We start from the raw sequence: 72,089 nt of genomic DNA on the forward strand, positions 1-72,089 counted from the left end.
AATGAACGACCTTCCAGCCTAGACCGCATACTCGACCGTCCGTGCCAAATACATGGCACCCCGGATAAGCAAGCCAATCATACCAACAGGGATTGTTGGGTTTTCAAGCAGGCTGGCAAGTTAAATGCCGAAAACAAAGAAAAGGGATCACAAAGTGAGGACGAGGACGAAGAGCCCCGGCAGCCGAACACTGGAGGGCAGAAGAAATTTCCCCCTCAAGTCAAAATGGTGAACATGATATATGCCACACACATCCCCAAAAGGGAGCGTAAGCGTGCACTCAGGGACGTCTATGCGGTAGAGCCAGTCGCCCCAAAATTCAATCCATGGTCGTTATTCCCGATCACCTTCGATCGACGAGACCCAACTAGCATCCGCCATGGCGGTTCAGCCGCACTAGTCCTGGACCCAATTATTGACGGGTTTCACCTAACACGAGTCCTGATGGACGGTGGTAGCAGCCTTAACCTGCTCTATCAAGACACGATGCGGAAGATGGGCATTGACCCCTCACGAATCAAACCAACAAAGACTACCTTCAAAGGAGTCATACCACGCGTTGAGGCCCGCTGTACGGGCTCAATCACGCTGGAAGTGGTCTTCGGCTCTACGGACAATTTCTGAAGTGAGGAGTTAATCTTCGACATCGCCCCATTCCGCAGCGGCTACCACGCACTGCTCGGACGAACAGCGTTTGCTAGATTCAACGCAGTGCCACACTACGCTTATCTCAAGCTCAAGATGCCCGGCCCATGCGGCGTCATACCAGTCAATGGCAACATGGAACGCTCCCTCCGAACAGAGGAGCACACCGTCGCCCTAGCAGCAGAGGTACAGAGCGGCCTTCTCAAGCAGCACCATAATGCGGCTGCCAAGCCCCTGGACACCATCATGAAGTTCCGAACTACACTGCAGCAGGACAGCAAGGCTCATCAAGAGCTCGACTAGCAATTTGGCCTCCATCCCAGTCCCGATGAGGTAGTGGCATTCGTACCACGCGTACATAATTACGCACTCGAAATTCCATGGACGTCGACGGAGGCACAAGCTAACCCGGGATCTACAGTTCGGCTAGACTGACCCCGGACACACTTTTTCCTTTCCGTTTTAGGTTCCTTTTCTCGCGAGCCTGATCATCAGCCCCTTCGAAGGATCGGCATACAAAGGGGGCATGCAGCATAGGTGCGTAGGGCAACCTCCATACGTTCTTCTTGACGGTATTTTTTACTTATTTCTCAGGACCCGCACGCTGCCTCTTCTTGATCCCGGCATATTAAATAGCCCAGGTGCTTATCGCACTATTTTATAAGATACGCCTTGACGTATCCATTCAGTTATAATAAAAATGATTTGCGGCCCAGTTTCTGTGGTTTTCGCTTCTTACTTCATTTTATTTCGATCTGCTTAGCAGCTACATCGGTACTCTTTTGTATGTTTCATATTCGCCAGGGGCTGCTTATCGCCCCATAACACGGCAACAAAGTCCGAACACTTCTTGTATAAAAGTTCGGCACCCCGAAATTTAGCATTATATGCATTGGCTCCGAATCATGTCTTTGGTCAATAGTTGGGTTGTACGGCTCCTGTGCTTGCTACCCTACGTTCCGCTCTATCAGCTAGGGTAGTAAAGGGAGAACTACTGCGATTGTGCCCTGGCCTTGACCGGATGAGCACCTTAGTAGAGAAAGCCGAAAACTGACTGTCATGATACGGCGAGAGCCGGTCAGCTGTTCGAGGGTTACAAAATCGTTGGAGATTTTTTTCTGCGTCACGCGAAGGATCGGCACTTCCCGATCAGATGCTGGCAGCACCCTGGCTTGGACCAGGGGCTGCGCACTTGCTTAATCATAAAACTCCTATGGCTAAGTGAGGGTGTTTAAGCCGTATAGTCTGATTGCCTTGTTCGTTGCGCTAAACAACTCCTTCAAGGACCATATAATTGGATCAAGATTGTTTAGATCCCATCCCGAACACCTCCGTACTAATTACGTGAGGGCAGAAGCCGACGACTGGCCAACCCTCAGATTGCATATAACACGGCCGCACAGGAGGAAACAATTTAAAGCATAACGAAATTACATTACAAAACAAGCTTTGTCTTTATAATACAAGGCAAAGGACAACATGAATGTATTCATTCGAGAATATTGTCCTTCGAACATTGAGCTGCCACAAGTCGAGACCCTTCTAGGACATCCGCAAAATACTTTTCGGGTGTGCGGTGCTCCTTGCCCTCTGGCGGCCCGCTGGCCACTTCAACAGCGGTCATCTTCGCCCACCACATCTTGCAGCGAGCGAAGGCCATACGGGCACCTTCAATACATACAGAGCGCTTGATAACGTCCAGCCGCGGACAGGCTTCCACTAGCCGCCTCACAAGTCCGAATTAGCTGTCGGGCATAGCTTCGGCTGGCCATAGCCGGATTGTTAAATCCTTCATGGCTAGTTCGGCCACCCTATGCAGCTCCACCAGCTGCTTCAGCTGGTCGGTGAAGGACACGGGATGCTCTGGCGTTGCATACTGCGTCCAGAATAACTTCTCCGTCGAACCTCCTCCTTCGGCTTGGTAGAACTCTGCAGTGTCTGATACGCTACGTGGTAAATCCGCAAAAGCCCCTGGGGAACTCCGAACCCGGGTTAGTAAAAGGTATTGCTTCTCCGCATACTTGCTTTGCATCTTAAAAGCCTTACCCGCCATGATCTTCCTAGCCTCCTGGATCTCCTGGAGGGCGGTCCGGGCCTCATTCCGTGCGGTCTCCGCGCTCTGACGAGCCTTGGAGAGTTCGGCCTTTTGAGCCGACACGTCATTCTCCAAGATCTCACATTTTTTCACCGCGTCTTGGAGCTCCTGTTGGACCTCCTTGACTCGGGCCTCGAGCTTTTTTCGAGCGGCTTGCTGCTCGACGTCCTTCCCCTCGGCTTCGGCCAGAGCCTTTTTTAGGGCCTCCACCTCGGTTGCGACTCCTACACACATTTCGACATTACGTTCAATATGCAACGTTTGTTCTTTCCGAACACACAGCAAGACGATACCTACCTTGCTTCTCTTGAAGCCGCATTGTAACCTCGATGAGCTCGTTCTCGGTCCGCTCCAGCCTCTGCTTCAGTTCAGAGACTTCGGCAGCATGTGAGGTCGCGGCCAACAGCGACGCCTGCTCATGCACACATATCACGTTAGTCTCCTACACTAGATGATTGATCCTCTGTCCGGTTCCTCTTGCCGAGCACCGGACAGTGTCTCAGGGGCTACTGACTACATGGGATTTCTTTCTCTTACCTCAAAACCTGTTAACAGGCTGCCGCAGGCCTCATTCAGTCCGCTCTTGGTAGACTGAACTTTCTCAATCACCGCACCCATAAGGACGCGGTGCTCGTCCACGACGGAGGCGCTTCGCAGCGCCCCCATCAGATCATCTGACGCTCCTGGATGGACAGGAGCCACCGGTGGAGGCGGCACACCCCCCTTCAAAGGGAGCTGCTCGCCCGACTTCGGAGCCATAGGGGGCTCCGGAACCATATTCGGCTGAGGGCGATCTGGATACGGCCCTCTTCGCCAGTCTCCATGGGGACTGGATCCCCCACGTGTCCGGCAGTGGAGGTCTCGCCTTGTGGCGCCTCCCGAACAAAGTCTTGGGCTCCTCCCTTCGGAACGGTCCTTCGGGACAGCACTTCGGTGTCGTCCCCGGCCCCGGGGGAGTAAGCAGGCAGTGGCGACCTGCTCGCCATCTCCGACGAAGCCAATGAACCTCCTGAGGAGGATTGCTGGATAAGATCACGGGCCGGACTGCAATGGTGTAGTTAACTAAGTTAAAATAATAAAGAGGAAAGAGCTGATGTGTGCATCGATAAAGCCGTGTCACTCACGAGGCGGCCTGAGGCTTAGTGCAGGGACGTCGTTCCGGACTACTGTCCACGTCCCATGCGGTGTTGGCCGCCAGAGCGCCCTTCCCCTTTTCGGGCGCCTCCGCCTCCAGATGCGCCGGAGCTGCCCTCTTCTTCCTCTCCTCAGGGGGGGGGGGTTGTTTTCTACCTCTTCCTCTTCCCCGTCATTGTCCTCAGGGACAGAGAAATGAGTTTCGTCGTCTTCGGACGCTGCATCCGAAGTGCCCTACGACGGAGGCCACTCTTGGCCCCCTTTGCCTTCTTCTTGGCCTTCTTCTCCGGCGCCTTATATGGCGCCGGCACCAGCATCTTCGCCAGACGCGGGATGACTGGTTCTTCAGGCAGCGGAGCCGGACACTGGATCCGCTTCGCTCTCTCCATCCAGTCCTGAAAGAGCAGTAATAAAAGCTCAAACATCACCCTCAAAACAATTACGTTGAGGACTCATTCGAAATAACATACCTTGCTGGCGGGGTGTGTACAGTCATGACCACGGTCTGAATCCATGGCCGATGGTTTCTCATTGCCCTTGAAGAGCAATTTCTATGCACCTTCGTGCGTAGTCTCGAAGAGCCTCACCAGGGTCTGGTGCTTCCTCAGATTGAACTCCCACAACGGGCGGCTTCGGTGCTGGCACGGAAGGATCCGGCGAAATAACATCACCTGGATCACATCAACGAGCTTGACGCTCTTGGTTACCATGCACTGAACGCGCGTCTGCAGTGCTATCAGCTCGTCAGGGGAACACCAGTCCGGACTCTTCTCGACCCAAGAGGTGAGTCGCATAGGAGCACCGGATCGGAATTCGGCAGCTGCGGCCCAGGTGGTGCCGCGTGGTTCTGTGATGTAGAACCACTGCTTTTGCCACTCCTTTACCGTATCCACAAAGGTGCCCTTCGGCCAGGAGACGTTGGACAATTTACTCACCATTGCCCCTCCGCACTCCGCGTGCTGGCCATCCACCACCTTCGGCTTCACGTTGAAGACTTTGAGTCACAGCCCGAAGTGGGGTTGGATACGGAGGAAGGCCTCGCACACGACGATAAACGCCGAGATGTTGAGGAAGGAATTCGGGGACAGATCATGGAAATCTACCCCGTAGTAATACATTAGCCCGCGGAAGAAATGAGGGAGGAATACAACCCTCTCGTTGGGCTCCGGCGTGGGGACGATTTGTCCCTCGACCGGTAAGCGGTGGGCAATTCCCTTCGCCAAATATCCGGCCGCCCGGAGCTCAGTAATGTCCTCCTCCTTGACGGAGGAGACCATCCACTTGCCCTGACAACCGGATCCGGACATGGTTGCTTGAGTGGAAAGGAGATGAAAACTTGGGCGCTGGAGCTCGAGATCGGGAAGGCGGAGATGGAGAGAAAGCGTGAGAAGAGGAAGAGGGGATCCTTATCCTCTTATAAAGGCAGCAAACATTAGACGCCTCCTCGCTCTCCTTAAGATTCGCCTATTCCCAAAGGCTGTGCAAACGGCACGGTTGGGTTACCCATGCCCGCATCGATGAAAATTCCGCAATAAGGGGACACGATCTGTGCTTCGACAAGACGTGCCAATAGCGACCGCATCTTGAAACGTGGGACAAACGGTTCGAAATTATGACCGAACGGACGTAATGCGGAAAGCTGTTGGCAGATGGAACTCGTGTGGAATAAATATATTCTCTCTGCGGTTGTGCATGGTGTGTAACAGGTCCAGATACAATCATCGCGTCCGAAGACTATCTTGGAAGTTCGGAAGAAGGGGAACCCGCCTTGCAATGCCGAAGACAATCTGCGCGCCGGACTCCTCGTCATTGAAGCCAGGTTCAGGGGCTACTGAGGGAGTCCTGGACTAAGGGGTCCTCGGGCGTCCGGCCTGTTACTCATTGGGCCGGACTGATGGGTTGTGAAGACACGAAGACCGAAGACTATACCCGTGTCCGGATTGGACTCTCCTTGGCGTGGAAGGCAAGCTTGGCGACCAATTATGAAGATTCCTTCTTATGTAACCGACCTCATGTAACCCTATATCTCTCCGGTGTCTATAAATCGGGGAGCATAGTCCGGATAGGACAGATTCATTACCATATACTCATAGGCTAGACTTCTAGGGTTTAGCCATTACGATCTCGTGGTAGATCAACTCTTGTAATACTCATATTCATCAAGATCAATCAAGCAGGAAGTAGGGTATTACCTCCATAGAGAGGGCCCGAACCTGGGTAAACATCGTGTCCCCCGTCTCCTGTTACCATCGATCCTAGACGCACAGTTCGGAACCTCCTACCCGAGATCCGCCGGTTTTGACACCGACAGCTGCCGCCATGGATGACACCAACGCCTTAGAGCCGGCGCGGATTGATGCCGCCGCGGCCACCACGTAAAGCTTTTATCTTTTCCTGTCTTTTTGTTTTTATGCTCGAACTTTTGATTATTTGGCAAGTCCACCCACTGGGTGTAAGTTTATGTAATGAACTTTTGGCCGTGAGCCTTTGTTGTATATAAATGCATGTGCTTTCGATCTGTGATTGTTTCCTGTCGGCAGGCGGCTTGCTTTTCCCTTTGACCTTAGGCCACTTTTCTTGCTCATTTCCTCCTTCGACTTCCTCCCCGACAGTCGGACAGCCTGGAGACGGTCCGCGGCTGGGACGGGGAGTTGGACTTGGAAGAAGACGTACAATACTTGGGCTTTTTAGGACTTGAGCGCAAGCGAAACACCCACAAGGTTGGTTGGCTGTGATGACCCACAAGTATAGGAGCTCAATCGTAGTATTTTCGATAAGTAAGAGTGTCGAACCCAATAAGGAGCAGAAGAAAATGAAAAGCGATTTTCAGCAAGATATTTTTTGTAAGCACTAAAATTATCGGTGATAGATAGTTTGATAGCAAGGTAATTTGTAATGAGCGACAAGTAGCAATAGTAACAAAGCTGCAGCAAAGTAGCCCCATCCTTTTTGTAGCAAAGGACAGGCTGGAACTTTCTCTTATAGCAAGTAAAGCGCTTTTGAGGACACGGGAATTTTATCTAGTAACTTTCACTATGTTTGTTCGATTCGCGTTCGCTACCTTGATAATTTGATATGTGGGTGGACCGGTGCTTGGGTTCTGTTCTTATTTGAACAAGCCTGCCATTTATGATTACCCCTCTCGTAAGCATCCGCAACTATGAAAAAAGAATTAAGATAAATCTAACCATAGCATTAAACATATGGGTCCAAATCAACCCCTTACGGAATAGCGTATAAACTAGGGTTTAAGCTTCTATCACTCTAGCAATCCATCATCTAATTACTACTCCACAATACATTTCCTTAGGCCCAAAGATAGTGAGGTGTAATGCAGTCGACGTTCACATAACACCACTAAGAAGTAACAACATACATATCATCAAAATATCGAACGAATACTGAATTCATATGATTACTTATGACGAGACTTCTCCCATATCCTCAAGAACTAAAGTACTACTCACAAATCATATTCATGCTCAAGATCAGAGGGGTATTGAATATCATTAAGTATCTGAACATATAATCTTCCACAAAATAAACCAACTAGCATCAACTACAAGAACCAACTAGCATCAACTACAAGATGTAATCAACATTATTAGCAACCCGTAGGTACCAATCTGAGGTTTTGAGACAAAGATTGAATACAAGAAATAAACCAGGCTTTAAGATGAGATGATGTTGGTGAAGACGTTGATGAAGATTAACCCTCCCACGATGAGAAGGTTGTTGGTGATGATGATGGCTTCAATTTCCCTCTTCGGGAGAGAAGTTTTTCCGGCAGAATCGCTCCACCAAAGATCAAAAGTGCTCCTGCCCAGGTTCCGCATGTGCCTAGAGAAGGCGCCGCTTCGTTCTGAAAGTCATCTACTTATTTTTTTAGGACCAATGACCTTATATACCAGAAGATGGGCACCGGCATGAGCCACCAGAGCACACCCACCTGGGTGGCCCCCTTTGGTATTTCTTTCTTCCCACCGCACATCACACCCACCTGGGTGGCCCCCTTTGGTATTTCTTTCTTCCCACCGCACATCACACCCACCTGGGTGGCCCCCTTTGGTATTTCTTTCTTCCCACCGCACATCACACCCACCTGGGTGGCCCCCTTTGGTATTTCTTTCTTCCCACCGCACATGATACATGCCCGAAGGCCAACAAACATCTTAACCCGGGCTCATCTGCTCCCAGAGAACAGAAAAATCATAAAAACTTTTACACGCAGCATAATTACAGCAGAACAATTATTAGCCTCGATTTCTCTTGTATTAATTGCCTTTCGTGTTCTTGTTACAAACTTTTACACGCAGCAGAATTACAGCAGAACAAGTGCCCCATGCATTGTATATCCGCTGTGCACTCTACTAAACATACATAACAATGCTCTTATCATCTTTTGATCTCCCTTGAGATGTAAATGCCACTACTTTTAGATAATGGCGTTGGTAGGCTGAAGGTTGTTTGTTTGGGAGCAAATGCTTTAGTATCCCCGCTTCTGCTAATTTCAAGCCCACATATTCTACAGAGATCTTCCAGCTCCAACTCCTAAAGGAAGGCAATAAGTTTCAATGTGAGTTCATGGTAGGAGTACATCTTTAATGTTTTGCTAAATGTTCAGCTGCACGGCATAAAAAAAATTCAGCTACAGTAAGAAATTGGATATTCCAGCTTAATACCTCGATCATCAGGATATCTGACAGATGTGTCAAAGGATGGTGCTGAAGTTTGTAGCCGCTATGGTTGAGGTACATTAATGCTCTAGCACGGACCTTCAGCAGCAAACCAGGATAAATAGAAGTTGATATGTCACAACCAGGCATGTACCAATATGTCGGCTTGTGAACAAGGCAATATGCAGCACCCATTTCCGTTTTATACACAAGGAATATCATATATAAACAAATCGATAAACAAGGCAATATGGAGGTGGTGCACCCATGTACATTTGCTTTTCCTTAATTAGAAACATCTAATTGCAGAAACACACATCATGCTATAACATCAGCACATACAAACAATCATGCAAAAGTATGACCAAGTAAACCCGCACCATTTTTCTACAGATCCAGAATTTTAACATGGTGCACACTAATAAATCATCACTTATCAATCATGAGCTTTCAGGAAAGTTTGGGGGAGACTTGTGTGAGATTTCACATTAGGTGAGATCTATGAGATCGATTTTTCTTTTGAAAAAAAAAATACATGTCCAAACATTCTCAAATTTTTTGTAGACACACATCAATGTTTGATGTACAACCTTAAGAAGTTTGTAGCTCCTGATTCAACTTACATTAATAGAAATAAAAAAGACAAAATCGGATGTGAATAGTGTCAAAGTACTATTCACCCAAAGCTGCTACTATTCACATTCGAATTTGTCTTTTTTGAATCTCTAAAATGTACATTGAGTTTGCAGGTTATCTTCCGAACCACTGCGTTGATCCCTATGTGGTCGTTACTCACTCCGACGGAGGCCAGGGAGCGTTTGGTTACTGGATCTATCCAATGGGAGATGGTAGCACGGGATATTTTCAGCCGGTTTGGATGGCGGTCATGTAATAGGATAGGCAATTAGTTTTCCTATCTCTCTTTTGCCAGCCGGTTGTGGCTTTTATTTTTGTTCCTTAGCTCTTTGTGAGCAGCTTTTGTTTGAGACTTTAAGACTATTGTTGAACCTATTTGCTTGCTAATAAAGGTGGCCCTATGCATCACTCTGATGCAGAGGCCGGGGATGTCCCCCTTTTCTAAAAAAAATGTACATTGAGTTTTGAGCTGATTTTTTCCGAAGCTTTAAACATACCCCACATGGACGTTGTCAAATAATTTCAGATTTCTTTTGAAATGTCTAAATATGATTATTTTTCTAGGTTGATTTCACGATCTCATCTCATACAAGTCTCCCCCATGAAAGTTTGGGGAGAACCCCTGCATTATCTCCCAAGGCGGCTCCGGTGGGAACCTACTCATGCGGAGCACCCTACGGTCAGCCCCATGGACACTACACCAACTCTCCAAGCACCAAGTGGACCAATGACAAGAGCACGTGCAAGAGCTATCAAGAATGAGGTGAGTTCTCTCCTTAGTGATTTCCACTTCGATGCACTTGGGATGTGGCTACTACCTCAAGCAGAAACACTTTGCATGCTCAGGTACCAAGGAAACAGCCATGGAGAAGCTATGGACCAAGGCCAAGCATTGACGGAAGCGGAACGCGAAGAAGAAGAACAAGTTAGGGTAAATCCTGCACATGCCTGGATGTCCGGACTCCTGTCTGGATGATCCGGCTACACTAGCCGGAGGCACCTGAAGGCCGAGCCCGAAGCCGGATCATCTGGGAACCTGCCCGGACATCCAGACAACGTCCCGAACGTCCGGCCTCCCGTCTGAGGCAACAACCCTGCCGGATAATCCGGGTAACTACCCGGATCATCCAGGTACCTACCCGGATCGTCCGGCCTTGCCTGCGTGCAATTCGGCCCAAGTGGCCATGTATCCCTTTCTTACCCCTCTATCTCGTCCTAGACTATAAATAGACGGCCCCTACTCTCTAGTAGGGTTAGCAAAGCATATTATTAGATCTTGAGAGAGCTTTGCTCATCTATTACTCCTCTTGGAGATCAAGACCTCCTAGGAGAAGATACCCAAGTGGACATCAAGGCCTCGTCCCCTAGGGATTGGAGAAGACTACCTCTCAAGGCCTCAATCGCTCTAGGGATTGGGAAGAACTAGCCTTTGCTATTTCCTCTAGTTGACTTTGGATCCACCTACCCACCGCCATTGTCGCCCCCCTCCTTCCCTCGCCACCGCTGGGCGAAACCCGCTAGCGGCTGGCGGCAGCGGGACTAGCTTCTTCATGCGTGGGGTGCTCTGTAGCGCACATATCTCGCGGTGGAGGGCGGCGATTGTCCAACTTGGCAGGCTCTCGCAGCACGGCACGCGACCTTGGCAGCTTCCGGCACTTGCAACGGTGTGTTGTGCGCAACAGTTGGACGATGTGGTGACGCTGCGCCCCTGCGGCATGGTCGTCCCTCTACGGCGACGAGGTGCTTGCCGCTGCTGGCTGCTACATGGAGCAGGCAGTGGTGCCGGGCTCGGCCAGTGATGGTGCGGGGCGCAAGCGTCTGGCCTAGATCTGGCTAGGCAGTGGCGGGGGACAGTTGGATCCGGCTGCGGTGTCTGAATTTTTACAAGCAAGCTGTGGCACCAACTATTCAAACCCCTCAAGATCAAGCTGCACTTAAGTACCAACTACCACCCCCAGTCTGATGGCCAAACTGAAAGAGTCAATCAATGTTTGGAGAGTTATTTAAGGTGCATGTGCTTCCAACAACCAAAGAAATGGCACAGCTGTCTTGCTCTAGCTGAGTGGTGGTACAATAATAGTTTTCACGCATCACTGCAAATGACACCATTCCAAGCCCTATATGGATTCCCTCCACCAACGATTGCAGAGTCGGCCCTCCCTGACTCCATATGTGCAGACAGTGACAATTTGCTCCAAAACAATGAACTAGCACTAGGAGTGATCGAGAACATGTTGAAAGCTCAAGCTACATTCTAAATTCTACGGTCCTGAGAAAGTTGGCAACACCTCTTACAAGCTCTTGCTCCCTGAAGGGTGTCAGCTTCATCACACCTTTCATGTCAGTCAGCTCAAGAAGCATATAGGACCTCATGTCATTCTAACTAAACATCTACCATTGGTTGATGAGAATGGACTTATCAAAATGGAGCCTGAAGCAGTTCTAGAGAGGAAATTAATTCAGTATTCCTGTGGTGCGTTGGCTGATCAAGTGGGTGAATATGCCAGTGGAGGCAGCTACCTAGGAGGATTCAGCTTTTATCCAGAAAGTATTCCCTCTTTTCAAGCTTGAGGACAAGCTCAGTCTCATTTGGGGGGTATTGTCAGGCTCTAGCTACTGAAGAAATGTGACACTTCCCCTGTTTCTGCATTTCGGATGTCTCTTCTGTCATTGATCTACCAACCAGTGGCTCTCTTCAGAAGATACCGGTTCGCCAACTGGTGTCACTCTCGACCGTCGATCCTGCATCGGGCATCTCCTGAAGCTTCCACGTTGCTGTTCAACGTCCGGCACGCTTTATCACCTGCTCTTGGTTGTAATGGCTATATAAATCCTCATCTTCCCCTCCATTCAGACTATGCTTACGTAAATTGGGTCATAAACTCTAGCCGCCAGAGGCGTGCTACAGTGACTTCCCCTTTCTCAATATAAATCCTAGCAATTGAGCCGATTTGCTCTGAATTCCACGTAAGATCCTGTTAAATTCAGTGAGTAGCAGGTCCAGTCCTGACACGCGCGTTTCTTGGTCACTTGAACCTATCTTGTAAATAGGTTGCAAAGCCTTATAGGCAAACGAATACAATTCAGGTGAGGAAATCTCCCACACCCCACCCCTGCGTGATTTTATTTTTTTTGAAACATGGTGCACATTCACGAAAAATTTACAAAATGCACAAGTACCTAAAACTTAAACTCAAACACTGCCTTGCATGTTGATATGCCTTTCCCAATGACACAACGACAAACTTAATGTATTGTTTTTTTCCTTGCTGAAAGGATGAAAACAGAAATGTAAATAGGCACCAAAAGCCACAGCAATGCAAATCTTAGTAAGTAAACATGCTTCTAAAAGTTAGAAATGAATGCTGCATAAATAAAACGGGCCCAGAAGTCAATACAGATGGGAAAGAATAAGGATTCCTCTGGACTTACCTCATTGAGGAAAGGTTCTACCAAACACAACTGAAGCTCGGTTGCTTCATCTGCTATCATGCAAAAGAAACGCTTGAAATTCCCAAGGTGGTAGCATCTACAGAAAGGAACAAAAGAGATATGCATCATTTCAGTTATTTACAAAAGGGACATGAAAGAAGTTAGTTGTGAATGTGAAATTGGCACTTGTTAGATGTCCACAATCATATAATGGAGATTGAAAAGGAAAAGAAAGCCATGAAGATACTGAACTGAGTTACACGAACAGATATGGGAGCATGCACAAAAAAGGTCATACACAATGAGACATAACATGTGTAAGTTACCTCAATATAGTTCTAGCAAATATCATTTCCTTTGATCGTACTATTGAAGCTGGTAATTGGCTGTACCAAAAAGAGAGTGAGTTTGCCTGGAGATAAATAGAAAATTAGGCTAGGGTAACAGAAAGCGTAACGATCATGCATAGGCGAATAACACAAATCAGATATCTAGCGGGCATAAGAACGAAAAATATACCATTTTAGGTATCTTGCAACCCATATGTAGAAGCACAAAGAAGGAATAATACTCAGCCTCTTTATTGCTTTGGGAATTGATTTTATGAATTGTATGATACATATCAAACAGAGAAAGAAGGCATTTCATCATTTGTTCCGTGTTCAGGTAACACAAGGAAGATGCATCAGAATCCTGGCAAGACCTCGCAAGTCTTTGATGGGACAGAATATGAAACTTTATCTGCAGAAGTGGGCAAGCATTAGATAAATGCTGTGAGCAGAATACTATCGTCTACAATTCAGGCAACTATATTCCTCCGGCTGGAAACAGAACTGATGCCAGGAAATATAGCTATGAAAGATAGTACCATCTAAAGTACAAAAAAAAAACACTTCATTGCTAAGGCAAATGAAGAAAATGCATGAGAACTAATCTAAGCATAGTTGGAGAATCCCTAAAAAAAAGCATAGTTGGAGAAGGAACATATATTTTTCAAAACAACTCTGGAAAATAAAGAGAATCTAAACAATCATTTGGCTGGATAATGTACTCTATCTGATTCCTTTGCATATGAAAGTCTTGGTAAACAAGGCTAACATTTTAGACGGAAGAAAAGATGGTTGCTCTGTAAGCACTGAACATCTAATTTAAGAAAGATCACACAAAGCAAAAACTAGTTCCACCTTACCACACCAAAATCAGCTTCTAGGAATAATAACCTAAACTAATCAAAATCTTGTGCCGAAGTACCATGAAAACTGGTAAAAGTAACAAGATAAAGATGTGAGGAAGGAATCGAGATTGGACTGTACCACATCCTCATATATGCCAATAGCTTGATCATTCACCAAATTCTGTATACTAAGATCTTGTCTCACAGACCTTGTTCTATCAAATATGAAATCATGAACGATCTCAAATGGGTACTCTGAAGAATTTAGTAAATGCCAAAGATAATCCATCGTTTCTCGTAAGACTGGAAGAGGGCGTATATCTGATGCCTGTATGCCGGTAGACGAGATAGTTCTGCAAAACTAGCAGGAAACCAAGGGTTAGAAGGGGATTAAAAATCACAGACTCCTGCTAGTTTTTTTTATTAATAACCTCTTTACATATAATCAACAAAGTCATCCAGAAAACAGAAAAAAGCAAGATAACCAGCCTTGAAATTTGGGGTTGTAACTTAAACTCAGCATTGAGTTCAGGGTTGTAATATGCACTTCCTCAACAATACTCCCTCCGTAAAGAACTAAACGCTCTTATATTTCTTCACAGAGGGAGTACAAGTCAACTGTGTTACAGGCACAATCTCAGGAAGATCGCAAATTCAGCCTGTGTGTATTCCAGCAGTGGTTGGACAAAAGGAATGCGGGTCAGGCGTGCGCAGAAATTTACACAACTAACATAGAGTCCACTGTTCACCTGCAGCCTATCATTGCCAACGCTGATTTTCAGTTAAGCAAAACTTCATGCCAGGCTAAGAGCATCTCTAGCAGACCCCTTAAAACCGCACGGCCCGTAAAATTCCGGCGACTATACGGGTTTGGCCCCTTTTTTGGGCCAGACCATAGCCTGCATAGTCGCCCCGGCCCGTAAATCTTTTACGGTGGCCCGGAAACCGCCCCCCTCACGCAGTATAACTAAGGGTTCGCGGCCGATATACAGGGCCGAAGCCTATCCCTGCGCCGCCGCAATCCCTCCTCTCCCCTCTCGATTTCTCGCCGCCTGCGACTCCAATCCGCCGCCCAACTCCACCATGTGGCGCGGGATGCGGTCCTCGGGCTGCGGCGCCGGCGGTGGTGACGACCCCGAGCGGAAGCAGTGCATCGCCGCCGACGCCGCAAGGAAACGGAGCGCCCAGAGGTACCTCAACCGAGGCCTTCAGCCGCCGCCGACGACCGCAGGCAGGCGCTGCTGTCCTCTAGCGCGCGCAGCTCCTCCGCCGGTGCGTCGAGCTCCCGTACGGCGCTCACGCCGGTGAAAAAAGAGCCGGAGGAGCTCACGCCGCTCCGCACGGTGAAGAGGGAGCCGGAGCTGGAGCCGGAGCGGAGGGGCGGTGGCGTCGTCGGGCCGGAGGATTTCCTCTCCCCGGCGGAGGCGGACGCCTTCAAGGCCGCCATCCTCGCGCGCAGTGCGCGGGAGGAGGAGGAGACAGAGCTGCGCCGTCGACGGGACGCCGACCTCAACAAAGTCCTCGTCGAGCAGGGGCTCGCGAAGGCGCAGGAGTTCGAGGACAACTTGGCGGTATGGCGCCGCGAAGCCAAGGCGCACGACGACATCTACATCGATCTTGGCTCCAGCGAGGATTGAGCTCCTCCGCCGCCGCAGCGTTGCCGCCGCACCCAGATGGCTCCGGTAAGCCAAATTTCGGCATTAGGGTTAGGGTGGCCGTTGCTCCTCCGATCTAGTTTGTAAAAAATCGACTATGTATGACTTCTGTATGATGATCAAGTAACTATGAACGCTAGTAGTTCTACTGGAGTAGTTCGATTTCTCGCGCGAAGTTTTGATTTCAAAATTTACAGGTTCATTTTGAAGTTTCTGTTCTGCCGCGGCTGTTTTCAGCCCGTATCCGAGGCATTGCTGCGAACTGTAAACGCACTTTTAAGGTCCGCGATATCAGGCTGAACCAACAGCATGTATAAATCAGGAATAACCTCCACGCGTATATGGATAATTGGAGATCATGGACGGCTCACCTTCTTGACGGCGAGGGAACGGGACGTGCGCATGGGGTCGCTGCACACACGCTCAAACACAGCCAGATCCCGGAGCCGCTCCCTCTGCGCTCTCTCCGTAGCTGCAACAGAAACATTAACAACAATGAGTTTTTTTTTGGGGAACAGTGGTCGGGTCCAGAAGGACCCGGAGCTTTCCTTAATTTCCAGCAGCTGCAGTACAAAGCTCAGACCAGGACTCAAAGGAAAATAAAACTACAGCATAGTCCCGAAACTTGCAAGGAGGACCCTATCCAGAGAATCAAGATTACAATTGGGTCCAAATGTCAGCTCCAGCACAGATCCAGTCCGGCCATCACCGGGGACAAGACCACTTGGGATCACTGGACCGCCACCACTCCATCTCCGGCCGAAGACGGAAGAGGAAGACTCCATACCGAAGCTGAATAGCTGCCTCCCTAATGGCATCAAGCCTGGAGGAAGAAACGAAGCCAGCACAGACGCCATGGCTTCACGGGGACGCCATTCGGCCAGAAAGGTCACCGGAGAGGCGGCAGAGACCGGCGGCAACAGTGCGCGCCGTAGCTCCACCCCACCGATGAGAATATGCACCAGCCCAATTGGGAGAATCTTGATCCCCACCTCGTCCTCTTTCCGTTCCCATCACCACGACAGCAACAAGAAAACAGGACTAGATCGAGCTTATTGAAGAAGCTGGAGTCAGATCCGCCTCCCGCAGCTTCTCTCCACCACGGAGAGCGGCCGGAAAGCGAAGTTGAACGGCGTCCGGCACCGCTCGTAAGCGCCGATGCAGTGCTTCTACTCGGCATCACGCCATATCCCACGGAGGGAAGTCTAGACCTGGCCCTACACTTAATCCTAGACCTACTGCACAGAGCGGGAACCTGGCATCCTTTCCCAGGCACGCTCGCGACGGCAGCACCGCCGGAGGAGGAGGGCAAAGGAGCCGGGCGGAGCTTTGCCTGCGCGACTCTCAAGGGAACCCGGTGGGGAGCTTCGGTTCTCCGAACAGGTCAACATCTCCGTGCAGGCTGAGAGGAATTGGACCAAGGATGTTACCCGGGCACATGTCGGGACAGGTGCCCACGACCGGCGGGGCGTCGCTGGGGATGACCGCGGCGGCAGAGGCGGTGGAGGGAGGAGGTTGTGTGGAGGGGCGGCCGCGGTCTTCACACCGGCCCCGCCATCCTCGGCCGCGGGCGTTGCCGCGCGCGTAGCTCCGGCCCCGATTGCCCGCCCCGTCGCGGCGGTCCATGCTCGGTTGAGGAGCTTCGCCCCGTGCCGCGACCTCGGGGGGGAGATTGGATAATATGCCCCTCTTTACTTGGGCAGTAGATAATTTGCCCCTCTTTACCTTCGGTTGGATGATTTGCCCTGCTTTTCTTTTCCCAGTAGATAATATGCCCTTTTTAATTACTGTAATCATTTCTCAGTTTTTATCCCAATTTTCACCATGCGAAATGACCCGACTGCCCTTGTGGCAAATTGCAATTATGTCCTAGTCTCCTTCCCTCTTTGCTTCCACTGAACAGTCCATCTCCCCAGTTCATCCCCTTTCTCCCGTTCCTCTCTCTCCCCACTGTACATGTACTGAAGTGAGATCCTGGAGGAGGCCGACGAGGACACCTTGGACCCCATCTTGGCGGCGGCTACCGCTGCAGCTCGGCGGCAGGGGCCACCGTTAAACTCGGAGACGCGGGCTGGCTCCTGCAGGTCGGAGGCGCTGTAGCTCCTCTGCATCTCGGCGGCCCGGTAGCTCCGCTGCAGCTTGGAGCTGCGGAATAGGCGGATGGCGCCGTCGTTGCTCGTTTCGGCGAGGAAAATCCTCGTCGTTGCAGCTGCCACTACCTGCCGTAGGTGGCGTCTGGTCCGCCTGCGCCGGCACTCCGTGAAGCTGGTGACTTTCCTCGGCAAGGGAGGCTCCAGCAAAACCACATCGGCAGCCGTTGTCGCTCAGGTAAAAAATCCATCGGTGCTTGATGCATCTGTACAAATTTTTGTGTGAGCTTGTTGCTACTACGCTACTAATAGCAAGCCTGAACGACATTGTTGGTAGTAATTAGCAGCTGGGCATGCTCCAATTGTCGGGCTGGGTACGCTGAAGTGCATTTTCTAATTAAACCACCGGTTAGGCATCTACATATGATGCTATGCATCCTTACATATACACTTCGGTAGAACTTGGCAGCATATAAAAACTTCATAGATAAAAAATACTGACAACAAGTATCCACTTAGTGCATGGAATTCGATGTCATAAAAAGGACTGCTCGGTTCAAATGGCGTAACAGTTTAATCTGAGTTTACATCAAGCAAATTACATCTTCTTCCTCCTTGGGGTCATTTTTTTCTTGCATGCCGTAGAGCTTGAAGGGATGTGAGAAGTAGGCGATGGTACAGAAACATTCGTTGTTCCAGATGGTTGTGATGCATCGCCTTCGGCTATGGCCATAGCAAGTCTCCTGCATGTTTACACATCAGTTACAAAAGCAGGATTTCTTTTGCATGAATCAAGTGTGCATATGGAAAATATAAACAGTTACCTCCTTGTAATAGGTCCAGGGCTGTTATGAAGGCTGGGAGGCACTGTGATTGTTGTTGTGCGTGTGGGTGTCGCAACAACAGCTGGAGCGAGCTCGTGAGCAAACACGTCGCTAGAAAGTTCAATCACACATGACATTAGAAATGGTATACTAATACTAATTTCATACTAATGTAGTACTAATGTAGATGATATATAGTAGTAGTAGTACTAGTACATGGGTTACCTCTCATTAGCTTCCTTCTTTTCACAAGTTGCTTTTCTGTGCCCCAAGATTCCACATTGTTTGCACCTGTTTTTCGTGCCAAATCTCTTCTTTTCTTTTTCCTTCTGTTTGTCACCACCTTCTTGCTCATTTCGTTTGCCATCATCATCTTTTTTCTTCCGTTTGCCACCACCACCACCGTCTTCAAGGCAACTTTTGATCCTCTGCTTCCTCCTTCTCCCAACATAGCTTTTTAAATCTGGTGGTATCATCTCAAAATCTAGAGTAACCTGAGGCCATTGAGACTTGTCTGTGATTGGTTCAATCTCTCCAGCATAGGCAGCCCGGAACCTACTCACAGAGTAGTAGTCATGCACATATGGTTGAAAGTTCACATCTACTCTCTCTATAAGAAATGCAAGTGCATGCTCACAGGGCTTTCCAGTGTGCTGCCATTCTAGGCAAGTGCACTCATAGGTACCTATTTTGACAACGTGCCTAAGATTCTTCTTGCTGGTGTCCTTGACCTCACAACTTTCTCCGGTTGATCTTCCAACAACCAAATGGTCAAGTTGTCTAGTTCTATTATTTATTTGTTGAATGATGGCAGGCACCGTCTCTCCCCGGAGCATTTCCCCAATCCTTCTCCTCCTCTCAACAAGTATCATAATTTTCTCTCTTATTTTGTCTGCTAGCTCATCCATGGGCAGATCCTTTGTTCCTTTGATCCAGCTATTGAAGCACTCAGCTAGATTATTGTGAATGTAATCACATTTTATTTCTGTATTGAAGTCGCATCTCATCCACTTCAAATTATGATAAGTACACAAGTAAGTACTCACTGTAGGTTCAGCTTCGAAAATCTTGCCCATATGGTAGTTAAATGTTTCTAGACGGTAAGCCTTGGCTGCTGGCCACATGCGACCAAAAACATCTCCATGAAACTTCTTTTTGAAGTTTGCCATTAGATGCCTAAAGCATTCCCTTTGCTCAGCTTGAGGAAAAACAATTTTAACTGCATTCTCTAACCCTTTGCATGCATCAGTACAAATAGCTAGAGTTTGAAGATGTCCTATTGCCTTATGTAGTTGTTGCATAAACCAAACCCAATTCTCCTCAGTCTCCGTACCAAAGAAACCAAATGCTAAAGGAAACATCCAGTTTTGTCCGTCTAGTGCTGTACATGCCGCCAATTGACCATTCCACTTTCCAGTCAAATGTGTGGAGTCTATACTGAGATATGGTCTACAACCAGCCAAAAAGCCATCAATACTTGGCTTAAGTGCCATAAAAAATCTCCGGAAATACACTCCACCTTTTTCCCTCTTGACATCAACCTCAACAATGCTACCCGGAGATCTCTTATCAATCTCAGCTTTGAAGTTGAATAAATTCTGAAAGCTTTTTCCCCAGGTTCCATATAACATATTTGCGGCCCTTTCTTTTCCCTTTTGAACAGTATCATACCCAATAGTACATTTGTACTCTGCTTGTAGCTTTTTTAGGAGCTCCATGCCACCAATGTTTGGTTCACTTTGAAGATACCCAATTGCCTTTTCTGCCACCCATGCTTGGTCTGCCATGCTTGTAATCACTTTAGCGGTTGATGAACACTAATGAGGCTTTACTATCTTGTTAACCTGCACAATAGCAACCATTAGGTGCAAGTAATTTTTAAAAATTGTTTCAACATAAAAAATGATTAGTGTTAGATAAGTTTGTACCCTGACTGTTTTGCCATCTTCTATCGTTCTAGCAATTATACGCCAAGGACATCCATTTCCTTTACAGTGACCCACATATCTAGTACTGTCACTATCCTTGGTCTTGATGTCAAACTTACCTCTAATAGCAAATGTTCTCATAAGCATCCTAAACTCTTTCATCGAACGAAACAAAGAACCTTCCTCTATCACAGGATGTTCCTTATCATACCAAAAGTGATCATCTTCAGGCATATGGTCAGGCACTGGAAGAGCCGCATCAGCAAGTAAGTCATCATTAATATCAGCTATACATGCATCAACATTTGCAATCGAGGCTTTGATGGCCGCTTCAGATACACATTTTCGTTGCACAGGCTGATCGTCGATTCCAAGCACCGAGCACATATTTTCTTCTGTTATAGGAACATCAATTTCCTCATCATTCATTGGTGCTATCTCAATCTGAGACCAATCAATGCCTCCTTCTGTTGTTGATACGTATGTATCATTGCTAGCAACCATCGTTCGCCTACTTGGAGAAGAAATAAGCATTTTAACATAAGGACATCATACAATTACTTACAAAATATTACATCAAAAAATAAAAACTATGCTAGATCTAAAGTATTTTTTCAGGCTTCATCTGAGTTTACTGTACTTTCTATGCAGGTTCATCAACGCCATATGGGAGGGAGGGTCTGAGGCGGAAGGGAGGACCAAATGCTTACCAATCTGGAGCATCTTGTGGCGATCCATGGATACAGGAGTTGCCTCGTCCGGCACTCTGTGGAATCACCTCGCCGGCTGCTGGTGTGAACCCTCGCTGCCCAGGGGTCGCCAGAGTTGATGGCTTGGTGGCCGGCTGTCCAGGGGCCGCCGGAGTTGACGGCTTGGTGGCCGGCTGTCCAGGGGCCGCCGGAGTTGACGGCTTGGTGGCCGGCGGTGCATCCGCCTGTCCGCTGGGCACGGACATGAGATGATGCAACGTAATAGAATCAATCTACGATTTCTTGATCAGTTGGTTCTGTTGTGTATACCAACGTAAAGAGGGAAGGAGACTAGGACATAATTGCAATTTGCCACAAGGGCAGTCGGGTCATTTCGCATGGTGAAAATTGGGATAAAAACTGAGAAATGATTACAGTAATTAAAAAGGGCATATTATCTACTGGAAAAAGAAAAGCAGGGCAAATCATCCAACCGAAAGTAAAGAGGGGCAAATTATCTACTGCCCAAGTAAAGAGGGGCATATTATCCAATCTCCCGACCTCGGGGATAGTTCGGTAATTTGTCACCGATGGAAAGGCGACGCGGGCGGAGTGTAGCGTGTGGTTGCGATGGGAGACGAGAGTACCGTGTAGATGTAAAAATAAGGGCAGTGATAGGCGCCGGTTGACCGGCCCAAAATTCGGCCGGTCGACGCGCAGCCATGGATTCCCGCGCGCATAGCCGTTCGATCCTTCATTCTCATCTGTCGGCGTCCTGTAAACGAGGATGCCCAGACTTGTCTGCCTTTGGCCCACGGCGTGGCTCCACCAACGGCCCGGTACGGCCCAGCTTCGGCAGCAACAACTCAAGACCCTCGCGAGGGGCCAAGCCTCGCGAGGTGGACGACACCAAGACCTTCCTGGGAAGGCCTCGCTAGGCCGGCTCCCGAGAAGCGGAGATATCTATGCAGGGGGCACCTCACGAGGTTCACATGACGTGAGCCGTGACGACCAAGGCCAGGCGGGCGCCAGCGGGCGCAGTGCACCAGTTCCCTCTTTGGTGCTAAAGAGGCAAGCGCAGGCGAGGAGTCCTGAGGCATCAGGCAAAGGTTTCCATATCGGTGCAACAAGATCAAGACCAGCAGGACGGCAGGACGGAGGTCACCGCGGAGCCCACAACAGCGTCACCACCAGAGCCTTTGGCAGGCGAAGACTACTTTTGTCAGGATAGCTTGTACTAGTTGTCTCCCTTCAAAATTGGCCGTTATGGGATCCCTTCTCATCTACATTTGGGAAGAGGACCAGGGCCTCTATAAATAGGACTAGCCACCACCATAGGAGGGGGACGCATCTTGGATTAGATCCACTCCATTCTCACATCCACCAGCTCATCGAGCTCAAGAAAACCTCTCGTCCTGAGTCTGCTCATCCACTGTACTAGTTCATCCTCAACCCTCAAGGCAATCCACCACCACACTGGAGTAGGGTATTACACCACGCGGTGGCCCGAACCAGTATAAACCTCTGTGTCTCGTGTTCTTTGGGTTCATCGAGCTAGGCCGTGGAATCGTTGGGTAGGCAGGCTGGGGAGAAAGAGTCCTTCGTGCGCACCCCAGAGTTCGAACCTCTCAATGGTCTGCGGAGCCTAGAATCCGACATTTGGCGCGCCAGGTAGGGGTGCGCCGAAGCTTTTCCTCCGTCGATCCACGCTCCACCGCTCCACCAGTTCCATGGTTGATGCTCGTCGAGCCCGCGCTGAGCCGGGCCGCTCTCAACGCTCGCGTCGCCCAGACGGCCCCCGTCGGTGGGCCTCCCCGTCGCTCTCCATCACCTGCTGCCAACGACGCCACCGGCCCGGCGGGGAACGAGCAGCAGGCTTCGTCGCTGCACCCCTCCGTGCGACGGGACGGACGCACCGCCACCCCATTGTTGACTCCGGCCGGTTCATCATCCCACGCTCGTCGCGGGCCCGCGGACGCGCAGGCTGCGCTGCTCATGGCGCGCGAGCTCTGCGCTACCGCCCAGTCGATGACCTCTACGAGGACTAGCTGGACCGCATCGCCGAGCTCGTCAACGCCGTTGGGGGCTCTCCTGCCCCATCCCTCTCGCTGCCTCGTCCGCCTCCCGCTGCGGGCGACGTGGCCCACAGAGCGCCTCCACCACCTCCGCGTCAAGGCGTCGCCCTCGCATCAAGACGCGCGGCCCCGCGGCGCGACCCACCACGCAGGGCGCCCACGCGTGAAGAAGGAAGCTGTTAGGAGGTCCCTCGGCCACAAGAAGACGCTCCTGCACTCCCAGCACCACCACGTCAAGACCGTGCGCCGCCTGCGGAGGCGGCGCGGGGGTACCAAGACCAGGCTCTGCCTCCACGACAGGCTCCAGTGACTACAGCAGGCTGTCGTGCCTTCACTCCCGAGCTGCGCAGCGTCGTCTGGCCCGGGAAGTTTAAGCCCGACCTGCCTCCACGCTACTACGGCACCCCCGACCCTGCTGAGTTCCTGCAGCTCTACGAGCTGAGCATCGAGGTAGCCAACGGCGACGAGAAAGTCATGGCGAACTGGTTTCCCATGGCCCTCAAAGATGGCGCGCGCTCGTGGCTCCTAAACTTGCCCGCGGTATCGATCTCCTCCTGGGGCGAGATGCGCGAGCGTTTCGTCGCCAACTTCTAGGGCACTCGCGACCGCCCGCCGGCCGCGGGTGACCTACGGCGCATCAAGCAGCAGCCGGGGGAAACCCTGTAGAAGTACATCCAGCTCTTCAACAGCGTTTGCCTCAAGATCCCCAAGGTAACGGACGAGGCCATCATCTCAGCGTTCTCTGATGGCGTCCGCGACGTCAAGATGAAGGAGGAGCTCGCCATCCACGAGGACCTATGCACGGCTCTGGAAATGTTCAACATGGCAACCAAGTGCGCGAGAGCTGAGGAGGGGCGCCTCTCCCTCCTCGAGCCTCCAGTTGCCGACCCAGAAGACAAGAAGGCCAAGACCAAGGATGTGAAGCGCAGGGCTGCGGCCGTGCTCGCTGCCGAGCCAGAGATGAAGCGCGGCTGCAACCACCCGGAGTCGTCCAAGGGCAGCCGTCCGTTCTACGCCTTCCACAATGTACACAGCCACAACACCAATGACTGTTAGGAGCTCAGGGCCATCCGTGATGGGCGCTTCGGTCGATGCCCCGAGCGCAATGACAGGGGCTACGGCCGAGGAGGAGGACGAAGTGAAGGACGCTGGGACGACCGGCCCCCGCCAGGAGTGTCGCGACCAGCCTCGTGAGGGTAGCTGGCAGGACCAGCCTCGTGAGGGCGCCTGGAGGGATCAGCCTCATGAGGACCGTCCTCAAGGCAAGGCTGGCCTCCCTCCGCTGCCACCACCACCAAGAAGGAACGACGGTCATCATATTAGGACGAGAGGGCTGGGGGCTTCCAGGAGCCGCGCGCCATCGCCTGCATCTTGGGTGGCGCTCAAGCCCCAGCCTTCCAGCGCATCTTCAAGCAGTTCGCGCGTGAGGTAAACGCAGCTCTCCCCAGGCTCGAGGCCACGCGCCCGCTCCGGTGGTCCAAGTGCACCATCACCTTCAGCTCGTCAGACCAGCTCAAGTGCGCGGCAACTGCCGGCGCCCTCCCTATGCACTGCTCGCCCATCATCAGCAATGTCCTTGTCACCAAGACCCTCAATGATGGCGGCGCAAGACTCAACGTTCTATCCATCGATACGTTCGACCGCCTCCAAGTGCCATATGATCAGCTGCAGCCGACCAAGCCCTTCTCAGGAGTGACCGACGGCTCCACCACCCCGATAGGGCAGATCCGCCTCCCTGTCACCTTCGGCAAGCGCGACAACTACCGCACTGAGCTCATTGACTTCGACGTCGCCCACATTCGCCTTCTGTACAACACCATCCTCGGGTACCCAGCCCTGGCCAAGTTCATGGCAGTGACTCATCATGGTTACAACGTCCTCAAGATGCCAGGGAGCTATGGCGTCATCACGATCGCCTGCGAAGAGAAGGACGCAGTGTGCTCTCTTGAGCGCGCCTACCAGGCTGCGGCGGTTGAGGACCCAGACAACGAAGGCGCCATCTACCCTCCTGAGGCCGTCCCCAAGAAGAAAAAGCAGCTGCTCCACCAAGGGCCTCAGGAGAGCGGCGTCTCCAGCGGCACCACCTCAGGACCTGCGCCCGCAGATGGGGCGCCTCCCTCCCTCGCATAGGAAGGCGCGCCCGGCGCCCTCCTCAGGCTGGGCTCGGGGGCTCTCTTCTGTAGGGCCTCAGACCTAGCCAACGTCACGAGGGAGGCGCTCGGGCACCACATGGAGGCATGCTTCACCGCACGCTTCCCTCATCAGGGCACAAGGCACAAGGTGCCTGGTGCTCAGGAGTTCATCATCAAGACCACCAAGGAGCTTCAAGAGGCAAGAGCCATGCGCGGCGACCGCCGCCCACCACCTGGCGCAGACGACGAGCTGCGCGTCTGCGTCGACATTCCATGGCTCAACAGGGCTGCATCTCAGGAGCGCTTCTGGCCATCGCGCGTCGGCCGATGTGAAGGCCCACCACATAGCTACGTTCGCATGCCTTTCGGCTTGCCGAACGTGGCTGCCACCTTCCAGCGCCACCTGCGGAGCATCCTGGCGGCCCAGGAAGCCAGGCACCAGGCGGTCCTGGCGGAGAGGGCGATGGTCCTTCACGAGCCTCCCTGAGCCTCCTAAGGCTCAGGACTCTGGTGGCTCGTGAGGAGCAACTTCTTCAGCACGCGTCTTCAGCTACTCCAACACCTCGTCAACAACGGTGTCAGGTGACGTTTTCTAGTTTATTCAGCTGGGGCCGCCCCTCGGGCTGCATCATCCCCAGGTCGCACGGGCCTGTTGAAAGTGCAATCATACCCTTAATCTTATTTTGATGTTGATGACAACATGCACATTTGGGACTAATCATGTTTATCAAGTATATCTCAGGATTATGTCTCAAGGGCCGTGTGTAGATCATGACTACGGAAAAAAATCACTCAAGAACGGAGATACAAGACAAAATCTTTGGCCCCCTTTTTCAGAATGTTCTTGAGTATAGGGATCCCGCACTATTAAGAGGGGATCGTTGGATTTTGTGAAAGACTTGCTCAAAACCCACAAAATATCCTCACACATCATCTCTGTTTCATCTCTAATTCCTCCTCTACCTTGTGCACAAAAAACTGGTATGATTCTAAGCTAGTAGGTTCAGCTATCACCGGACGTCCGAAAGTCTACGGACGTCCGACCTCTCACAGCCGACCGGGCATCCGGCTCTCCCCAGTTGTCTGGTGCATCTTCACAGAATACAAAATAGTGGAAATCCGGTCTCACCGGACGACCGGTCACCGGACGACAGTTCTTCTCCGAATGTCCGGTACTGCCCCAACAGAATACTTATTAGCAGTTTTCCGACGTCACCGGACGATCGGCGCCTTCCGGACGTCCGCTGGCTGTGTGCCTCATGCTTCCTCTGTGGCCTGGTAGGATTCCCAGTTACCAGACGACCGGCGGCCCGGCCGGACGTCCGGTCCGATCTGAGCCACCGGACATCCGGTACTCACCGGACGTCCGACAACTCCTGTGCACTAAGTGGCTCAACGGTCAGTTTTTACACTACTACTATATATAGCCTCCTCCCTCTCACGGGATAAGACTGACCATTCACTTTGAGCTTTCTAAGAACACATCTCACTCCCTCTCTTGATTCCCTACACCAAATCCTAGATCCCCAAGGGATTTGGGAACATTTGAGAGAAGTTCTTCAATCAAGTGATAGATCCACTCCTTCCCCTTCTTCTCACCAAAGGAATTCGTGATTTGAGCAAGTTCTTGAGCATTTCCCAACGTTCTTGTTACTCTTGGAGGTTGGAGACTCCTAAGTGGTAGGAGTCTTTCGGAGAGGAATCGACCATTGTGATTACCCCCGAAAAAGTTTGTGAGGGTTTGGAGACCACCCCAAGGTCTACCACTAGTGGTTGAGAAACGCCTCCATGGTGTTGTGTCAAAGGGAGAATAGGGTGAGCCTTCGTGGCGTTGGTGTGCCTTCGTGGTAACATCCACCTCTCTAACGGTGGCATAGCTTCCCTCCAAGGAAGTGAACATCGGCATACATCCTCGTCTCCCGGAGTTGCGGTTATTCCTAACCCTAACTCTCTACTTGTGGTTACTTGTCTATTAGCCTTACTTATATCATATTGTGCTTGCTTACTCACATACTTGTGTTACTAGTTTATCTTGCTTAGCACTTAACATCTTAGTTGCAATTGTTAGGCTCACTTTCATATTCTGCATTATTGCCTAAAATTGCTAAGTAATAAGTAAAATTTGTAATTGTACCTATTCACCCCCCTCTAGGTCCATCTCGATCCTTTCAATTGGTATCAGAGCCTTGTGCTCTATTCTTGTGGCTTAACCGCCCTAGAGCGAGATGAACCCCGATGGGACTCCCGTTGTTGCAGATCCGAAGAATACGGGCGCGGCTTCCATGGAAGCCAAGTCCTTCACTTCAGAGGATCTGGAATGAGCTCTTGCTAAGCAAAAGTAGGAGCATGATGCCTCTCTTGAGGCCTTGGTCCAAATGAGGATAGCCACACTAACCACGATGCTCGCACCACTTTCTGGTGGCGCGGCCTCGAGGCCAGCTGTGCCTACTCCTTCACTTGGCCAACAACCTCCTAGCAATGAACACTCTAGTGTTCCTTGGCTTTATGCAAGACCTCAAATAGGGAAACCTAAGTATAACCCTCAAGGCAAACCTCCTTTACTTGATGACACTACCGATTTTGCTTTGTGGAGAGTTGCTATATATGCAGGATCATCTTCGATATGGAAATGATGAGATGTTGGAGATCTTGGAGTATGGCTACCAAGTTGTTGACCTGAAGAATCTTACTCCAAGAGAGGTATATGACAAGAATCTCAACGACACAGCAACCATGTGCATAAGAAGAGGTATGACTGACAAGCAAAGGAGACCATACATACATATCACAAGTGCCAAGGAATTATGGGATAGCATTGTGAGGACCAAGACCGGTACCTCCACTCTCCGGCTTGCTCAATATGAAATTGCCAAGGGTCAATTGCAAAACTTTTGTATGGATAAAGGTGAATCTCCCAAGCAACTACTTGATCGTCTCATGACTCTCACCGCCGACATTGAGTCATGTGAATGTGACAAGACTCAAGATGGATTCAACTTGACTAAGCGATTTCTCGTGGATAAGTTGCTTCATGCTCTTGCTCCATATCATCACCAAATGGTGTGGGACATAAGACAACACCATGGATTCAAGGAAATGACTCCAGATGACATCATATCCACCTTCCAACTATTTGAAGAGTCAAAGGCAAATGCCACAAAACATCTTGCCATGCATGGTACCTCAACATCAAAGATCAATCTTGCATTGAAGGCCAAGCATGTATGTGAAGAAGAGCAAAGTGAAGAAGAAGAAGATGATGATGAGGATGGTGGTGAGATTGACTCAGATGAGAGCCCGTCATATGAAGACATTGCTCTCTTTGTCAAGAAGTTTAGCGCAGGAAAATTCAAGGGAAGATTCCAGAAGAAGAAAGTGAGGACATGCTACAACTGTGAAGAAACCAACCACTTCTCCAACGAGTGCCCTTATGAGAAGAGAGAAGATAAACCAAGGTTTCCCAAGACCTTTCCCAAGAATAAGTTGCCAAATCCTTTGAACTCCAAGCTCAAGAAGAGAGATGGGAAAGCAATGGTTGCTCATGAAGAATCTGATCCGGATGATGTTAGTGGTGTTGTCGGAGTTTCTCAAGATTCTCAAAACACCTTGAGGCTAGTCAACAAGAGTGGTGATGTTGTCACCTACAACTATATGAAAGACTATAAGGGCAACGCTCACAAGTGCCTAATGGCAAAGGACGTGGTAGAAGATGGAGAGGACCAAAGCTCTCCTGGCAAGGTCAAGGTAACCCCACGATCAAACCCTCATCTTTTCACTCCTTCTACTCCTAGTGATGAGTATCTTGATGTGGAGGATAGTTATGAGGATGATGATATAGATGACCTATGCTTGCTAAACTAAATAAGTTCATGTGCTCCCTCAAAGGAAAGAAGCTCACTATGTTTCGTATTCTTATGGAGATGGTGAGTAAGCACACCATCACCATTAAGGAACTCGAAACCCTCGTCATCAAGGAAAAGGAAAAATATGAAATCCTTGAGCGGAAAGTCCAATATGAGGAAGCAGGAAATGATGAACTATGCTTGAAAATTGGTGCAAACATTGATGTTCATACTAAAGATCTTGCCTCCTTGAAAAAGGCTAATGACTCTTGCGAAGAGTTGATGAATGATAAAAGTAAACTTGTGAAGTCTCATGCTTCTCTCTCTAAGGATTGTGAGCCCCTATCCGTGTCCCTCAAGACTAAGGAAGAAGAGCTCACCCTTATTACAAAGAGTTTTGAGACGCTCAAGCTTACTTATCTTGAAACTCTAGCCAAGGCTTACTCTTCTCCTATTATCAATGTTGATGCTTGTACTACTAACTCTAGTAGTGATCTAGCATCTATTCTTGAGGAGAATCGCTTTCTCAAGGCTCAAATCAGGAAAGGTCTCATGACATGTGCTCAAGGACAAAAGAACCTTAATGAGGTATTGAGCCAACACAATGAGGTGTTTGCCAAAGAGGGGCTCGGGTTTGACCCAAGCACAAGCAAGAAGAAGACGTCTTCTCAAAAGTGCACCACCCCTCTAAAAGAAACATTTGTACGAGAAGGGCACAAGGAGAAAGGTAAGGGTGTTAGTGGGAAGGTCACGAGGGGCATGCCCACTCTCAACAAGCCAAAAGAGTTCATGCCTCCATCCTATGTACTTCGTAAGACCAAGGATGGAGAAGTTTATGCAAAATTTGTTGGTCCTCGAAATGCATTCCGATTCTATGCTATTTGGGTCCCTAAGACCCTTGTTACTAACTTGAGAGGTCCCATTGCAAAATGGGTGCCTCTAACCAAGTCATAATTGTGTGTAGGTTGCTTTCTCTGGTGGAGTAAAATGGGTGATCGATAGTGGATGTACCAATCATATGACCGGAGATAGCAAATTGCTCTACGATTTCATGGAAGCTATTCAACCATTTATGAGCATTATGTTTGGTGGAGGATCAAAATGACAGGTACTTGGGTTGGGCAAGGTGGCTATCACAAATGACATGTCTCTTGCAAATGTCATGCTTGTCCAATCCCTTAAATTCCATTTGCTTTTTGTTCGCCAATTGGCTTCTGTTGGTTATGATACACTCTTTGGACTAACGGATGTGAAAGTCTTTAAGAGAGATACTCTCGAAGTGGCCTTTGTTGGAGAGTTGGATGGCAACCTTTACACGGTTGATTTCTCGAAAGAGAGCACATTCCATGCAACTTGTCTAATGGCCAAGGCCGACAAGGGTGGCTATGGCATCGCCGGCTAGCCCATGTCGGCATGAGAAAACTTCAAGATCTCTTAAAGGGTAATCACATCCTTGGACTAACCAATGTCTCTTTTGAGAAAGATCGTGTGTGTAGTGCATGCATAGCCGGGAAGCAACAACAATCAAAGCACCCTCCCAAGAATATCGTGTCTACTTCAAGACCTTTGGAGCTCCTTCATGTGGATCCCTTTGGGCCTCCTTCATGGGATAGTCTTGGTGGGAAAAAGTATGGGCTTGTCATTGTGGATGATTACTCCAGATATACATGGGTCTTCTTCCTCAAGTCCAAGGATGAGACGAAGATCACCTTCATTGATTTTGCCAAGCAAGCACAACGCAAGTTTGACAAAGAAATCTTGGAAATAAGAAGTGATAATGGCTCTGAGTTCAAGAACTACACCTTGGAAGAATTTCTTAGTGATGAAGGGATTGAGCATCAATATTCTGCTCCATACACTCCTCAACAAAATGGTGTAGCCAAAAGGAAGAACCGCACACTTGTGGAGATGGCAAGGTCCATGTTTTTGGGCCGAGGCTATCAACACCGCATGCCATGCATCAAACCGGCTCTTCCTCCGCATCATATTGGAAAAGACTCCATATGAGCTCCTAACTAGGAACAAGCCGAATGTCAAGTACTTTCGTGTATTTGGGTGCAAATGTTTCATCCTCAACAAAAGAGAACGGTTAGGAAAATTTCAATCCAAAACCATTGAGGGCATATTTGTTGGCTATGGATCAAACTCTCACGCCTATAGAGTCTACAACAAATCCAATGGATGTGTTGTAGAAACTTGTGACGTGGTGTTTGATGAATTTAATGGCTCCCATGGGGAGCAAGTTGATCTAAGTAATGTAGGTGAAGAAGATTCCTCTCAAGATATTTTGACCATGGGTGTTGGTGCACTTCTTCCAATGGAACAAGAACCTCATGATGATGAAGAAGAAGATGGAAGCTTCACACATCATCAAACTACTTCAACACCTACACCACTGATGTCTACTACGCAACCTTCTTCTTGTAGACGTTGTTGGGCCTCCAAGTGCAGAGGTTTGTAGGACAGTAGCAAATTTCCCTCAAGTGGATGACCTAAGGTTTATCAATCCATGGGAGGTGTAGGATGAAGATGGTCCCTCTCAAACAACCCTGCAACCAAATAACAAAGAGTCTCTTGTGTCCCCAACACACCCAATACAATGGTAAATTGTATAGGTACACTAGTTCGGTGAAGAGATGGTGATACAAGTGCAATATGGATGATAGATATAGGTTTTTGTAATATGAAAATATAAAAACAGCAAGGTAACTAATGATAAAAGTGAGCACAAATGGTATTGCAATGCGTTGAAACAAGGCCTAGGGTTCATACTTTCACTAGTGCAAGTTCTCTCAACAATAACAACATAATTGGATCATATAACTATCCCTCAACATGCAACAAAGAGTCACTCCAAAGTCACTAATAGCGGAGAACAAACGAATAGATTATTGTAGGGTACGAAACCACCTCAAAGTTATCCTTTCGGGTCGATCTATTCAAGAGCCCGTAGTAAAATAACACGAAGCTATTCTTTCTGTTCAATCTATCATAGAGTTCGTACTAGAATAACACCTTAAGACACAAATCAACCAAAACCCTAATGTCACCTAGATACTCCAATGTCACCTCAAGTATCCGTGGGTATGATTATACGATATGCATCACAAAATCTCATATTCATCTATTCAACCAACACAAAGTACTTCAAAGAGTGCCCCAAAGTTTCTACCGGAGAGTCAAGACGAAAACGTGTGCCAACCCCTATGCATAGGTTCATGGGCAGAACCCGCAAGTAGATCACCAAAACATACATCAAGTGAATCACGTGGTATCCCATTGTCACCACAGATAAGCACGACAAGACATACATCAAGTGTTCTCAAATCCTTAAAGACTCAATCTGATAAGATAACTTCAAAGGGAAAACTCAATCCATTACAAGAGAGTAGAAGGGGAGAAACATCATAAGATCCAACTATAATAGCAAAGCTCGCGATACATCAAGATCGTGCCGAATCAAGAACACGGGAGAGAGAGATCAAACACATAGCTACTGGTACATACCCTCAGCCTCGAGGGTGAACTACTCCCTCCTCGTCATGGAGAGCGCCGGGATGATGAAGATGGCCACCGGTGAGGGTTCCCCCCTCCGGCAGGGTGCCAGAACAGGGTCCCGATTGGTTTTTGGTGGCTACAGAGGCTTGCGGCAGCGGAACTCCCGATCTAGTCTATTTTCTGGAGGTTTCAGTATTTATAGGATTTTTTGGCGTAGGTCTCACGTCAGGGGGATCTCCGGGTTGTCCACGAGGCAGGGGCCCACACCCAGGGGGGTGGGCGCGCCCCCACCCTCGTGGGCAGCCCGGGACTCTCCTGGCCCAACTCTTTTGCTCCGGGGTCTTCTTTTGGTCCATAAAAAATCGTCAAAAATTGGCACGCCCATTGGACTCCGTTTGGTATTCCTTTCTGTAAAACTCAAAAACAAGTAAAAAACAGAAACTGGCACTGGGCTCTAGGTTAATAGGTTAGTCCCAAAAATCATATAAAATAGCATATAAATGCATATAAAACATCCTAGATGGATAATATAATAGCATGAATACTTCATAAATTATAGATACGTTGGAGACGTATCAGCATCCCCAAGCTTAATTCCTGCTCGTCCTCGATTAGGTAAATGATAAAAGAAATAATTTATGAAGTGTGAATGCTAGCAAGTGCATAAGTTTGATCAATGATAGTTCCAATCACTTTTTCTAGCATCATTATATATCATAATAGTAGTTCATATCATAAAGCTTTTCATGATCAAGTAACAAGGTATTCACATGTTAAAGCATAGACCATAAACTTTCTTGAAAACTAACAAACTATGTTCTCAGTCATCAAACAATTGCAATTCATCTTATTTTCAGGAAGGGTCTATGTAAGAGCTTTGATTTAGCAAATCCCACATACTCAACCATCATATAGTCTTCCATGATTGCTACCACTCAAAGCATATTTTTAGAACAAATAGTATTCATCGAACACAGAGAAAGATAGGGGCTTAATGTTTCGCCTCCCAACATTTTACCTCAAGGATAATGTCAACAATAATAATTCATGCTCAAATATATTTGAATGGCCATATATGCTTAGATCTTTCCATCACATGATGCTTGCCAACTAAAGAGTAGGTTGGAATGAGAAGGAATACTACTGACTCTTGCACAAAAGTAAATGATAGGCCCTTTGCAGAGGGAAGCAGGGATTTGCAGAGGTGCCAGAGCTCGAAGCAAAAACAGAGATGAAAATAATTTTGAGAGGTATGCTTTCATTGTCAACATAACGACCAAGAGTTCCCAATATCTTCCATACTAGATACATTATAGGCGGTTCCCACGCAGAAAGGTAAATTTTTTACTCCCGCTCCACCAACATTCACACTCCACGGCTTGTCCGAAACAACGGGTGTCGTCCAACTATCAACTTTCCTGGGGGAGTTTTGTTTAAATTATTTGCGATTTTGTTTTTGATCTTTTGATCATAGGACTGGGCATCCCAGTTACCAGCCCTTTTCTCGTGAATGATGAGCGGAGTCCACTCATCGTGAGAATAACCCACCTAGCATGGAAGATACTGACAGCCCCTAGTCGCTACATGAGCGATTCGGGCATACAAAACAGATTATTATTTGAAGGTTTAGAGTTTGGCACATGCAAATTTACTTGGAACGGCAGGTAAATACCGCATATAGGTAGATATGGTGGACACTTATGGAAGAAACTTGGTTCAAGGAATTTGGATGCACAAGCAGTATTCCCGCTTAGTACAGATATTTGGCTAGCAAAGGATTCTAAATAGCAAGCACCACATGTTAGAGGATCCATAACAATATAACTTCTATAAAAATATACCCAAGCATAACTCATTATGTTGTCTTCCTTGTCCAACTTCAACTAATTTGCTCAGGTTTGAAAATAATTAATGGGGCTCACAATCATAGAAGATGTCCAAGATAGTATATTTATATGTGAAATCTCTCTTCCTTCAATATTCTTTCATGAATTGTTCAAGTGACCAATACAATGTTTGCTAACCTTCAAAAAATTTACCACCTCCACTTCTTATATGTGAAGGAATTACTCCCCACAGGAAAGGCATATGAAACATATATAATTTCAGATTTATGACATTCAAATCATTCGACTATTTACTCACAGGATATAAGTGAAGCACACGAGTAAATGACAAACTACTCCAAAAAGATATAAGTGAAGATCAATGAGTAGTTAAATAATTATGTAGCTATGTGAAGACTCTCTCTCATTTAAGAATTTCAGATCTTGGGATATTATTCAAACAGCAAGCAAAACAAAATAAAATGACATTTCAAGGATAGCACTCATCATGTGAAGAAGCAAAAACTTAGGCTCAACCGATACTAACCAATAATTGTTGAAGAAGAAAGGTGGCACTACTAGGAAAAGGGCTATAGATAATATGGACACTAATGGCGCACCAGACACACGGTGCGCCATTAGTATTTTTGGAAAAAAGAAAAAATAATGTTTTTTTCAAAAATACTAATGGCGCACCGTGGCACAGTGCGCCATTACTAGTTTTAACTAGTAATGGCGCACCAGTCACCCCGTGCGCCACTACTATCATTTTTTGTTTTTTTGCAAAACTACTAATGGTGCACCGCCAGCTGGTGCGCCATTAATAACCAGGGTTACTAATGGCGCATTTGTTGGTGGTGCGCCATTAGTAACCTGAGACCAGCTAGATATTTTGGACAGCCACCTACACACACTCACTTTCCCCACTTCATTCTCTCCACCTCCTCCTCCAAGCTTGTCTCGACTGCCTCCTCCTCACCTCATTTGCACCATAGATTCATCCAAATTAAGTGGTTAAATTACCTTTTTTTTGATAGGTAAGTAAGGGAAAAGCTTTCTTTATGTTGTAGATCTACTTTTTTCTCCCTCCAACAACGTGCACATGCACTTTTTATGGCCTAGCTAGATCTATGTATGTTTGTGGTGTTGCATATATGTCTGTGTTTGCAGGTACCGGTATTTGAAATGCGATAGTTGCCAATATTTTGCCGGAATGTTAATTCATTTCCGTTTCGGCGAGAATTTTGGCACTATGCATTCTTTTTGGTCCTATTTTTAGGCAAAGTCATGCCAAATTTTTTCTTGGTTCTAAAATATCGTTTTGCTCTACCCCGCAGGCGACCATGGTCCGCACGATGACCGAAGGCATCGTGAATAGGTTTTTGAGCTCCGCGAAGGCCGAGATGCTTCAAAAGAACGAGACGGAGATAAGATGTCCGTGTCGAAGATGCAAGCTGAGGAGCCTTATGGACCCGGATTCCGTACAGGTGCGGGACCACCTGCTCTTGCGTGGTTTCATGGATGGCTATCGGTGGCAAGGTGATGAAGATGATTATGAAGTCGTCCATGGGGGCCGGCCGGCAAGAAATGAGGAAGGGCAGCAAGACAACCGCGGCGAGGGCGGGCGAGAAGACGAAGAATCTCCAGGACATGATCACGAAGTATATGCAGTACACAGTCATCATGTAGAAGATGCCGGACATGATGATGAGGAAGATGCCGGAGCACACGAAGGGCATGATCATGAAGATGAAGATGCCGGAGCAGACAATGATGGACCATCGATGGGCTGGGTGTAGGACCCTCATATTCAAGAGCTGCTTCTCAAGCAGACGGATAACGCAAGAGCTGCCGCCCGAGAGAAAGCCAAGCTGGATCAACTGGAGATAGACGCGGTTACTCCATTGTATGAAGGATGCAGGCCCAAGGATACCCGCCTGAAAGTAATGCTCATGGCTCTGGAGATGAAGGTAAAACACAAAATGACTAACGCATGCTTCGACGAGAACATGTCATTCTGGCACGAACGTCTTCCCAAGGGGAACAAGTGCCCGACCAGTTTCGAGGAGGCGAAGAAAATCGTGTGTCCTCTGGATTTACCGCACGTGAAATACCATGTGTGCATGAACAATTGCATCATTTATCGGGACGAGCACGCGGAGTCTACCATATGTCCGGTGTGCGGCGTCACTCGATACAAGAAGAGGAAGAAAGCTCCTCGAAAAGTGGTGTGGTACTTTCCGATCACTCCTCGTTTGCAGCGGTATTTCGCGGACCCTAAGGTAGCAAAGCTCTTGCATTGGCACGTGGATAGGGAGGAGAAGAAGCGAGAAGATGACGCAAATGATCCGGAGATAAATAAAAAAGACAAGATGCTGAGTCACCCTAAGGATGGGAGCCAGTGGCAAGCGTTGAACTTCGAACACCCAGAATTTGGGAACGATCCAAGGAACATCGTGCTGGGCGCGAGCACCGATGGAGTCAATCCGTTTGGCAGCCAGAGAAGCACACATAGCACCTGGCCTGTGTTTGTGTGGATGTACAACCTTCCCCCCTGGTTGTGCATGAAGAGGAAGTACATTCACATGAGTATGCTAATTGAAGGGCCGAAACAACCAGGGAACGACATCAATCTGTATCTGGGGCTGCTGAAAGAGGAGCTAGACACGCTGTGGAAAACGCCAGCCAATACATGGGACGCCGCAGAGAAAGAATATTTCCCTATGAGAGCCGCACTGCTCACGACGGTGCACGACTATCTCGGTTATGGATATGTCGCGGGGCAGATGGTCCACGGATTTTCTGGATGCGTCAGGTGCATGGATGACACAATGTATCGCCAGCTAGATAGAGATCCTGGGTCTTCGAAAACCGTGTTCATGGTACATCGAAGGTGGCTTCGCGATGATGACTCATGGAGGAAACGCAAGGATCTGTTCGATGGTGAAACCGAAACCCGAAGATGCCCGCGTACGAGGAGCGGCGAGGAAATAGACGAGCTGTTGAAAAATTGGAAAGATTGCCCACTGCCGGGAAAGAAGCAAAAGGCGCCAGAGCCGGGAAAGAAGCGAAAGGCGCCAGAGCCGCTGCTGAAGGTATGGAAAAAGAGGTCTGTTTTCTGAGACTTGCCGTACTGGAAGATCCACTGTGTGCCTCACAGCCTTGATGTCATGCATATCACGAAGAACGTGTGCGAGAGTTTGCTTAGTACCCTGCTCAACATGCCAGAGAGGACCAAAGATGGGCTGAAAGCAAGGGCAGACTTGAAATCAATGGGCATCAGGGAGGAGCTTCACGCTAATGATGATGATGATGAGGCGAAGCAGGACACGGAAAGTCGTCGCAAAGGCAAAAAGGCCAAGAAGACCGGAAATGACTTCCCTCCCGCGTGCTTCACTCTAAGTCAGGAGGAGATCGATCAGTTTTTCACTTGCCTCGTAGGAGTAAAACTTCCTTACGGTTACGCGGGGAAGATAAGCAGATACCTAGACTCAGCGAAGTAGAAGTTCAGCGGGATGAAGTCTCATGACTGTCACGTGCTGATGACGCAGATACTTCTGGTTGCAATCCGTGGGATCATGGACGCGCACGTCCGTGAAACGCTATTTGGCCTATGCAACTTTTTCGACGTCATCTCTCGGAAGTCGGTTGGCGTGAGGCAACTCAGAAGGCTACAGGAAGAGATCATGGTGATACTATGCGAGCTTGAGATGTACTTCCCGCCCGCATTCTTCGACGTTATGGTGCATCTGCTGGTCCATATCGTGGAGGACATCATCCAACTCTGGCCGATGTTCCTGCACAGCATGATGCCGTTCGAAAGGATGAATGGTGTCATCAAAGGATACGTTCGCAACATGTCACGTCCAGAGGGAAGCATAGCCAGGGGCTTTCTGACCGAAGAGTGCATCTCCTACTGCACGAATTATCTAGGCATCGAGAACCTCGTTGGTCTGCCCGTCAACAGGCACTCGGCAGGCTCGCTGGATGGGGTCACCGTGAGGGTCGCCGCGAAATGCATGTCGACTTCGAGGGTCGACTCGCCGACATTGAAAGAGCAAACCTAGTCGCGCTACAACACATAGACGTGGTCGATCCTTGGGTGGTAGAGCACAAAACCTTTATTGAGAAGACGTACAATGACCGAGGCCAACAGAGGACAGACGGAGATATAATCAAAGAGCACAACTCATGTTTCACGCGTTGGTTCAAGCAGAAGCTTTTGTTGTACCCTTTATATGAGGATTCTTCCGCGGAAGAACAACTCATATTCGCCTTGTCACAGGGCGCCGAGCACAACCTGATGACGTATGAGGCGTACGATATCAACGGCTACACATTCTACACCGAGGGAAAGGACATGAAGAGCGATGGTTATCAGAACTCCGGGGTAACGATGGAATCCTACACCGGTAACAACAAGGACAGATACTACGGAAGGATCGAGGAGATCTGGGAGCTGAGCTACGCTGGAGAGAAGGTCCCGATGTTCCGTGTCAGATGGGCCAAGAGCGTCCTAAAAGAAGACCGGTATTTCACCACCATGGTTATACCCGAAGCCAAATCCAAGACCGCGGGCGCAAACGTCACCGCGAAAAATGAGCCATGGGTACTGGCTTCCCAAGTGGACCAATGCTTCTTCATTACCGACCCATCAAAGCCCAGTCGTGTTGTCGTGAGGAGAGGCAAAAGGAAGATCATCGGAATGGATGGAGTCGCCAATGAGCAAGACTTCGACAAGTACGGCGACCCGAAGATGGAACATGACGACGACGATGAAGTACCAGCATACACCACAAGAAGAAGCAGGACCACCCTACCTAAAGGACGTCCGTTCAAGAGAAGAACTCCATTTACGAAAAATAAGGTCAAGAAGATTGTGAACAGATAGCTAGCTAAGATCGATTGTATTTAAATTGTAGCCTTCATTTCTCGATTGTATTTCGACATATTGAAATGATATTTCTTCTGTTCTAGTGTCCTCATCAATATTTATTTATGTTTATTATGGTATTGAATTTCTAACTCACAAAAAGTATTGAATATTCATGAGGACACTCGATCTCGACCCCCCTCCATCTCGATCGCTATCCCCCCTCGCCAGATCCCCCTCGCCGCCGAGCACCCCCCACCCTCCCCCGCTCCGCCGCCGCCGCCGACCCCCCGCACCCTCCCCCGCTCCACCGCCGCCGAGCACCCACCGCAGCCTCCCCAGCTCCACCGCCGGCACCGACCCCCCGCACCCTCCCCGGCCCGCTCCACCGCCGCCGAGCACCCCTCGCACCCTCCCCCGGGCCCGCTCCACCGCCGCCGCCGACCCCCCGCACCCTCCCCCGCTCCACCGCCTCCGCCGACCCCCCGCTCCACCGCCACCGACGACCCCCCGCACCCTCCCCTGTCTCCTCGCTCGGTTCCCCCTCCTCCCCCCCGAGCGCCATTGCTATACAAAAAAAGCTTACTAATGGTGCACCTCTCTGGGGTGCGCCATTGCTATCCAGAAAAAAAAATTACTAATGGCGCACCTCTCTGGGATGCGCTATTGCTATACAAAAAAAAGATTACTAATGGCGCACCGCGTGTGGATGTGCCATTTCTATCAAAAAAAGTTCTAATGGCGCACCGCTCGGGGGTGCGCCATTGCTAACCCTTCCCCCCACTAAAATCCCCAGTCCCCTTTCTATCTCTCACCCGCCCACTGCCCCGCCCCGACCCGACCCGTACTGCGCCGTCGCCGCCCCCGTGCCCTACACCCGACCACCACCGCCCCCAACGCCCCGGCGCCTCGCTGCCCGTCGCCCCACCGCCCCCGACGCCGACCCCCACCGCCCCGACGCCCCCGACCCCCACCAGACCGCTGCCGCCCCCAAATCTCTCTCTCGCTCCCGGCGGCGGCTGCCTCGTCGGAGCTGCCCCTCAATGGCAGCTAGCCTCGTCGGACGCGCTCCTCGACGGCGGCGCGAGCCTCCATGCGCGGCCTCTGGTTAGTCTCTCTCCCTCCCTCCCTCTCTCCCCCACTCATCCCCACGGCGACCTAGGGTTAGGTGTAGGAGCTCGCCGCCGCCGCCCCGTCGTGTCGCTACTGCTGCTTGTTTGATCTGCTGTGTTTTTCACTTCATCCGTGAATCATGTTTCTGAAATTCGGGGCCAGGAGGCGCTGCTGTCTCCTGTTGCATCAGTTTGATGTGAAATGAGAAGTAGTTATAAGAATTGATGTTGGCTGTGTGCAGTGGTGCTTGCTAGCTATTTGGAATTGAATTGGTATTCTTTTTGTGATTGAAAACATGTAGCGAGGTATGCTCCATTTGATTTGCTGGGTGCTGTTGCTTCAGCCACACATCTAGGAATCAGTTTATGGTTTGCTTCAACCTTTTGTCGTCTAGAAATTCCAAAATTGGCCAAATTGGCAGTGAGAAAATCACAAAGTTACTAGTACCATGTGTTTGTTAGTTCACTGACCAAAGCTAACCTGATTGTTGCATACTTTCTGTGCTTTATGTTTATTGTGGATGCCATCTTGCTGTTCAGGAGCACTTCAATTGCATGAGTCATTCTAGTGATTACCTTCTCGAAATCATGGCTGTACTTACATAGTAATGAGCTCCTCCCTTTTATAATATGTGCCGGTAGTACCAGTATATATGCATCTGAATATGTGTTTATGCTTTGGTTGATGCCGTTCAGAGTTGAAACGGCTGTTTGTTTGACGGCAGCGCCGCTAGAGTGGCCTGCGGGTCTCTGTTGATTTCTGCAACTGTGGTGTGGGCACTGGACTGCATCATACATGCAGTGCTCTTGGCTGGGCATTTGTTTTCACAGCGTGCTGGCTTAGATTAGTTGCTGATGAACTAACATGATGTATGAATGCAGATTATTCGGGTGGGGGATGTGCATGCCTGGACGAGCGAGCGTAGTTAATTAGCTATTAATGCTGATGTTTTTGGCTTTTTGCAGTGAACAGTCGGTACAGGGTAGAACTGCTTAATAATACACATCAGTCTGATTTTTCAGGTGGCTAAACACTCTTGTTTTTACTCTTCGTCTAAGTGAGAGCAAGCTGTTTCAATTGCCAATTGTTGTATGTTCTGACCCTCATCTTGATTTCATTATTGCAGGTTTTAAGCCTGGAAGATTACCAAGACCCAAGGGTATTGCCTGAGCAGAGTAATTGAGTTCTAAATCTGCCATCTGAAAGTTAGGTGTAGATGGATTTTTTATATTAACTTGTGAAAGTTAGGCTATTGTTCTGCTCACTGTCACCCTCTAATCCCCATTGCCTATTATTCTGACCCTCATCCTAAACAGTTTTGCTAGTTTTTGCAGACTGAGAAGGCTTTCCTGAAGCAGCCTAAGGTGTTCCTCTGGTACGAGGAACTGTTGTTTTTTCATTATATAAGGAAGATGGTAAAATGTGTGTCCTGAATTGGTGATCATGACTTGATTTGCAATTATAGCTCAAAGAAGACCACAAAGGGGAATAATAAGCTTGGCAAGGAGGGCAACAGGTTCTGGAAGAGTGTTGGCCTTGGTTTCAAGACTCCCAAGAAAGCCATTGAGGGTATATATGTTCTGTCACTCCTTTTCCCAATTGTAATGTGATAGCATAGATGGTGTGCTGCTTTGTCCATTTTGTAGTATCAAATGTTATTAATTGCCTTGTACTCATGGACTTGCTGAAGCATGTGACCGCTATTCAGTATTTTCTTCTTCTTATGTTTGTATGTTGTTTAGCTAGATATACATTTTTTACTTTATCTACCCCATGAAGATCAGTATAGCCTGCAACTTGGGGAAGTTTAGTGTTGTTGTTTATCTGTTATGACTTGCGATGTTGATGTGCAGTGAGCATTTATACTTGTTCTGAAATATCATCTTGATTCCGCAGTCTACTGTGCTTTTCTGTTTGGCCTCAATTTGGCCTGGCAGTGTGCGGCGCAATTCCTTCATTGGATAATGATTTTGCAGGTACCCCGAGAGGCCCTTGAGTTTTCCGGAATGTCGATTAACTTCCGTTCCGGCAAAGTCGGGTACTCCATATGTCCTATTTTCAGCAAAGGTCATGCTGAAATTTTCCATGAATTTTAGCATGACTTTGCTAAAAATAGGACATATGGGGTACTTGCGACTAATGCATGGGCCGGGGTATCTTAGTACTTAATTAAGTAGGATCCTCTTTGTTTATTTGCCTGCGTGTGAGCCATCCACGAGCCGTTGACCTCGCTCCTGTCCTGCCTGCCCACCTCCCCTACCTGGCCCTGACCGCCATTAAAGTAACCAATCAAGCTCCTCATCCACTGTGATCAGAAAGAAACTATGAAAATGACACAACAGAAGACAATACCCCCCGATCTAGTCTAAACACACTGGCTGGCTAGTAGTTAGTGTAGGTGTATATATACACATGAATCCACCTACATCCTGGAAATCCATTTAATCAGAGGAAGACGACGAAGAAGAAGAGGAGGAGGAGGAGGTGAGGTTGGTTAGCCAAGAGTCAAACCCTAAATGATAAAACCTTGGCTTTTAGGGTGCCTCGGTGTCGATAAAAACCTAAATGATGAAAGCTTAGCCCTTAGCTTGTTCATTATGTAGATTTCCAAAATTCAGTTTTGTACCGCACACCAAAGCCCCAAGAAAGAAAACTGCAATCTGAAACAGATGATCAATTTTCAGCCCTTGGATTAGTTTAGTATTTTTTCACACACTCAGACACCCTTGCTTGCCATGTGTGTGAGAGAGATAGTGAGAGGAGACAAGAAGAAGGGGGTTAGGAAGGGACTTGGACCTTAGCAACAACACACTAACAGCGAATTCCTCGAGAATTAGGTTATTTGGTCAACTTAGAGATCTTGTTCCTTGACAATAACCAACTTTTTGACCAAACTTTTTTCCTATTTAGAGCGAAACATGGCCCACAACGATGAGGCCGGCGGTTCGGGCGGCAAGGCATTCTGGGAGCTGTCCCAAGAGATGGAGGAAGAACCTCACCGCTATGAGGACGCCGCGGAAGACACCGATCCTGACTACACAACCCCTAGTGGCGTCGGGGATGACACCACTGATGGTGTCGCCGAGGATGCCACCACTGATGATGGCAGCGCACGCACAGATGGCAGCCAACCGAAGAGGAAACGGAAGGACCGGTGCCCGAACGTGCTCGGCACCGTCAAGGAGGAATTTACTGAAGTGAACTGCGACGGGGATCCAACGACGCCCAAAGAATTAGTCAAGGGGTACTCGGTTCAGCTCGGGTGCATTCTCTGGAGCACCGTCTCGATCAACACCGAGAACCTAAGGCATAAGGACCGAGGGAATTTGCGCAACCTCCTCTTCACGAAGCTGCACAAACGATACAAGTTCCCCGCTGAGTTTGCAAACACACGCCTCTCAGGGAATAAAGTGAACAGTGCCGCCCTCACGAAGATGAGCACGACCCTGTCTACTTGGAGAAGCACAGTGAAGAGAATGATTAACAAAGGTGATAGTTATGAGAAGATCAAGGCGAAAAATCCTTCGATCAGCGAAGATGACTACAAGGAGTTCAAGATCAAGTGCGAGAGCGGCGCATTCGAGGAATCAAGTCAGTGGGGGAAAGAGATGCGGGACTTGAACTTAGGGGTCCACAAACTCGGTCCCGGCGGTTACAGAGTGGCGGAACCTATATGGGACAAGGAGGACGCGGAGCGTGCCGAGCAAGGCCTACCGCCTCGCTTCGAGAAATACCGTGAGAAGCAGACCAGGAACTATGTCAGGGCGCGGTACAAGGAGGACCCTGTAACAAAGGAGCTTACCACGGATCCGAAGACCAAGGCGCTTGAGAAAGTTCTGGTAAGGAATACACCCCCGCGTAATTAGCTACATATATGGTTGCATTCTAGTTAATGAAGCCAAATTTCTAAATGGTTCACATTCCTTCCGCGGGAGACTGAAAGCAGTAGCGCGGGGTCATCTCAGAGCTCCCCAGCTTGGGACAACACTCTAAATAGGGCGTTGAACATAATGAAAAACAAGGATAAGCTCAGTAAGCCGTCGTCAGCTGGTCATGTGGCCGGCAAAGGCTTGTCCACAAAATGGTCGTCATACTATAACGCTGGTGGGCGAAAGGAGAAAAAGACCAGCTCGGAAAGCCAGTCGCGCGAGGTTCAAGAACTCAAGGCACAATTGGCGTGGATTCTGGAGATTGTCCAAGAGCAAGTGCAACAACAACTGGGAACGACGCTCACCGCCATTGTGCCTAGCTTGATTGAGGGGCTGCAGGCGTGGATTGCGGGCGGCCAACAGGGGCCGCCCCGGTTCCCAGCTTCACGGCCAGCAACTCGCACAACGCGCAGGCGGCACCATTGGTGTCTCCGGTGGAGGCGGTATTGGTGTCTCCGGCGCCGGCATGAGCATTGGAGCTTAATGCACCCAGGTGTACGCCGGCCGGCACCTCGGCAGCAAGCGGCCCCTCCGTCAGTTGCACGCCCGCCGTTGGCGGTGCCTCGACATTAGCCGAGCTCGACGCCATCACGGTAACTAAGCCTCTCGGCCGATGACTTCATCTCCTTGCCTTTGACTGGGCATCCCTGACGCCCTACATGTTTTCGCAGGGCGCCGCCTATGTTCCATGCACTCTCCTGCACTTCGTGGGCGGCGAGTTGATCGATGTCGCCAAGGGCAGAATCGTTCAACCGGGCAACCCCGTGTTCCACGGTAATCCGATGCCACCCACCGTGTATAGGGTTGAAGTGGTTCGGGTGCTGCCAGGCTGCGACGAGTTGTTACCTCCGATTCGACCCGTTGGGGCCGACGAAGATGATGTGATGACCCTCAGCGCCTGCGTAAGCTGGCCCCTGCTTTGGCCGAAGAGCCAGATTCGTTTGGGGGCGGGGGACACCACCCCACAGACAACACCGCCAGTTGTGCCGGTGCCAAGCCATGGCAAGACCGCCGCAACGCTACCGGACATGTCGGACATCCCTATGGCACAGGATCCGGACATGCATATGGCACATGATCCGGACGATGACGACAACGACGACGGTACATTTACCAACGTCGATAAGTACTTTGCCGAACATGGGTACGGTGACGAATTCTTCGGGCCTCCTTCTCAAGAACCCAACCCTAAAAAAGACGACCGTGATCGAGCTGGTACCGCGGAGAAACCCAATTGCAACAGGCGTCGTCTGGCGTTCAGTTCTCAGGAGACGCCTCCAGCTGCCGCCTTCACCGAGCCTCAGATAGCCGAGGTGCGGAATATTATCAGCCCCAACACACTCAAGAAGGCGGTCTCTGAGCAGAACTCGATCCCATTACAGGAGATGAGGAAGAAGGGACGGAAACAAAAGAATAACAAGGGCGGTGCGAGCCAGCTGGCACCGAGTACGATCCGTGCTCAGGACGGGCCACCTTCACCTAAGGATATCTCGAGGAGGGTGCATGTGGCGGGTAGGCCAATGCTACCGACTAATCTGCTCAATGCTGCAACCGGTGCTACGCAGAGTCTTCATGACAGTGTTCTTTCTTTGGAGAAGCGGCGTCTCTCCGAGAATGATGTGGCATACCCGGTTTTCGTGGCCAAGGTGCCAGAGGGCAAGGGCTTTGTGGATAGCGCCATCGGGGGTATGATCGTCCTGCGGTTTGATGACATCTTCGCTATGTTTAACCTTCATCCGCTGCACTACACCTTCGTTCGGCTATTTTCGCTGAGTATGGAGATGCAGATCATTAGAGACAAGACCCCGGACATCGTGATAGTCGACCCCTTCTACATGCGTGCCAAGATCTTGGGTAGCGCTGGGGACCGGCAAGTCGCGAGTTCATACCTCGAAGGCGTCACTCTGGCAAACCCAGATAAGGATAACTTCCTCGTGCCTTACTTTCCCGAGTAAGTCATCCCCTCACCGCCCCGTAACATATGATTTCTTAGATTTCGATCGTTCTTTTTTTTCTAACATTCCGTGTTTTGTGCAGTGACACACATTGCACACTCATCCTCTTAAGCCCGAAATATTCCATGGCCACGTATTTCGACCCGGACCGTCAGTCAAAGAAAGACTACACAAATATCAAGAAAGTTCTTGATGATGTTCTCCCCGGCTACGCCAGATCTGGAGGCACCTTCAGCAGGCCAGTTCGTAGGTACGGCAAGCACATCTTCAGCCACAATACGACGTTCTCCTGCGTCAAGAAGCCGCCTGGCGATCAGAAGGATGCCTACTACGCCCTCCATCACAGCGGGCGATCGTACGGGACCATAATCACATTCTGCTACCAAGTAATCTCAAAAATTGGGCCGCACGCTTGTCGGCAATCCAGGACGCGGACATCAGACAAGAATTCTTTCGCATCCAGTCGGAGTTTGCGGAAATCATCCATCAAGATGTCCTTTGTACCTCGGGGCAGTTATATCTCAGACATCAACCGTCCAACAGTGAGATAGAAACAACGCTACAAATGCAGGCTGACAATGCCCGCGATTTCATGACCATCACGAAAGACGGCGACTTCATCCACGCTCCGGTCCCTGAGTCGAGTCGGAAGTAGTGATGCTATGTAGTTCTGAAATGTCGATTGGCTCATGTTGTAATATTAAACTTTAATGAACTTGTATGTCTCTTTGGTTTGGACAGTCGTTCAACTTATATGTAATCGATGCTATTTATTAGTAGGACCATGAATCGTGCTATTAATGTGTTGCTTTTCTCTTCCGATCCTTTTGTTGCATACTTATATATTGCTTATGTATTGTCTGTGAATTGCTACTAACTTTTTGTTTGGCTAGTGCATAGAGATGCCATCGTATGTCGTGTACAAGGGTAAGGTTCCCGGAGTCTACGACGACTGGGAGGAGTGTCAGAGACAGGTTCACCGTTTCAGCGGTAACAGTTACAAAGGGTACACCACTAGGGCGGAGGCGGAAGCTAGATACGCGTGCTATTTGGCGGGAGAGAGGAGGGAGCGGAGGAGGAACCGGATGAAGACCAGTTTCATCGCGATGATGCTAATCGTGATGACCGCAGCTCTCTTATATGTGATGGTAGTTTAGATGATCGATATCGACTTGTAATGTGAAGACAAACTCGCTACTCGCGGTTTCGAGACTTGTAATGTTCTAACTTTGTTCGGTCTTTTGAATTTGGAGACTAATATGATGAATTGTATTCGGAGACTAATCTTCTATTGTATCCGATAACTCTGCTGTTTATATGTTGTGCTGTCTATATTCTGTGCAGTAATATGTTTTGTAACCTGTGCAAATATCAGAAAAGAAAAAAATCCCTAATATTCATACTAGTGGCGCACCACCCAGAACTTTAGTGGCGCACTGCAAAATGCACACTAGTGGCGCATCAGAAGCAAGTGCGCCATTAGTAAGCCAGAGCACATGGTTAAATATGGCCCCCTGGGAGGCATTCTAATGGCGCACCGTATGGTATACTAATGGCGCACTACATGGTGCGCCATTAGTATCTGGTATACTAATGGCGCACCTGTGGTGCGCCATTAGTAGTAAAATCTAATGGCGTGGTGCTAGTGGCGCACCTGTAGTGCGCCATTAGTAGGCAAAACAGGTGCGCCACTAGCAGGCCTTTTCCTAGTAGTGTGGGATGCCTACCAGGGCATCCCCAAGCTTAGATGCTTGAGACTTCTTGAAATATTATCTTGGGGTACCTTGGGCATCCCCAAGCTTGAGCTTTTGTGTCTCCTTAATTCCTCTCATATCACGGTTTTCTAAATCTCGAAAGCTTCATCCACACCAAACTCAACAAGAACTCGTGAGATAAGTTAGTATAAACCAATGCAAAAACCTTATCATTTTCTACTGTAACAAATCACTAAAATTATTATTCAACATTGCATACAAAATGCATCTGCATATTTAATACACCTATCCTCAAATAGAATCATTAAACAAGCAAACATATGCAAACAATGCAAACATAACAGCAATCTGCCAAAACAGTACAGTCTGTAAAGAATGCAAGATTCATCATACTTCCCTAACTCCAAACATTATGGAAGAAAATTCCTGCTGTATTAAATTTATCAGAGCTTATTATGCAAAAGGTTTCAACATTTTATCACATTCTGACTTTTCTAGGGAATTTTTGCAACAGCGGTAAACTTTCTGTTTTGAAACAGCAACATGTATACTTGCAAAATAAGCATGGTAAAGGCTATCCTTGACATTTTTATTGAAACTAGAGATGCAAAAAATTATTCTAAATAACATCAAGCAAATACTAACAAAATAAAATGACGCTCCAAGCAAAACACATATCATGTGGTGAATAAAAATATAGCTCCAAGTAAAGTTACCGATGAACGAAGACGAAAGAGGGGATGCCATCCGGGGCATCCCCAAGCTTAGGCTCTTGGTTGTCCTTGAATATTACCTTGGGGTGCCTTGGGAATCCCCAAGCTTAGGCTCTTGCCACTCCTTATTCCATAGTCCATCGAATCTTTACCCAAAACTTGAAAACTTCACAACACAAAACTCAACAGAAAACTCGTAAGCTCCGTTAGTATAAGAAAATAAATCACCACTTAGGTACTGTTGTCAACTCATTCTAAATTCATATTGGTGTAATATCTAATGTATTCCAACTTCTCTATGGTTCATACCCTCCGATACTACTCATAGATTCATCAAAATAAGCAAACAACACATAGAAAACAGAATCTGTCAAAAACAGAACAGTCTGTAATAATCTGCATCAAACGCAAACTTCTGCAACTCAGAAAAATCTTCCAAAATAGGAAGACCTAGATAATTTGATTATTGATCTACTGCAATTGGAATCAGTATTTTATCACTTTCTGGTGATTTTTAACAATTGTTTTCGTGAGCAGAAAGTTTCTGTCTTTTTCAGCAAGATCAAACAATTATCATCCAAGAAGATCCTATAGGTCTTACTTGGCACAAACACTAATTAAAACATAAAACCACATCTCACCAGAGTCTAGATAGATTATTTATTGCTAAACAGGAGCAAAAAGCAAGGAACAAAAATAAAATTGGGTTGCCTCCCAACAAGCGCTAACGTTTAACGCCCCTAGCTAGGCATGATGATTTCAATGATGCTCACATAAAAGATAAGAATTGAAACATAAAGAGAGCATCATGAAGAACATGACTAGCATATTTAAGTCTAACCCACTTCCTATGCATAGGGATTTTGTGAGCAAACAACTTATGGGAACAATAATCAACTAGCATAGGAAGGCAAAACAAGCATAACTTCAAAACTTTAAGCACATAGAGAGGAAACTTGATATTATTGCAGTTCCTACAAGCATATGTTCCTCCCTCATAATAATTTTCAGTAGCATCATGAATGAATTCAACAATATAACCATCACATAAAACATTATTCTCATGATGCACAAGCATATAAATTTTACTACTCTCCACATAAGCAAATTTCTTCTCATGAATAATAGTGGGAGCAAACTCCACAAAATAACTATCATGTGAGGCATAATCCAATTGAAAACTAAAATCATGATGACAAGTTTCATGGTTATCATTATTCTTAATAGAATACAAATCATCACAATAATCTTTAGATAGCAACTTTGTTCTCATAATCAATTGGAACCTCTTCCGAAATAGTGGATTCATTACTAAATAAAGTCATGATCTCTCCAAATCCACTTTCATAATTATCACAATAATATTCAACATCCTCCAAAATAGTGGGAACATTACTTCGTAAAGTTGACACTCTTCCAAAACCACTTTCATCAATATAATCATCATAAATAGGAGGCATACTATCATCATAATAAATTTGCTCATCAAAACTTGGGGGACAAAACATATCATCTTCATCAAACATAGCATCCCCAAGCTTGTGGCTTTGCATATCATTAGCATCATGGATATTCAAGGAATTCATACTAACAACATTGCATTCATGCTCATCATTCAAATATTTTATGCCAAGCATTCTATGTAATTCTTCTTCTAGTACTTGAGCACAATTTTCTTTCCCATCATTTTCACAAAAGACATTAAAAAGATGAAGCATATGAGGTACCCTTAATTCCATTTTTTTGTAGTTTTCTTTTATAAACTAAACTAGTGATAAAACAAGAAACTAAAAGATTCGATTGCAAGATCTAAAGATATACCTTCAAGCACTCACCTCCCTGGCAACGGCGCCAGAAAAGAGCTTGATTGACGGGGTGTGAGTGCCGCTTACCTAGCCTCCCCGGCAACGGCGCCAGAAAAGAGCTTGATGTCTACTACGCAACCTTCTTCTTGTAGACGTTGTTGGGCCTCCAAGTGCAGAGGTTTGTAGGACAGTAGCAAATTTCCCTCAAGTGGATGACCTAAGGTTTATCAATCCGTGGGAGGTGTAGGATGAAGATGGTCTCTCTCAAACAACCCTGCAACCAAATAACAAAGAGTCTCTTGTGTCCCCAACACACCCAATACAATGTTAAATTGTATAGGTGCACTAGTTCGGTGAAGAGATGGCGATACAAGTGCAATATGGATGATAGATATAGGTTTTTGTAATATGAAAATATAAAAACAGCAAGGTAACTAATGATAAAAGTGAGCACAAACGGTATTGCAATGCGTTGAAACAAGGCCTGGGGTTCATACTTTCACTAGTGCAAGTTCTCTCAACAATAATAACATAATTGGATCATATAACTATCCCTCAACATGCAACAAAGAGTCACTCCAAAGTCACTAATAGTGGAGAACAAACGAAGAGATTATTGTAGGGTACGAAACCACCTCAAAGTTATCCTTTCGGATCGATCTATTCAAGAGTCTGTAGTAAAATAACACGAAGCTATTCTTTCCGTTCAATCTATCATAGAGTTCGTACTAGAATAACACCTCAAGACACAAATCAACCAAAACCCTAATGTCACCTAGATACTCCAATGTCACCTCAAGTATCCGTGGGTATGATTATATGATATGCATCACAAAATCTCATATTCATCTATTCAACCAACACAAATTACTTCAAAGAGTGCCCCAAAGTTTCTACCGGAGAGTCAAGACGAAAACGTGTGCCAACCCCTATGCATAGGTTCATGGGCGGAACCTGCAAGTTGATCATCAAAACATACATCAAGTGAATCACGTGATATCCCATTGTCACTACAGATAAGCACGGCAAGACATACATCAAGTGTTCTCAAATCCTTAAAGACTCAATCCGATAAGATAACTTCAAAGGGAAAACTCAATCCATTACAAGAGAGTAGAGGGGGAGAAACATCATAAGATCCAACTATAATAGCAAAGCTCGCGATACATCAAGATCGTGCCGAATCAAGAACATGAGAGAGATCAAACACATAGCTACTGGTACATACCCTCAGTTCCGAGGGTGAACTACTCCCTCCTCGTCATGGAGAGCGCCGGGATGATGAAGATGGCCACCGGTGAGGGTTCCCCCTCCGGCAGGGTGCTGGAACAGGGTCCTGATTGGTTTTTGGTGGCTACAGAGGCTTGCGGCGGCGGAACTCCCGATCTAGTCTGTTTTCTAGAGGTTTCAGTATTTATAGGAGTTTTTGGCGTAGGTCTCACATCAGGGGGGTCTCCGGGTTGTCCATGAGGCAGGGGCCCATGCCCAGGGGGGTGGGCGCGCCCCCCACCCTCGTGGGCAGCCCGAGACTCTCCTGGCCCAACTCTTTTGCTCCGGGGTCTTCTTTTGGTCCATAAAAAATCGTCAAAAATTGGCACGTCCATTGGACTCCATTTGGTATTCCTTTTCTGTAAAACTCAAAAACAAGGAAAAAAACAGAAACTGGCACTGGGCTCTAGGTTAATAGGTTAGTCCCAAAAATCATATAAAATAGCATATAAATGCATATAAAACATCCTAGATACTTAATATAATAGCATGAATACTTCATAAATTATAGATACGTTGGAGACGTATCAACCACCTCAAGCTCCTATTGCTAATCCAATGCCCTTAGTCCAAGTACAAGAAGATGATCAAGTTCCTCTTCATGATAATCTTTAAGAACAAGATCATCATCGAGGGCAAGAACAAGAAAGTGCAATCATTGATAATGAACCTCAACAAATGCAATATGAAGAAGAAGATCTTCCACCACACATTAATGATCCATATGTTGAGGACGTGGATGATGGACATGAAGTTGAACCTCGCGAAACCCTAACCTCCATCATGCCTCGAGTGGCCGGTCGTGTTGATGTTGACAAAATTCTCACCGGCATATCGGAAGGTAGAGTCACTCGTAAACATTTGACAAACTTTTGTGCTCACTTCTCATTTGTGTCTAGTGTTGAGCCTCTCAAGGTACAAGATGCATTGATGGACAACGATTAGCTCGTTGCTATGCAAGAAGAGTTGAACAGTTTTGAACGCAACCAAGTGTGGTCATTAGTCGAGAGGCCAACTACTGAGCACAATGTCATTGGAACAAAATGGATTTTCAAGAACAAGCAAGATGAGAATGGTGTAATCATCCGTAACAAGGCAAGGTTAGTGGCACAAGGGTACTCTCAAGCTGAAGGTTTGGACTTTGGTGAGACCTTTGCCCCCGTTGCCAGTCTTGAATCCATTCGCATCTTACTTGCTTATGCTGCTTTCAATGGTTTTACATTACATCAAATGGATGTGAAGAGTGCTCTCATTAACGGTCCTCTACAAGAAGAAGTATATGTATCACAACCACCTGGGTTCGTTGATCCCGATCACAAAGACTATGTGTATAAACTTCATAACGCTTTGTATGGCCTCAAACAAGCACCTCGTGCTTGGTATGATCATCTTAAGAAGTTTTTACTCGATGATGGTTTTGTGAGAGGGGTGATCGATCCCACTCTTTTTACTAAGAGGGACAAGGGTGATTTGATCTTATGCCAAATCTATGTAGATGATATCATTTTTGGTTCTCCTAACATTCATTTATGCAAGAAGTTTGCGGCCTCCATGACCAAGAAGTGTCACTCAATGCGGACTTGAAGTTCTTTCTCGGATTCCAAATTCAACAATTTCAAGAAGGAATTTTCTTGTCTCAAGCAAAATACCTCAAGGATATTCTAGAGAAGTTTGGCATGTCTGATGCTAGTCCATGTAAGACATCCATGCCAACCAAAATTGTACTCACTGAAGACACAAATGGTATCCCTTTCGACCCATCTATTTACCGCTCTATGATTGGTTCATTGCTCTATCTTTGTGCATCTAGACCATACATCATGTTTAGCGTATGCATGTGTGCTAGATTTCAAGCTTCCCCTAGGGAAAGTCATCATAAGGCGGTTAAGCATATTCTTAGATACCTTGTTCACACCCCAAAGTTGGGACTATGGTACCCCAAGGATGCTAAGTTTGATCTTATTGGGTACACGGATGCGGATTGGGCCGGAGACAAAGTGGATCGTAAGTCCACCTCCAGTGCATGTCAATTTCTTGGACGCTCCTTGGTAAGTTGGTCCTCGAAGAAACAAAATTGTGTTGCTATTTCCACCGCCGAAGCTGAATACATTGCAACAGCCAGTTGTGCAACTCAATTACTATGGATGAGGCAAACTTTGAAGGATTACGGTATCACCTATAGACATGTGCCTCTTCTATGTGATAATGAAAGTGCCATCAATATTGATGAGAATCCCAAAGATCATACTCGCACCAAGCATATTGATATTAGGTATCATTTCTTGCGAGATCATGTGGAGAAGGGTGACATTGATATTGCTCATGTGGGTACGGATATGCAACTTGCAGACATTTTCACCAAGCCATTGGATGAAGCAAGGTTCTGCCAACTTAGGCGTGAACTTGGTATCTTGAAGCTTGACAACATTATGTGAAATCTAGTACCCATGCATGCATTTTCATCATGTTTTGTCTTGATGTAGGCATATATTTAGGGGGAGACACTCAACTCATGAGTACTCTCACCCTATGTAATGCATAAAAAGAACAAACACTCTCAAAGCTACCATGTTATTCTAACTATGGTGCTTTCAATGATGGAGTAGTGATTATGCACCCAAAGTTTGAATCTTTGCGGTGCCATGTCACATATACTCACACATGGTGGCATCATCCACCGCTCTTGCCGTTAGAACATTGTCTGAGCGATGTGTGTTATTTTTGTTGGCATAGGATACTTACTGCTCCATATTGTGTCTTTGCATCTTACTACATACTGAAATCATCATCTCCCTATCATGTCATTAGCACCAATAATTGCACCTTATTCTTCTAAAAAATTCCTATGTGCTTCCGGTCCTCCGGTATGTACCGGACGTCCGTAAAATCCTTTTTGTTGTCCTCATACCGGACGTCCGGTGAGACCGGACTTCCATTAATTTCAGCCCTGTCCCATCGCGTTGGACGTCCGGTTTTGCTGGTCGTCAGCTACCTAGCATACCTGGTAGGTCTTCTCAGGCCCCAGACGTCCGTTCCACACCGGTCGTCTGGTCAATTCCTGGCCCGCATATATAAAGCAGAGTGCATTTAGAGCAGTTCCTAAACCTAAAATCGCTCGTTCCTCATCTCTTCTCTGCCGCCGCTCACTCTCCTCGCTGTGGTCGCGCGCCGGCCGTGCTCCTCGCCGTCTCAGCGCGGGCCGGGTCGTCTCGGTCACCGTCGGGCCTCCGGCGCCGCCCCGTGGATCCCCTCCCCATCTCGTTCATCCCCCCGAGGTAGCACCTCCTCTTATTCTCCTCTCATCAATCGAACTTCTCTTCGATCTATGAAGGTGGATAGGTGATTTGGGTCTTCTTCCTCCTCTAGGTCGAGATGCCAAGGACCAAGCACTCCGCACGCAAGCAGGTCACTGGTGGGCCATCTCGTCCGTCTCGTCGTGGTGGCTCTGATGATTCACAAGAGCGGGCTCGTCCTCGGAAGTGTGCTGCCCACCCTCACATCTCGGCTAGTGACTCCTCTTCGGAGGAATCCGACTATGAGGATGAGCTGGAAGATTTGGAGCAGCCCGAGTATGTTGCTGCTCGCACCACTACGCCCGAGCCGGGAACACGCCGGCCCACCTTCAAGCCTCCTCCTCCTCCGGTGCAACCTCAAGGTGATGCCCGTCGCATCTCTCTTGAACCTCCATTTCCTCTCGGCCGCAACATTAAAAGTTCCAATGAGGTTCCCATAGCTTCCTATCTTAAACTTCGTCGTGATATTGACCAATTCTCTGTGGTTAGCGACTCCCAAGACACTCGCTTTCGCACTAATGTCCAGGCAGACATTTTTACCACTGTCATCGGTGGTGGCTAACCTATATTTATAGTGGCCTTGGTCCTCTTCCTCCAAAACAAGGTAGGAAGGGATCCCACAACGGCCAATTTGAAAGGGGACAAGAAGTACATCTTATCCTGATGAAAGGCGGTCTTCGCGTGCAAAGCTTCTGATCGTGATGCCGTGGTGGGCTTGGCGATGACCTCCGTCCTACCATCCTGGCGGTCTTGGTATTGTAGCACGGAAATGGAAACCTTTGGTTGATTCCTCGGGACTCCGCGCCTATGCTTGCCTCTTTAGCACCAAAGAGGAAACCTGTTGTACTGCGCCCGCCTGGCCTTGGTCGGCATGTCTTGCGTCACTTGATCCTCACGAGGTGGGCACTTGCATAGAAATCTCCGCTCCTCAGGAGCCAGCCTAGGAGGTCGTTCCTTCCAGAGGTCTTGGTGTCGCCCGCCTCGCGAGGCTTGGCCCCTCGAGAGAGTCTTGTGTTGTTGATGCCGAAGATGGGCCGTACCAGGCCACTGATGGAGCCAGGCCGCAGGCAGGCAAGTCTAGGTACCCTGGTTCCCAGAACACCGACAGTAGCCCCCGGGCCCAAGGCGCGCTCGGACTTGGCTTCGAGGCGAAGCCAAAGGGCAAGGGCGAAGCGCCGCGGGCCCCAATCGCCTGCGGACCCGGTCGACGCGTGGTGCTTGATGGGACGTGGGCGTCTTCGCTTCCCCATGCTGCCTCGGCAACCATCCTGGGCTGACAAAAAGGCTAACGCGTGCCGCTGAGCCTTCATTGCCTCCCCTTTGTCTTGCTCCAGATCCCCTTCTCTCCTTGCTCGGAGCGCCTCCAGATCTGTCAAACTTTTCCCTGAGCTCGCCACCGATGGCAGCCGAGAGGGCGAAGTCCGCCGCCCCTTCCGCGCGTCCAGTCCCCTCGCTTGAGCCGGCCCTTAGTGTGTCCACCATCACCGAGGAGAAGCACCTCGCCGCCGTGCTCCTGCTGATGGCGAGCAATGACAATGAGGGGAGGGAGACAACGCTTCGGGTCAGCTCCTCCAAGCAGGACACCTTGGGAGAACCTTCTACCCCTTCTGCCCGCACAACATCCTCGCCGGGCTTGTCCCCCCTTTCTCCAATTTCTTCTTCGCCATGCTCGACCATTACCAGATCCGCGTCGTTCATCTCCATCCCAACTCCATCCTCCTCCTGTCGATCTTCGCCTTCTACTGCGAGGCGTTCGTGGGGGTGGCGCCCTCCGTTGCGCTGCTCCGCCACTTCTTCTACCTCTGGATGTGTGTCACAAACCAGTGCTCCGGGTGCGTCTGCTTCATCGCGTCCCATGGCAGCAACGCGCTTTCGAGGGCCGGGAAGAAGGTGGACGACTTCCGTCGCAAGTGGGTCTTCATGGACGCCAAGCATCTCCATACTCGGCTAGAGCTGCCGACCGCGATGCCGGTGAAGCTGGACCGGTGGGCTCACGAGAAGCTCACCGACCACCGGGCGGCGCCGGTCCTGGAGAAGATGACGGCAAACCTGGAGGCGGAGAAGCTGACGGGGGCCATGCTCGTCAAGGAGTTCCTGACGCAGCGCTTGGCTCCACTCCAGGCGCGCTCGCGCCCCATGTGGGGTCTCAAGGGCACGGACGACGACCTCCGGTTGCGCCAGGAAGACTTAACGGACGAGGAGCTGAGCAAGGTCGTGCGCACCTTGCTGGAGAAGGACCCGGGTGGCCTTTCGGAGGCCTACCTCCTGCTGTACCGCCGCGACAACGGGGCGGAGGTGGCCGCCGCCATGCCAGTCTTCAACGAGCGGGGGCTCGTGCCGCTCAAGCTCCCGATCTTCCCGGTGCCGATGCCCTCCGGCGAAAGCTCCAGGGAGGAGGAGGAGGAGAAAGACTCGGAGGCGACCATGGAGGAGGAAGGGGAGACTTGTCCTCCGCGGCAAAGTGAGCTCCTCCGTGGACTCACCAATGATGAGGATGCCGGCGAGTATCTGGCCGAAAGTTCCCCGCGCTCCACCGGGGTCGTCACGAGGTCCAGGGGACCCCTTTGAGGAGGCTGAAGCGGGGGACCCTGAAGAAGGGCGAGGTGGCGTCGCCTCGCTAGGGCGACGCCCTCACCTTGCCGCCTGTCGCCGCCATCCCGGAGCCGGCCGTCATGCGCCTGGCCGATCCTGAGGGCGCGACGAAGCCCGTGCTCAAGAAGCTTGGGGCAGCCGCACTCCTGGCCAAGAGGAGGGCATACATCGCTGATGATGAGTAAGTATTTTACCTTGCTTCTGCTTCCCATCCTTGACGTCATGCTCACAATATCCTCCTCCTGATGGCTAGGCTGCGGCCGATGATGAAGAGGAAGGAGGAGGCCAGGGCCTCAGAGGCCCTGCGTCCTGCCGTGGCCGTGGCGACCCTAGAGCAGGAGGAGGAGGACGCCTCGCGTCCACCCACGACGGAGCGAGCCTCTCGGGGCTCGATGGCCCAACCTCAGGAGAAGACCACCTCCGTGGCGAAGCAGACTCCGTGGGCGCCTGTTTCCGGTGCACCTGCTGGGGGTTCGAGGGCTCCGGAGCCCCCTGTCGTCCTTGCTGCTACGGCGTCGCTAGCCCAGGCGTCGATGCCACCTCCTCCACAAACCGTTGCACTGGTGGACCACGACCCCTCCACCACGCTTGGCGCTTTGGAGGAGGCTTTCACCGCGCTGGACCGGCTCCGGGCTGACCTTCAAGGCGCCGATTGGTGCATGGTGACGGGGCGTCTGGAGCTGGTCTCAGGGTGGCTCCAGGCCGATTCGTCCGTCAGGACAGCCTGGGGCCAGGCCGAGGCTGTCGTCGCGGAGGGCAGGCAGGAAGGAGGCCGTCGTGGAGGGTAGGAAGGAGCTCGCGTGCCATGAGCAATGCAGCCTGCGCGTTCACCGGCTCACGACGAGCATGGGAGGACGAAGCAGCCACCGGAGTCAGCGAAGGAGTGGCGGTGCGGCCATCACGCCGCATAGAAGGATGCTGCAACGAAGCCTGCTGCTCATGGGCCGCAGGGCCGATGGCAGCGTTTGCCGCAGGTGACGGGGAACAACGGGGGGCACCGTTGCCCGCGGGTGCTATTTGGGCGACGCGGGCGGCGAGGGCAGCCCAGCGCTCAGCACGAACTCTATGAGCATCAGCCATGGGAACGGCGGAACGGTGGCGAATCGACCGGCGAAAGAGAGGCTCCGACGCACCCCTACCTGGCGCGCCAAATGTCGGATTCAGGGCTCCGCAGACCCAAGGAAGGTTCAAACTCTGGGGTGCGTGCGAAGAACTCAATCTCCCCAGTTTGCCGACTCGCCGATCTCACGGCCTAGCTTGATGAACGGGAAAGGAAAGAGACACAACAGTTTACCCAGGTTTGGGCCACCTTGCGGTGTAAGACCCTACTCCTGCTTTGTGGTGGATTAGCCTCGAGGTGGGCTGAGAATGAACTGGTGCAGAGGAAGAACAACCTCAGGAGTGTGTTCTTGTGTTGGCGTGAACTGGTGAGGGTCCGAGTGATCTGAATGACCCCCCCTATGGTGGTGGCTAACCTATATTTATAGTGGCCTTGGTCCTCTTCCTCCAAAACTAGGCGGGAAGGGATCCCACAACGGCCAATATGAAAGGGGACAAGAAGTACATCTTATCCTGATGAAAGGTGGTCTTCGCCTGCGAAGCTTCAGATCGCGACGTCGTGGTGGGCTCGGCGATGACCTCCGTCCTGCCGTCCTAGCGGTCTTGGTCTTGTAGCACGGAAATGAAAACCTTTGGCTGATTCCTCGAGACTCCATGCCCGCGCTTGCCTCTTTAGCACCAAAGAGGAAACCTGATGTATTGCGCCTGTTGGCGCCCGCCTGGCCTTGGTTGTCATGGCTTGCGTCACTTGATCCTCATGAGGTGGGCGCTTGCATAGAAATCTCTGCTCCTGAGGAGCCAACCTAGGAGGCTGTTCCTTCCGGAGGTCTTGGTGTCGTCCGCCTCGCGAGGCTTGGCCCCTCGCGAGAGTCTTGTGTTGTTGATGCCGAAGATGGGCCATACCAGGCCGCTGATGGAGCCACGCCGTGGGCCGCAGGCAGGCAAGTCTGGGTACCCTGGTTCCCAGAACGCCGACACTTATCGGTAACAAAGATAGGTGAAGTAGCAAAATTAGGATCGTATTGCATTCTAGCATTTAGTGAATTTTCTTTCCACTTGCGTAATGATTTCATAAGATCATCTCTATCCTTACAAGCAAGAAAGTCTCTAGCCACTTCTCCATCCATAACATAACCCTCAGGTATATCAGGCAATTCATATCTAGGAGGAGAATCATAATCTTCAGTTTCAATAATTTCATCAGTTTCAGTAATCTCATTCTCTCTAACCCTAGCAAGTTGTTCATAAAGAAATTCACCTAGTGGCACAGTCTTAGGAAGCAAAGTACTAGCATCATCATAAGTATCATTCATAGAAGAAGTAGCATCATCAATTACTTGTGACATATTAGGATTACTAGCAGGTGTAGGTGTCGCAAGCTTACTCAAAACAGAAGGTGAATCAAGTGCAGAGTGTGATGGCAGTTCCTTACCTCCCCTCGTAGTAGAGGGATAGATATTGGTTCTTGGATCTTTCGGATTCTTCATAGTGATCAACAGATATAAATCCCAAGTGACTCATCAAATATAGCTATGCTCCCCAGCAATGGCGTCAGAAAAAGGTCTTGATAACCCACAAGTATAGGGGATCGCAACAGTTTTTGAGGGTAGAGTATTCAACCCAAGTTTATTGATTCGACACAACGGGAGCCAAAGAATATTCATGAGTATTAGCAGTTGAGTTGTCAATTCAACCACACCTGAAAGACTTAATATATGCAGCAAATTTTTTAGTAGCAAAGTAGTATGGAAGTAACGATAATAGTGGTAACATTAGCAATAGCAAATTTGTAGTGATTGTAACAGTTGCAACGGCAAAGTAACTTAGCAAAGATCAATATGCGAAAAGCTCATAGGCATTGGATCAGTGATGGATAATTATGTCGGATGACATTCATCATGCAATAGTCATAACCTAGGGCGACACAGAACTAGCTCCAATTCATCAATATAATGTAGGCATGTATTATGTATATAGTCATACATGCTTATGGAAAAGAACTTGCATGACATCTTTTGTCCTACCCTCTCGTGGCAGCGATGCCCATAAGGAAACTAAGGGAAATTAAGGCCTCCTTTTAATAGAGAACCGGAACAAAGCATTAGCACTTAGTGAATACATGAACTCCTCAAACTATGGTAATCACCCGAAAGAATCTGAATTATTGTCACCTTGGGGTATGCGGATCATAACTCGTAATAGGTGTCTACAACTTGCAAGATAGGATCAAGAACTCACATATATTCATGAAAAGATAATAGGTTCAGGTCTGAAATCATGGCACTCGGGCCCTAGTGACAAGCATTAAGCATAGCAAAGTCATAGCAACATCAATCTCATAACATAGTGGATACTAGGGATCAAACCCTAACAAAACTAGCTAACTCGATTACATGATAAATCTCATCCAACCCATCACTGTCCAGCAAGCCTACGAAGGAATTACTCACTCCCGGTGGTGAGCATCATGAAGTTGGCGATGGAGGAAGGTTGGTGATGATGATGGTGACGAATCCCCCTCTCTGGAGCCCCGAACGGACTCCAGATCAGCCCTCCCAACGAAGAACATGAGGTGGCGGCGTCTTCGTATCGTAAAACGCGATGAATCCTTCTCGCTGATTGTTTCTCCCCGAATAGGGTTATATAGAGTTGGAGTTGAGGTCGGAGGAGGTCTAGGGGGCCCACAAGCCCTCTAGGCGTGCCCAGGGGCACGCCCCCAGGCTTGTGGCCTCTAGGTGAACTCGCTCTAGAAACTTCTTGCGCCAGTATTTTTTATTAATTCCACAAAAATTCTTCGTAAATTTTCAGGTCAATTCGAGAACTTTTATTTCTGCACAAAAATAACACCATGGCAATTTTGTTGAAAACAACGTCAGTCTGGGTTAGTTCCATTCAAATCATGCAAATTAGAGTTCAAAACAAGGGCAAAAGAGTTTGGAAAAGTAGATACGATGGAGACGTATCAGATGGCAACACACAGTCGGCTTGTACACGCGTCCTTCCCTTCCAAGTCGCGCTTGCATTGCAATCTGAAGAATAAAAATAGAGAATGAACTGCAAGAAAACAAGAGGAAAGTTCCATCGCGCTGCTGCTCTCTGCTGGGCCTCATTGGCCGGCATGGGGGAGATGGTTGTTTGCACGCAGATGAAGGTGACTGGTTCTAGGTAGAGGTTGAGGACGTGTGGATCGCTGGCGGCCGTGGGGAATGGTTGCTCCTCGAGCGGCGCAGTAGCGTGTGTGCTCTGGTCGTGGTAGTGACGTAGCCAGGATTTTATGTCAGGGTGGTCCAATTGACATGAAAAAAGTTTTGCACCACAAATTCAGCTAAACCAACATATGCATACAGAATATATTAAAAGCCTATATCAATAAGGTCTTTAAAATAATAAAATTCATGGTTAAGTCTTATATTTGCGTAAAAGAAGATAACACACCTTATCAATTATAGCATCTTCATTCACTTTGGAGAAAGCATCTTGCTCGATGTATATAACACAATAAAAAGAGATGTTATGTTTCCTCTTCATTTTGCAACGATTCTACACAAACATTAATTTGTTAGCTATCAATAGGAATAAATCCCTAATGATCAGTCAGTTCTATTTATCAATTATCATCAATTGCAAAAATTAAAACTATATCTTGCACCCTCAGATCTCAGCTTAACTTTTTCGAATCTTCATAGCAAAAGAAATTTACACTTTGAATTTATGAATTAAAGAACAAAATATCTTACTTTAGATTCGAGTAGTAGGATGAAAAACTAAAAAAGTGGTGCTCAACCTAACTAGGTTGTGCGTGCATGCGTGCTTCGCCGGCCATCTGTTTGCCGCAGCCGGCAAGTGTCCTTCTCCCGGTCGCCGCTCCGCCGCGTCGACGAGTGCCCTATCAGCTGGTGGATGCGCACTGGGGGCGGCGGGAAGATGGCGGATGGCGCTCGCTGCTAGGGTTCCAGAACTGCAAGAGGCGACGAACGTCTTCTGGTGTCCATCAATCAACGCACACACGAACGTTCACAGAGACTAACGAGCCAATCCTTCACGTGTACATGGGCTGAGTTGGGCTTGCTTTTTTTCTTTTTTGTTACAGACTAGTACATAGTATATCAATGGGCTGAATTCCAGGGTGGTCCATGGACCACCCTGGACACCCTACAGCTACGCCAATGGGTCGGGGGGCCAGGGGGCAGGGGCACGACAGCGCGGTCCATGAGCCCGGCTTCCGGCGTCGAACTTCAGAGAGAGGGGGAGCTCTCCTGCAGATCAAGGTCGAAGAAGGTGGTAGAGATGGCCGGGGACGACCAGATCCAGCGCTGTAGGCAGTGGTTGGCGGCGTAGGGGCCCCGTGGTGGCCGGATCCGGTGCTGGTGGCCGTACACGGGAGGGGCGCAATTGCAACAATGCAGGTAGTGGAAGGGGTCCGAGTCGCGCTGCTAGGTAGGGCGGCAGGCGACGCAACATTTCTGGGCTGCTGGTGGGATGTGGTGGGAGGCGCAGCTGGTGGAGGTTGGGGCGGCGCGGTGGGTAGGGGAGGTGGATCGGGAGGAAGGTGGAGATAGGTGGGTGGCCGTCTCCACCGCCGACAAGGGCGCCGCCGTGCCGGACGGACGACAGGGCAAGGACCGGCGGAGGCGGAGAGGGCTGCCGGCGGCGCATGACAAAATGGGCGCGTCTAGGTCTGGATAAGAGGAAGGCGCTGATCGCGGGTTGAATACAAATAAATGCAGTTTTTTTTGTAAAAATGAAACGTTTTCTCTCACCTTCACTTAAAATAGGATTGTGGGTTGAATATCTAAAACTATAAGGACTTTTCTGCAAGATTACCGTGACGTTTGACCAGAAGCAATGAGCACTTTATTATTAGGGAAAGACTAACTTTTGCATCTTTTAGGTCCGAAAACCCCCTTTCAACAGATGATGTAGATGTAAAAAAATACATCTTTGTGAATACAACACCTTGCGAATTGCGATGTAAATATACATCTTCACCTACAGAAGATGAAAAAACGTCGTCTGCGCATCAACCGCCAATCGACGTTTCCCTTTCCTTTCCCAACCCCATCTTCCTCACACCGCCCCGCCGCACCCCGCCGTCATCGCTCGTGCTAGATCTGCCCCCTCCAGCACCCCCGCTGCCGGTTCCGCTGCGTTTCGACCGCCGGCCGCCACCGCACACCATGAATTGGTCATTTTTCCGCTGCGCGGTCGCCGTGTTCGCAGCTTGATTCGTCCCCGCTGCGGCTCCGCCCGTAGACCCGCGCCCCGCTTGGAGCCTCGCCGCCCCGCACCACCACACCGACCGCCGCCCACATCCTCGCACCACCGTCCCGCACCACCGCACCGATCGATGCCCGCAGCCCCACAACACCGCACCACCGCCTTTCCCGCAGCCCCGTCGCCTTGCCCGCGCCCAGTTCCACCGCCGCCGCCCGCCCCGATACGTTTGCCGCCACCCCGCCGCCATCATGCCACCGAAGAAGTTCCCGAAGAGCAAAACGGGTTTCTTTGGCGTGCGGGCAAAGCCATCCGGCAAATTCGGTGTCGAGTTCTCCAACGCCGGTCGCCGCTTCTGAATCAGCACCTACACCACCGCCTACAAGGTTGCACGCTCCTACTACATGGCAGTGTGGCGTGCCGGGAGGCCGAAGACGGACCTCAACTTCCCAGAGATTGAGACCCGGGCGGATGCGGAGTTCCTCGTGCCGGAGGGCATTCAGATGGACGGGATACCTAAGAAGACAAAGAAGAGGCCGACCATTGTCGTTGATCCCGGCGGTAGCGACGAGGCGGCGATGGCGAGGTTTGCACAGGAGAATCCGGAGTATGTTCAGGCCTAGCAGGAGTACTTCTGGAAGTGCGACGCCGGCAGAAGGAGGAGGAAGAGGACGAGGCCGGCCCCTCGACGGTGATCCCCATAAATTCCTCGGAGGAGGACTGGGATGACTCAGAGGAGGAGGACGAGGGGTGCGGCGACGCAGACAAGGATGAGTTCTGGGCGCAGTTCCACGGTTCCGATGATGAGGAGTAGTTTTATCTTCGGTGTAGTTCAAGTAGTGGTTCGAACTAGTAGTAGTAACTTGGTGAATGTAGTAGTTTGAATTAGTTGAGTTAGTTATTTAATTTATGTTTTTAATTAGAACTATATTTAGTTATGTTTGAAATGAAGTAGTGGTTGAATTTGCTATGTTTGAATTATATGTTTCAAATGAAGTACTAGTTGAAGTACAGTTTTACATCTCCATTTACATCATCCATTGGAGATGCACTTTTACATCTCTAATATACATCATCTGTTGGAATTGCATCTTTTTTCGAGATGTAAAAAGCACTCTTTGAAGATGTAAATATTTACATCTCATGTATCACATCTTCAAATTTGCATCTTGTATTGAAGATGCTCTAATAGCATTAGAGAAACTCCAACACGCTGGCCCAAACTGTCCCGCGTGTCTATTTGGGTCGAAATGGGCACAAAAGCCGGCTCAACGCACCGACGAAAATGGACCAGCGTCCGCATTTTGTCCATGCATGACCCATTTCAAGCCCAAATTTGGGCCGCATTTGCGTTGGCGCGGACATGCAACGGACGCGCACGACGTTCGCCCTTGTCCCCCCCCTTGCCCGTCAGTCGGTGGCACATTGGTCATTTATCATTCCTCCCAATCGATAGCCAGCACACAAGGCTGCCTGATACGTCTCCGTCGTATCTATATTTTTTTTATTGTTCCTTGCCAATATTATATAACTTTCACATACTTTTGACAACAATTTATATGTTTTTTGGGACTAACATATTAATCCAGTGCCCAGTGCCAGTTCCTATTTGTTGCATGTTTTTGTGTCGTAGAAAATCCATATCAAACGAAGGCCAAATGCAATAATTTTTTACAGATAATTGTTTTGGAATATATGTGATTTTTGGGAGGTGGGATCAATGCAAACGTGGGCCCACAGCCTCCACAAGCCACCTGGGCGCGAGCCCCCCTGGCGCGCTGTGGTGCCTTGTGGGCACACTGTAAGTTGGTTGGGGCTCTTCTTCGACCGCAAGGAAGCTAATATTCGGGAAAAATTGTGTTAAAATTTTAGCGCAATCGGAGTTACGGATCTCCGGGAATTTAAGAAACGGTGAAGGGCCAGAAACCAGGAACGCGAAATAGAAGAGAACACACACACACACACACAGAGAGAGAGAGAGATCCAATCTCGGAGGGGCTCCTGCCCTCCCCCGCCATGGCGGCCATGGACCAGAGGGGGAACTCTCCTCCCATCTAGGGGGAGGCCAAGGAAGAAGAAGAAGGAGGGGGCTCTCTCCCCCTCTCTCCTGGTGGCGCTAGAATGTCGTCGGGGCAATCATCGTGACAGTGATCTACACCGACAACTTCGCCGCCGTCATCACCAACTCTCTCCTCTCTATGCATGCAGCGGTGTAACCTCTCTTTTACCTGCTATAATGTCTTCTTAAACATGGTGCTTAATGCAACATATTATTATCCAATGATGTGTTGCCATCATATGATGTTTGAGTAGATTCGTTTTGTCCTATGGGTTGATTGATGGCCGTGATTGGTTTGAGTTGTATGTTTTATTTTGGTGCTGTCCTATGGTGCCCTCCGTGTCGTGCAAGCGTGTGGGATTCCCACTGTAGGGTGTTGCAATACGTTCTTGATTCCCTTATAGTGGGTGGCAAGAGTGACAGAAGCTTATACCCGAGTAAGTGGGTGTTGTTGCGTATGGGATAAAGAGGCCTTAATACTTAATGTTATGGTTGGGTTTTACCTTAATGATCTTTGGTAGTTGTGGATGCTTGCTAGAGTTCCAATCATAAGTGCATATGATCCAAGTACGGAAAGTATGTTAGCTCATGCCTCTCCTTCATATAAAATGACAATAATGATTACCGGTCTAGTTATCGATTGCCTAGGGACAAATAACTCTCTTGTGTGACAAAAACCTTTCTACTAAACAACTAACTTTTATTATCTTGCCAATTATTCGTAGTTTTATTCTCGCTAAGTACTTCTAGTTTCTTCCTTGCAAACCTATCCTTTCACCTACAAAATAGTTTTATACTTCTTCTAGGTAAAGCAAACGCTAAGTGTGCGTAGAGTTGTATCGGTGGTCGATAGAACTTGAAGGGAATATTGATCATACCTTTAGCTCCTCATTGGGTTCGACACTCTTATTTATCGACAAAAGCACAAATTAGTCCCCTATACTTGTGACGCCCCCGATTCAATCACACACTAATCATACGCGCAAATGTGTATGATCAAGATCAAGGACTCACGATAAGATATCACAACACAACTCTAGACACAAATTAAAGTCATACAAGCTTTATGTTACAAGCCAGGGCCTCGAGGGCTCGAATACATAAGCTCGGATACAAACGAGTCAACGGAAGCAACAATATCTGAGTACAGACATAAGTTAAACAAGTTTGCCTTAAGAAGGCTAGCACAAAAGAACCATCGATCGAAAAGGCAAGGCCTCCTGCCTGGGAGCCTCCTAACTACTCCTGGTCGTCGGTAGTCTCCACGTAGTAGTAGGCTCCGTCGGAGTAGTAGTAGTCAGCGGTGGCATCTGGCTCCTGGGATCCGTCATCTTATCGCAGCAATCGGGTATAGGGGAAAAGAGGTAGCAAAGCAACCATGAGTACTCATCCAAAGTACTCGCAAGACTTACATCAGAACTATACTAAGTACGCATCAGTATCAAAGGAATGGGGCTATATCTTTAGACTGAACTGTAGAAATGCCAGAAGAGGGGGAAAGCCTAGCCTACCGAAGACTAACATCTTGAAGCATCTTGCAGCATTAGAAGAGTGTAGATTAGCATATTATAAGTAGCAAGCATGTTTTAGTATTAACGCCCAGAGATCCTTCCTCAACTCCCTGCGAGAAAGCAATCCTGGAGACATCATATCCGGTTATCATATCCAGTATCCAGTTCTAGTTGTATAGATCAGGATACAACTCCAAGTCGTCCTATTACCGTGGACACGACTATTCAAATAGATAAACTTTCCTACATGGGTGCACCACATTGCCCAACATGCTCGAGCACTCTGGCCGGACACACTTTCCTGGGTCTTGCCCGGCCTCGGAAGATCAACACGTCGTAGCCCTACTTAGGCTCAACAGAGAGGCCAGCACGCCGAGCTACATACTAAGCGTGCAGGGGTCTTGGGCCCATCGCCCTTTGCACTCCTGCATGTTGCAAACGCGGCCGGTGAGCAGACCTAGCCCCCTTATACAAGCGCAGGCTTAACCAGTCCAACCTGGTGCATTCCACTCAGTCGCTGACGTCGAAGAGCTTCGGCTGATACATACGACGTCGAGTGCCCATAACTATTCCCGCGTGGTGGTTAGTGCGTATAGGTCAAAAGACCAACTCAAATCAAATACCCTAATCTTGTTAGTGTCTTGGGAGCGCGTGGTGAAGATTAGTGCTCCCGTCGCCCCGTCACCTACAGCAAGGGCCGGGCCCAGCCCACTCCAGGACAGTCTGCCTTACCCGGTCGTGCCTCATAATTATCTCGCGGGTACCCTCCAGGCCAACCCGACTTCAATAACTCTCGCGGTTACACCTCGGGGCCGACATGTCTTTAACATGGTTTCGATGGTAAAGTCAAAGTAATCGTGTGTCTAAATAGCAATGGTAAAACCCGAGGAATCACCCTCAATGGATCCCCACTCGATGTGACCGTCAAGGTGAACTTGGAGGAATCACCCTCAATGGTTCACACTTGAGGGGTTGCTCGACATAGTAGTTATCGGAAGTGGTGAAGGAGGAATCACCCTCCGTAGACCACGAACAATTAGCTGCATTATAGAGGTCTCATCAGAAGTGATATACGAGGCATCACCCTCGGCACTCGATAGTAACTCTGCAGAGTCGAGCAACCAAGGGGGTGTGATGTGATGTGTCGGGCTCTGGACGTCGATCATGTTGATCGACTCATCGAACATAAAGCAGGGGCAACTGGGACAAGATGAGGGGTCACTGGTGGATCACTAACCAACCTATACTAAGCAGCTTAGGATAAGCAGGTAAGGTAACAATTGCAGGTTACAAAATCAGGCTATGCATCAGAATAGGATCATACAAAAGCAGTAGCAGTTCTAATGCAAGCATAAGAGAGAATGGAAATGGGCGATATCGGAATGATCAAGGGGGTTTGCTTGCCTGGAATCTCTACGGACGAAAACGGATCTCCAAACTAAGTAGATGACCACTAGATCATCAGCGGTCTCGGGGTCTATCATAGTATCGGGGTCTACCGAAAAAGAAGCAACAAAGGGGAAACAAATAAATAACAAAGGAAACAATAGCATCACAAAGCATGATATGGCAAAATGATGTGCTATGGGTGAACTAACATAGTGCTACGCGTTACAGACGGAGAGGGAATATTTTTTATTATTTCCAAAATAATTATACGTGAAGTTTCAGCTCATTTGGAGATGTGCAGAATAGGTATCTCTGGCATAGCTTTTTCAGGTCCAGAATTCCAGCTCCTGGCAATCTCCCTCTTCATATAAATCTTGCAAATTAAGAGAGAAAAGGCATTAGAATTGCTCCAAAAGGTATTATATTGATAAGAAAATTATAAATAACAATAGGAAAACATGATGCAAAATGGACGTATCAACTCCCCCAAGCTTAGACCTCGCTTGTCCTCAAGAGAAAGCCGATATCGATAATCATGACCACATATTTAGAGAGAGAGGTGTCGATAAAACAAAATATGAACATAGTATCATCATCATCAATATCATATCAACAATATATTATCATAGAACTTCTCATAAACAAGTAACAATTCATCACAACAACGAAGCATAAAGCATAATTAAACTTTCTTGAAAACTAACAAACTATGTTCTCGGTCAACAATGCAATTACAATTCATCAACTTTTTAGGAAGGGTCTCATGTAAGAGCTTTTGTTTAGCAAGTCCACATACTCAACTATCATTTAGTCTTCTATCATTGCTGACCCTATATATATATATATATATATATATATATATATATATATATATATATATATATATATATATATATATATATATATATATATATACGGAGCAAAAGTTTCAGCCAGACACATAGAAAGATAGGGGCTTATAATTTCGCCTCCCAACACATTTACCTCGAGGGTAATGTCAACAATAATAACTCATGATCACTCATATCCAACTGGATATATATGCCTAGATCTTTCCCCACCACATGATGCTTGCAAAAGAGAAAAATAAAAAGGAATAGAGGGGAACTCTATTGACTCTTGCATGAAAAGTAAATACATAAAAGTGAAAATATAGGCCCTTCACAGAGGGAAGCAGAGGTTGTCATGCGCTTTTTATTTTTGGATATGCAAGCTCTTAATGCAAAGGAACGTCACTTTATATTGCTCCTTGTGATAGCAACCTTTATTATGCAGTCTGTCACTTTTATTTCTTTACCATCACAAGATCATACAAAGCTTATTTTCCCTTACAATAAAAGATCATACATATTTAGAAGCAATTTGTATTGCCTTATGCACCAATGACAACTTACTTGAAGGGTCTTATTCAATCCATAGGTAGGTATAGTGGACTCTCATGACATGAAACTGGGTTTAAGGATTTTTGGATGCACAAGTAGTATCTCTACTTGGTGCGGATTTTTGGCTAGCAAAGGTAGGGAGCAAGCACCACATGTTGGAGGATCTACAACAACATAGCTTTTATGTGAATATAAGCAAACAAACTCATTACGTTGTCTTCCTTGTCCAATGTCAACAATTTGACATAAACTATTTAATGGGGCCGGGGTTCACAATCATAAAAGATGTCCAAGATAGTATATTTATATGTGAATCTTCTCTTCCCTTATTAATTCTTTCATGAATTGCATCATTGACCAATGCTATGTTTGTAAACTTCCAATAAATTTTACCACTTATACTTTTCCCTATGTGATGTCATTACTTTCCATGAGATTATCATATGATCTTTTCCATTATTTTCATTACTAAGATTGAAACATAAAATTAAAGAAGCAAACTCAAACTACAATTTTATTATATAACTTCCAACTCAATTACATAGATAGATATATCATGAAACTAGCACTCAACATAAATAATACTAAACTTTTATTCAACTAAATCATGAAATAGCTAAAGATCCAACTAAGATAGGTAAAGATAATAAAAGTGATGGTGATACAATACAGGGGTGCCTCCCCCAAGCTTGGCATAAGCTAAGGGGAGTGCCCATACCCGTGTACTCAAGTTTATTTCTTCGGAGATGATGGTGGTGAAGTAGTGAGCTTGTCCTCCAGCTTCCATGGCATAGGTTCCCCGTCATAAAAGGATGAACGAGTCTCCAGAGTCCTGAAACTTGCAGCTAAACTCACACCTTTAAATCTTGCCTCATACTCAAAATTTTGATTTTGAAGATCATAGATTTGGCCCTGGAGATAATCAATTCGACCGTTGAGCTTGAAGATAATGTCTCCCATCGACTGTCCATCCACTTTGTGATCACGGGTGAATTCCACGATCATGGAGTGGTTGGCGTTGAGTCAATGTTCCACCATCCCTTGACACTTGAAGATCTCTTGCTCCACTGCTTCGAGCCTACCCTCCATGCTTACAGTCTTCTTGGGCCCTTGAAAATCCCGAATGTGAAGCACCCCCTCACGCATCTCAATGGCTTGAGGGTTTTTCATCACATCCGGTAGGTAGGGGTTGATGACCTTCTCATAGAACTTGTCCTTGGTGGAGCCAGGGCAATCTAGATCTGTGTGAAAAATAGCATGAAACAAGAACAGAGGAGATTTTTGTGATACGGTGGTCAAAACGTCTGGGAGTCCAGATAAAGAATTTTTATCTTGCAAAACAAGTATTCTAGACGAAAATGGAGTCAGGAAGGCTCACGAGGGGCCCGCGCCCTGGTGCCTCATGTGCACCTCGGGGGTCCCCTCGGCTCTTTCTTATTTTGGTATTTTTTATAATATCTCAAAATTGACAGAAAGTATTTTTACAGAATTTTTTGAGTCGGTTTACTTACCGTATCACATACCTATTCCTTTTCAGGGTTCTAGAGTGTTCTGGAAGGTCTATCTTATGTGTTCTTCCGGTGTCATAGTTTGAATAATGTTAGTTTCAACATTAATAGGTGTACCTAAGAAATAGTGCTTTATTCTTTGTCCATTGACCACCTTCGGATTAGTGCCTTTGGAGTTGTTGATCTTAATGGCTCCATAACGATAAACTTCTTCAATGATATACGCTCCTTCCCATTTAGAGAGAAGTTTTCCAGCAAAAAATCTGAAACGAGAATTGTACAATATAACATACTCACCCACTTTGAATTCTCATTTTTGAATTCTTTTATCATGCCATATTTTAACTTTTTCTTTAAAC

At 48.3% G+C, this 72,089-nt stretch overlaps 2 protein-coding genes and 1 long non-coding RNA gene across 4 annotated transcripts; 1 reads left to right on the forward strand and 2 right to left on the reverse strand.

Annotated features, from left to right (window-relative positions):
* Positions 1–8,110: 8,110 nt before the first annotated feature.
* LOC109760383 (SAC3 family protein C) lies at positions 8,111–21,604 on the reverse strand. 2 transcript variants are annotated; one of them, XM_020319215.2, is made up of 9 exons: positions 21,540–21,604; positions 16,878–17,106; positions 15,819–15,919; positions 13,932–14,153; positions 13,138–13,359; positions 12,945–13,030; positions 12,619–12,715; positions 8,557–8,649; positions 8,111–8,425 (listed from the first exon to the last, which is right to left on the reverse strand). In XM_020319215.2, exons 2-9 carry the CDS (start codon positions 17,071–17,073, stop codon positions 8,270–8,272), a joined length of 1,173 nt encoding a protein of 390 aa, XP_020174804.1. In that variant the 5' UTR covers positions 17,074–17,106; positions 21,540–21,604; the 3' UTR covers positions 8,111–8,269. The 2 variants fall into 2 exon arrangements, with proteins under 2 accessions (XP_020174804.1, XP_073354442.1); XM_073498341.1 differs by lacking the exon at positions 21,540–21,604 and having other exon boundaries at positions 13,932–14,145; positions 16,878–17,129.
* LOC109760384 (uncharacterized) lies at positions 17,390–21,453 on the forward strand. Its single transcript, XR_005754165.3, has 2 exons — positions 17,390–17,775; positions 20,941–21,453. It is a non-coding gene; the product is annotated as an uncharacterized lncRNA (long non-coding RNA).
* Positions 17,877–20,873, reverse strand: LOC109760382 (uncharacterized). The gene is made up of 3 exons (XM_020319211.4): positions 18,587–20,873; positions 18,362–18,472; positions 17,877–18,280 (listed from the first exon to the last, which is right to left on the reverse strand). The coding sequence occupies exons 1-3, from the start codon at positions 20,146–20,148 to the stop codon at positions 18,136–18,138; spliced, it is 1,818 nt and encodes a 605-aa protein (XP_020174800.1). The 5' UTR covers positions 20,149–20,873; the 3' UTR covers positions 17,877–18,135.
* Positions 21,605–72,089: the final 50,485 nt, after the last annotated feature.

The sequence above is a fragment of the Aegilops tauschii genome, chromosome 1 (genome assembly GCF_002575655.3).
Source record: "Aegilops tauschii subsp. strangulata cultivar AL8/78 chromosome 1, Aet v6.0, whole genome shotgun sequence".
Lineage (NCBI taxonomy): Eukaryota > Viridiplantae > Streptophyta > Magnoliopsida > Poales > Poaceae > Aegilops > Aegilops tauschii.

Excerpts from the sequence above, each read along its gene's own strand:
- LOC109760383 (XM_020319215.2), bottom strand. The coding sequence starts at position 17,073 with ATGGACCGCCGCGACGGGGCGGGCAATCGGGGCCGGAGCTACGCGCGC. Across the intron at positions 15,920-16,877 it reads CTGTCCCGACATGTGCCCGG|CTACGGAGAGAGCGCAGAGG; the intron begins GTAACATCCTTG and ends TTTCTGTTGCAG. Across the intron at positions 13,031-13,137 it reads GTTGCAAGATACCTAAAATG|GCAAACTCACTCTCTTTTTG; the intron begins GTATATTTTTCG and ends ATTTATCTCCAG.
- LOC109760382 (XM_020319211.4), bottom strand. The coding sequence starts at position 20,148 with ATGGCAGACCAAGCATGGGTGGCAGAAAAGGCAATTGGGTATCTTCAA. Across the intron at positions 18,473-18,586 it reads AAGAAGGAAGCTAATGAGAG|CGACGTGTTTGCTCACGAGC; the intron begins GTAACCCATGTA and ends TGAACTTTCTAG. Across the intron at positions 18,281-18,361 it reads CCTGGACCTATTACAAGGAG|GAGACTTGCTATGGCCATAG; the intron begins GTAACTGTTTAT and ends GTAAACATGCAG.